The sequence below is a fragment of the Pseudopipra pipra genome, chromosome 3, assembly GCF_036250125.1.
Source record: "Pseudopipra pipra isolate bDixPip1 chromosome 3, bDixPip1.hap1, whole genome shotgun sequence".
NCBI classification, from domain to species: Eukaryota; Metazoa; Chordata; class Aves; order Passeriformes; family Pipridae; genus Pseudopipra; species Pseudopipra pipra.
Window position 1 is genome coordinate 19849199 of NC_087551.1, and position 72089 is coordinate 19921287.

At 38.3% G+C, this 72089-nt stretch overlaps 3 long non-coding RNA genes across 3 annotated transcripts; 2 read left to right on the forward strand and 1 right to left on the reverse strand.

The window, feature by feature from the left end:
• Positions 1 to 3975: 3975 nt before the first annotated feature.
• On the forward strand, positions 3976 to 20875 carry LOC135411053 (uncharacterized). The gene is made up of 3 exons (XR_010428970.1): positions 3976 to 4266; positions 5346 to 5426; positions 17030 to 20875. It is a non-coding gene; the product is annotated as an uncharacterized LOC135411053 (long non-coding RNA).
• Positions 20876 to 25431: 4556 nt separating this feature from the next.
• LOC135411054 (uncharacterized) lies at positions 25432 to 26976 on the forward strand. The gene is made up of 2 exons (XR_010428971.1): positions 25432 to 25645; positions 26813 to 26976. It is a non-coding gene; the product is annotated as an uncharacterized LOC135411054 (long non-coding RNA).
• A 38660-nt stretch (positions 26977 to 65636) lies between these two features.
• LOC135412487 (uncharacterized) lies at positions 65637 to 66756 on the reverse strand. Its single transcript, XR_010429679.1, has 2 exons — positions 66690 to 66756; positions 65637 to 66013 (listed from the first exon to the last, which is right to left on the reverse strand). It is a non-coding gene; the product is annotated as an uncharacterized LOC135412487 (long non-coding RNA).
• Between the last annotated feature and the right edge of the window lie 5333 nt (positions 66757 to 72089).

Consider the following 72089-nt stretch of genomic DNA (forward strand, 5'->3'; position numbering starts at 1 on the left):
TTCCAGGTGGTGTAGGTAGTGAACAGAGAATGTAATTAAAGAGGGACAAGTGTTTTTTTGCAAATATGTATTATAGAACAAAGTGTTATGTTTAGATTCAAGATTGTGAAATAAGGTTTTCTCTGTGTGAAAACAATTGATTATTCTTTCAACAGGTAGTGTTCCTCTTTCCCTTTTTCAGCTTCCTCCAACATTCCATCTATATTGTTACAGTCTCTAAAGACTCTCACAGACACAAGGCTTCTGTTACCAATTTCTAATCCAGTTAAGAGGAGCCAAATTCAGGAAGGTGGCTATGTTGCTTCCACATGCTGTTTTTCACCCTTTTCATTAGTGTAATGAACCTTTGTGGATGAAGGAAGGAGGGAGTCTGTTGTAGATGCCCTCCCAGGCTGCAGAGTGTGTGGTTTGGATGACTCTGGTTCCTGCAGCAAGCTAGAGCGATATGATCCTCCTGGCAAAGCCAGTGGTGCACTCTTCACTCATCTTCCCAGAAGTCTACAGCGACTCCATCATGTAACTCAAGATCTCTCTGGTGGATAGAGAAATGGTCAGAGCAGGATTTGGGATTGGGAACAGCCACTTTACATTCCATGTCTGTACACAATACTAGTGGAAAGTGCAAGAAAACAACAGAAACTCTAATTTTCCTTCCTCATCAGCAGCATTTCATTTTCTCATATCCACCCTCAGATGCTTCTGTCACGGCCTTGTTGCCTGTTTGTATCCAAAGAAAAGTGTGGAAGGATGAGAGGCACGCAGATCTGGGACTAGGTTTTCCCATGGATCTCCCCAATGTACATAGTGGGAAGACCACATGAAAACCTTTATTGCAAAAGTTTCTCTGAGGGGTTCTTGCTGTAGCAATTCCATAAAAGCTCAGAAAATTAGCTTTACTGCATGTACTTCCTCAGGAGATTTGCTTGTGTGGGGACATTTTATTTACAAATTGGACAGTCTGTTCTGCCATGGATTCTTAATTAAACTCATTATCTGTGCTGAAGGTCCCATTCAGGACTCACCTGAAAGATTTCAGTAATGTTTTAAACATTAGGCAAATATCATCTAATGTCCATGGGGAATGAGTTCTCTCATACCCACTGCAATTATTCTTCTTCACATGCTGTGAGATGCATCTGTAGAGTCTGAAAACAAGAATCTGTCATCTGGTTTTATTTTGTTGTTCTTGAGAATGCCAAGTTGATTCAGCAAGGTCATGCATGGTCTAAATATATGCCAATAATTTTTTTGTTGTTGTGAAAATCAGCTTTAGATTTATGACTATGAACAATAATCTAGCTTAAGCTCAGTTTTCCAGTTCTGCATGCTAGTTTGCAAATAAAAAGAGTTACAAACTTTGAGCTTTTAGACCAACCTTGAAGTTGGCATGAAAATGGACATGCTGAGCTATCACTTTCCTAATGTTTGCATAGTGAGTATGTTCCCTCTTCTTAACCCTGCAATGTCCTCATATGCAAGTTACAGTTCTTGTACATCTACTCTGAACAGTATCATGGTGCTTATGACATAGTGCTCTTTAATGGCAATGTGTTTGGAAGGTGGGACCTCTAATGAGATGAACCCTCCCTTTTATTTCCCTTTTATTTTCCCTCCCCCCCTGTATAGATAATTTAACTAAAACTGCAGCACATATTTACTGTAAACACACTCACAAAGCAAGTGGTCTGGATTGCATCCTCCTCATCCTCTGTTTTTGATCCGTTTAACTAAAGCTTGAAAGAGCAATACCACACAAATGTAGTTCCCAGTAGCTATATTGCAACTGGACATTTTTCAAAGGTCCTTGAAAGCTGTGAGCAAACATGTAAAAGTTACTGTGTAGAAGTTAATGATTTTGATCTAGGTTTCAGTAGTATAAATCTGGAATAACTTCAGTAACCACCTATATGTATGCATATTTGTCTTCAGAACTTGGTTTTAGTTCAATGTACCAATGTCACATAAACCCAACAGAAAACTTTTACAGTGAGGTGTGGCAGCTGCTTAATGCTGACAGGAAAGCACAACTTAGAAGAGTTCTGCACCAAGCTCTGCTCTCAACCTAATTTTGCAACACTGCAAAGGCATCAATTTATGTGGAATTACAGCTTATAAACTCTAGCTGGAGAATCAGAAAAATTACAGCCAGCTGAAATCAAAGAAGGACTTCTATAGAAGAAAATACAGAATTATTGGAAACTGCATTTTCATGCTCAGCAGGTTTCATAGCAATATTGTTGAAAATGTGTCAGGGACTGTTTCGTGATCTCGGTCTTTGGTATGTAGATTTATGTTGTTTCCAAAATGTAACACTTCTCCATATAGAGCACTCTCTAATTCATCGTTAGTTCAAGAACAAGCTCGAATAGATAGACTAATAGGATAGTTCTAAACCTAGTTTGAATAATTTCTCTAAAATGAAAACATAATGACATCTGGTAGAATGGCAAGATTACAGTGCGTTCACAATGAAAAATAAATTAGTTTATTGTCCTCTTTTAAAATGTGTCAAGTTGTAAAAAAAAAATACCTGTAGGTTATTGCTCTAAAATTATTAAAACACAAGGTCTCCTAAAGTAGTAATCCCTGGAAATTTTTTGCCCCTTAATGATATAGTGAACAGGTGTTTTATATTCTGTCCAGAATCAAATAACACAGAATCACAAAAACAAAGACTGACTGAGGTTAGAAGGCACCTCTGGGGTTATTTCTCCCCAGGTGCAGGATTTTCCCTTTCCCTTTGTTGATGTTCGTAGTATTTCTGTTGCTGATTTCTCCAGCCTGTTGAGGTCCCTCTGAATGGCAGCACAACCATCTGGTGTATCCACCACTCCTCGCAGTTTTGCTTTGTCTGCAAACTTGAAGTTACACTCCGTCCTGTTGGCCAGGTCATTACCAAAGATGTCAGATTTGGACCTGATACCAAACCCTGGGTGCACAACCATCAACCAGCCTCCAGCTGATTTCCTAGCTGGGTCCAACACTTTATCGAGTTCCTCGCTGTCCACTTATTTAGTCTGTATCTTATCGAATCGGCTATGGTGAACATGGTGTCGAAAGCCTTGCCAAAGTGAAGACAGCATCTACTGCCCTTCCCTCACCCCCTGAAGATCGTGTGTGATTTCCCTTTCGTACATCCATGTTGGTTACTCAAAATCATCTTGCCCTTTGTATGTTTGGAAATGGTTTCCGGGAGGATTAGATCCATCACCTTCTTGGGGATTGGAGTGAAGCTGACCAGTAGTTCTCGAGATCTTCTTTTTTGCCTTTAGTGAAGACAGGAGGGATGTTTGCTTTCTCCCAGTCCTAAGTAACCTCCTCTGACCACCATAATCTTTCAAGGATTATTGAGGGTAGCTTTCCAGTGACATTGATCAGCTCCATCAGCACTCAAGGGTGGATCGATCCATTGCAGCTCTCTAGTTGTGGAAGCTATCCCACCACATCTCTGTGACCCCAGTGAGGCTGCAGCACTGTAACTACATACAGGTCTCTAATTCCTCCCATTTGTTCCACATTTTTGGATTTTAAGCTATATCTAATTCAAATGCCCTATAATTGCAAATGGTACTAATTCAGTTTTTGAAAAAGTATATTTTATTATTACTCCACATATAGATATAATTTATTAGGAGCTGGTATTTTCATCATTAACATATAAAGAGCACAAGTGGTTTTCTAAATATAAATGTATGCTGTCTTTCTTAGAAAGCCATGGTGGTGTGCTGTTTCTGTCAAAGGGAATCTGTCTGATCTTACACCTGTTGTATCATGTGCAGACCTTAGAAAGCTAATGTGACTCTCCTCCTATCCCCTCACATACACGCTGGTCCAGGTATTTTAGCGTGGTGGTGGTTGGGGTGGTGGTTGTTGTGGTGGTGGTGGTTGTTGTTGTTTGTTGTTATTATTTTATATATATATGTTTTGTTTTGTTTTGTTTTTACAATAACAATTTTCTCCGACTCAGATGCGCAGAGACCTCTGCATCACTACTATAGTTCATGGCTAGTCAACAGCATTTGGAAAGTTGTTTCCATCTGGAAACTCTTTGCTGTCATATGGAAAATGCATTGATGATGTCAGCCTTGTACTTAATGGAAAGAGATCCACAACACTTGAATTGTCCCTGCTCAGCCAAAAAGTGGCCAAGAACTGAATGTGCATGAAGCTCAAAATATTTTCTCAGCCACCAAGAAGATCGCTTCATCCAAGGACCAAAGCTCATTGGCATCAAAGGGCACTGCTCACCCTGCTCTTGATCTATGGGTAAGCAAAGTGCTTCTGTTTCAAGACTCCCCTTCTAAAACATTTCCTGAGCACTAAAAATGTTTAAAAAATGTAAAAGAAAACAGTTACAGAAAAATGATATTAAAAGAAAATTCCAAACTGCAGCAAATGCCTCCAGCCAAATTTCTAAACTGGGCAGCAGAGTGAGAGGAAATGGCAACATATTTTTGCAGCATTTACACTTTATGCTACTGCTGGCACACACAGTTTTGTGCCTGTAGAGAGAACAAAATATTGGAGTCAAAACCTTCCCCGTAGATCTGAGGGCAGTATAATATTGAAATTCAGATTTTCGGTGTAGGTCTGAAGATACAGTTCTGCCCTCGAGTTGAACTGCCTGTATGAGGTTGTGAGGGGTTTCTGGGAAAACTGGCAGTGGAACTGGGATGAGCAAGTGAGGCTGGTGGCCCCGCCAAGGGGACAGGCAGGTCCCTGCTGGGGGCCCACAGCCAGCTGGCCAGCCCAGCCTGTGGCCAGGAGCTCTGCGCCTGCCATGGCATAAGTGACTGCCAGCCCGCTGAGCCTCTTGTGGACAGGGCAGGGAGTGTGAAAGTTCCACTGGGAGGATGCTGAATGTCCTGCTGAGAGAATGCTGGCATTGTTTGTGTCTTGGGGAAGAAGAGGCAGAGCAGGTTGGATGGGAAGCCTCAGGAAACCCAGCATTGTTGCTTAGCAGTACTCATAGGAAACAATTTTATTTGTTTGCTTGTCTTAAACTTTCACATAAGCACCCTCAGTCCCTTTGAAACTTGTTTAGAAATGAATGAAATGCGGCATTAAGTGTCAGATACATAAATCAAACCATTACTGTAACTGTGGAATGATCAGTAGAGACAAACAGTCTCTCTTTAGTTTGTTACTAGCCTGGAAAACGCATTAATTAGCACTAATGAATCACCAGAGCAATGACTGAGCCAGGTTTCCAGCATTGCCAAAACACAAGCATGATTCAATTAATGCTGAAGGTTTTAGTACATGTGTTTTTATGGAACAGTCTTTTGACACTAGTATCTTTTTAATAATGCTTTGCAATTCTCTTCCAATATTATTGCGTGCAGACTGAGCTTCCCAATTTACTGCAAACAATAAAGAATCAGAAATGCATCTGCGACCTCCTTTTGGAAGAAATACTCATCTGGGTAATGTAATTATTATGTAAATTACTCAAAGTTAATGGTATTTTCTACTTATGCAGGATTTACTGCTGTCAGAGTTGATGACTGAGTAGCACCAGAGCTTAGATATTGGCGCAAAAGTTAACTCGTTATTTAATTTAATTTAAAGATTCCGAGAAACTGCTCCTAGTGTGTAAACAAAGTCTTATCAAGAGACCTCCACAACAACTTGTATTTTCATTGGTAATCTCTGCAATTCAGAAACTGGGCCAAACTGTGTAATCTGACTCAATAGGGGATAATGTGGAATCGTCCTGAAGAGTTGTGAGAGACCATGATTCTTGCCTAATCACCTCAGAGAAGGGGCAAAGACAGTGCAGCCTCTGCCTTTGCTATGCAAAAAGCTCTGTCCTCGTCAGATGAAGTCTGAGCTTAAACCAAGAGATGCCAGAAACTGCAGTACCTGAACAATTGAGTAGCATAGTCTTCAGTTGTTACTTCATTGCTGTCCTGGACTGGCTTATTCTCAGACATTATGATCTTCAGGGACAAGATGACTTTCTAGCCCCCCAAAATGCTCAAATTTTCAAATTTAATATGAAGTGGTTTGCTATCTGTCATCTGTGAAACTGAAGGTAAATGAAACCCTTCCTAGTACGAGTTGGCTGAGAAAGAAAGTGTAATACAATACCCAAGGTGGCATTTCCTGCTAGATGCCAGGAGCAGACCCAATGCCTCCCTCTGTAGCAGGAGATTCAACTGACTTCTTTTTTCAACAGTCTCTGCCTTTCAAAGAGACTCAGAATTCCTTGTTTTGACAGAACAAGCCAGTTCATGTTCCTGAACCACCCACAGTGCTTGGAGTGGAGACATCTCACAGATTTTCTTAGTATGTAGAAATCTAAGATTAGTGCCAAACCATTATTCACCAAACATGAACTACCAATGCATGTCATCTCTTTTCTTGACACTCTTGCTTATCACCTTCCAGCCCTTCCACCCCTCAGCTGAAACTGTATCTGCTTCCTTCAAGGGGAGTCTGGAAGGTCACCCACAGCACTGAATGGGCAAAGGGAGTTCACTGGCTAGGAAGAAAGTAAAAGCTCTGACAACACAGGAGCTTTGCGTTTTCCCCTAATTAGTAACTTGAATGTACTGTTAAGGAAAAGACATTTTGCATTTTCTCTGGAAGCACTTGACACAATCATTAAGACCATAAACTGACAATACTGATAAGAGCACGTGGAAACAGAATTCCCCTGTGCAGAGGTGGTCTGTATCAGAAACATTTACTTGAATATCTTCATCCTTCATCTGCTTGAATTCTGAAGAGTTGAATAAGGCAGCATAACCGTAAGTAAAATCAGATTTGCAACATTATACAAATGCAGCAAAGTTTAACATCCCAGACGGCCATCAACTTTGCCCATTTCCAGTATGTCTCAGGCTTGCAGTCATCTACTCATCTTCTCTGCTGCCAAGGCTGCCTGCTGAAAGTCTTTTCTTAGGAAAGGCCAAGCAATCACTCAGTGGGAGTACACGAAGCTGTCAGCTCCTCCTATACCAGTAACACTGGGCTTGTTGTAATCTTTTCCACTATAAGCCAAAATTTCTCAGCACTTACGACCCAGATGTACACATTAATTTTGGTCTGAAACCAAAAACAGAAGGAATTAGGCCACCCAGCTCTGAACTAAGGACAAACTTCCCAATCTATGTGTTGTCCCTGTGAGAAAAGTATAGGTCTCAATTCCAGCTGGGAACATTTATGACATTTAGTGTGTCTGCACATTCTCACTGAGAGGGACAGATTGTCAAATTCTGCTTTTAGTTACAGGCATGCATGCAGCCCAAGTGAAATCAGTAACTGATCACATCACTGGCCTCTACAGTGAAATCTAGGTCTTTATAAGCTTCGATAACAGATTCCTTTTTTCTGCCTACTATCACATAAATAAAATAGGAAATTAAATTTTAAAAGATTGCAAAATAATTTTGTGAACACAATGCAAACCAAGAAAACATCAGTCTTAAAACAGATAACTGTATGCCTTCCAGTAAAACCTGTTGGCATTGGTGTTGGTATATTTCTGTCATAGCTTTAATTGCATTTAAATGTTGAATTTGAGATACTACATGTGAGGCTGAAACCTTAGAGGAAACCAAACTTCATAAACAGAATCAGCTTTCTTAGAGCAGTGATTTACAGAATGAGTTTAGCTGAAGTTCCCAGTACAGTAATTTCACAGGGCCTACTGTTTTATCCAAATTCATCCTGTGTAATACATAAGCTACTTACTGTAGCCTGCGTAGAAGGTTAAAAGTCGGGATATTAACATTTTCCATTTGAATCATGTCCCTATCTCTTAGCACAGGTTTATTTAATTCAAAGCTCTCCTGTTTAGCTTAGGGGGCAACACGAAGAGCTGCCAGAAATTATGTTTTTCTCTCTAAAATCCAAATTCTTGTTATGTCCTCAGATGCAGCTAACAACTCTCCATAACAAACGATGCTCTTAGTAACAGGAAAATGCACACTGCAGCCATCACGTGCTCTTCCAGTACAGCTCCTACATGCAATTCCTGTGGGTTGCATTTATGTCTCATCTCTTTTCACCCAAATGCACAATACTTGTGCAGTTGCAGTACCTTAGTAATCAACAATTTTCCCAATTATATTTAACTCCGGTGCAGCTATCCGTAACTGTGTTCCAGTTAGAAAATGACAACTGCATGATGTTGTTTAGGAGATGAAAAATTTTGGAAAAACGGAGCAAATATGGCAACAAAAATTCTGTAGGTAAAAGGTTGGGATATACATGTGGATCTGAGCTGTTACGTGATGCATTAACAGTCAATATTTCACTTCCAGCAAGAGTAAGGAACAGGCTAGAGAAACAGGATCTATGTGTGTGTGTTTATAATGAGAGTGTGCTGAAGATCTCATGGCAAACATCATCCATGCTGAATCTTTTGGGTGGTGTTATCTTGCCTTTTCAAAACCTAATGCAGTAGATCCTACTAGTTAAAGATTTTCCCCTTAGCTGCCACATCTTTATTTGTGCTTCCTTGGGGATTTATGCAGCTTCAGCAGGGCTTTGCAAGCACATGTGAATGAAACATCCCCACGGTCACAAAAGGGTAAGGCAACAAGACAGAGACGATTTCCATAATGAGATACCTTTACATCTTTACTGCAATAAAGATAGAGAATGAAACTCCAGATTCAAGCCCAAAGCAACAGAATCAAAAAGCCCATCTCCTCTTTGCCTAAAGGTGTAGTTGGCTTTGCAGAGTCCATGTACAGCAGTCCAAAAGGTAAATTTAGATCCAAGTGTTGCTTAAATCAAGGGGTGGGTTTGTAATCTCTCTCCAATATGAATACAAGACCACACTGTGACTTCAGTTATAGCACATAAGTATACAATAACTCCGCTGAAGTCCACAGGGTTGCTCTAGATTTACAAGTAATATAACAAGCATCATAACACAAGGCACAAGATTCATTGCTCCTTTTAATCTAAAAGCCTGTGCATAAAATGCATTAAAACTGCCTAAAATCTGCAGAGCTATGATGTTACAGTAACACTACCTTGCTTGTGAGGGAACTGTTACTGTTTTTATCTCTCTGAATAAAGGGGGTCTCGACTTCCTTGCTTCCATATTTAACAATAAATGATTTTGTAGCTCTTTATGCTAACTTAAAAATTCTGCAAATATGTAGGCCTAGTAAATGTTGATATGTGAATTCTAAAACCTTTGCTGATCACAGCAGTTATCTGAGTGGAAATTTGTTGTTTAGAGAGACTGTTTAAAATACTTTTCTCCTGGAAAGGAAGGGTTACTCCAGGAAAAGCAATATGTCAAGAAACTTTCGTACCATAGCTTTTACTCTCATATTGCGACCAAAAGTTTCAAAACAAGACATTCTTGTTGGTGCCATGGGACTCACAAAAATAGCACCTGAAAGACAAAAATCCTCATGTATGTACACGTAGTATGTAAAAGCAGTAAGTGTCCTCAATTTCATAACTCAATTAAATTCTAGAAAAGCCAAAAGTTGTGTTTATGTTAAGATAAGCACAAGTTATCACTAAATGGCTAAAACCAGTGTTCATAATTTTTTCAAATGTCTTGTTCGTGCTTGTCAATGTCCTGTAACAATGTGTCACAGCCAGATCTACTGAATACTGAATTTTGTGAGTTTCAAAACAAGGAAAAATGCACCATAAAACTTTTACATATTCTAACTGACTGTAAATGCGATTGAATATGTGGGACTTCCTCCAGCTTTGTTCTTTGCCGGATTGCTATTAGCTTACATTCAAAGTCTCTGTTGGCCGCAGATTTCACATTGTTCTTCCAAATGTAATCATTTCTTTCTTTTATCTGATCTCCGACAGTCTCTCTGTTTTCATCAATATTTGACAGCAATTCCCTAAGATACAATATAGTCTATTCTAATATCCTTGTGCATACTCTCTTCTCCCTTTGAAATCCAATACCTAAGCAGTGAAATAATTTATTGTGCCTTATTTAGAATTTTATTTTTTGCATGTGTTTTGATACTGTCCCTTTGAAATGAAAGTTATTTGGAAATTTAAACCAACTGTTCTCAAAAAATAGTACTGAAATATCATTCAGTCTCCCCCCTTTTCAAAGATGTAGTGTTTATCATGTGTTCTTTTCAGGCATTGCTTAAATATTTCTTTCATGGTTTACACCCCAAACCTTAATTTTGTGAGAATGCACAAAACCCAATTTACACCAGCCTCTGGAAATGAAGCATAAAAAAATTGGTCCTGCACAGATCACTGTCATCTCAAGATTAATGGACCTTTTAGGCTAAGGGATCAAACTTGGAACTGAATACACTTCATGTGGCATTTTCTGGCAACAAGAAAATGCACCATATGTAAAAAAAGAGAAATTAGTTTTCTGAATAAGCATGACTATCATCATTATCCCTGAATGCACAAATTTAACAGTGAAGATAACTTTTCAAATGACCTATAGAGAAGTGTTGGGTTTTCCATGCCAGTCTGAAAAATAGGCATAGTTAAATGCAAATTAAGAGATTCTCCACAAGGATAAAGTGGTCAAAATACCTGATTAAAAATAGACTAAGTCATTTAGAAATGTATTGATATTTCTTGACCTTTGAATTAAAATATAGGATTCTGGATCATATTCTGTTATAATGAATATGGAGATGCACGTACACTTACAATAATGCAGATTGTAAATGTATTGTATTAACTCTTAATAACAGGCTTATAAATTCTCACCACAGTGTGAAAATTATTGACTTTATGCTATAACTGATAATGATTATAAAATACACGTTTCAATTGTGAGGGAACACCAGGAATTAAGTATTGCTCCATCTGAATTAAAATAACAGTAATATACTAACCAGTAAGTAAAATAAGCCAAAGTACTTTATTGTAGTTCAATAATAGTCAGTACAGGGCTGAGTAAATTAACTTTTTGTCCAGCTAAAACAGGTACATCTCTTGGAAATGAACATTATCAAGAGTTTTTAACAAAATAACTTTCAAAGAGGAATGTGATTTTCATTTAAAACTAAATATGTTAATACATTAATTTTAACAAATGTCTCTTTTGAAAAAAGAAACAAAACAAAGCCTTTCAGTAATGTCCAAGACATTTGGAAAGTTGACCTTTTTTGTATTAAATACCAAAAAGTTAAAAGTGATCAGTTTTTAACTAAAATATGTCATTCTTTTATCTAGATAAGATGTTGTAAATGACTTCAAACATTTTTTAAATTTGTATTTCATGGGAGTTTTGAAGTCTTGTTCTTTTCAAAGTAGCAGAATTTCCTCTCCAGTGACAAGCCAGTTCCTGCCTACTCAATTACGTTGTTATATTGTTCCTGGGCTTAATCCTAGCCCTTCTGTTCAGAAAAGACATCAAATGAAAATTGTCTTTTTTTTTCAAAAAAAATATTGAATTAAGGGTAAAAATATCTTGCTGCATTGCAAAAGTGATAAAATGTGCTCTTTTTTGGGCCAGGTTTGTGGAGATTTTTGAGAGACCTCTTGATTCTGAGTGATTCTTTTGATCATGGGCACCTGAATGCATGACTACTCTGCAGTTGTGAGTGTACCGGCTGCTTGGGGTAGGATGATTTTGATTTTTCTGCAAAGAAATTTGTATTTCTCGGGTAACATATTCAAGGCCTGTCCTGACTAGGCATATCTCTTCCCCATGTCCTCCCTCACCACACTTGACTAACTATACATGCTCTACTTGGAAGCAGGTTAACCCATTTCGCCTGTCCACATGTGGTATAATTTCTGCACTGTCTTTTTGGGGCCCACCAAGCAACAGAGCTGGAATCAAGAACTCTGGAAAAGAGTTCTTTCTGGAAGGTAAAAAACCCTACTGCATGTGCAGTTCTGCACATTTTAGGAGAAATGAAATGGTATTTGTAAGGTTAACTGTCACCCATTCAAGCTGCAAGAGATACCAGTAGCCTGAGCCATGTCATTCTCCATGCATTTTCTTTCCATGAATGCTGAATATTCCCATGGTATTCCCTAAGATGAGTGACCACTGTTTGTCTGGGCTTGCTACCAAGAAGTATCTTCTTTCCACGTGGTTTTTCCCAGGCAGAAAGGATTTAATATTTTGAACCAATATTTCCTATTCAGGTTCCACAGCAGCTTCCTCAAAGACGAGGGGTGATTTCTATTCTAGGTATTTAAAGGGTTTCATAAAGTTTTGCTTTCTGCAACAATTCTTCTTATAGAGTCAGCTGGTTCAACCAAGAGCTATGGAAAAAAATTACTTAAGAATTGAATGTTCGATTCATATGTCCAATACTGTTGAATTTGACTAAAATTTTAGTATTAGGGAAAAAGGAAGAAAGAACTTGTGTGCAAAATATACAGCTAGATATAGTTCAGGAAATATATGCCATCCCTCCACTCACATCACAGTTTTTGTGGAGGAGGGAAGGGGTAAAAGAGCTTGGTTTATTTATACCTTACATTCTTTCCGCTTGTCTTTGGTTTCCTTCTTCTTGTATTGTTCTTTTACCTAATGAGCACTGTATTGGTCCTCTTAAACATTTCAGAGTTTGGGACAGTCCTTGTTTTCTGGTTTGAATCAACACTCATGAATGTTACTGTTTGGGATTTGGGTTTGGGATTTGTTACTGTTTGGGATTTGGGACTCAGGGTTGCAAGAAGTGCTCAGAATTTTGCAAGGAAGAAAGGGAATACATGTAATTCCTAAATCAGTAAGTCTAAAAAGGATGTAAATTAGTGAAATCTGGGGACTGAATGTCCATATCCCAAGGGAATCAGGGATAATGAAAAAGAAAGCGCTAAATGCTAAATGGAGAAGAAATGCATGCTGGACTGAGACTGGCACTGTTGGCAGAATCAGTGGTATTGGTCACAAAAAGAGACAAGTAGAAATAGTCTAAGAAAGCATGTGTTGCAATGTTTATTCATTTGTACTTTCTGGACTATTAAGAATGAAGAAATATAAAACTGATTGAAAATGAAAGAGTAAACATTACAAAACTAAAAGCACATTTTGAGCACCTTAAAGTAAATTCTTGTTTGAGGGTTGAGTTTGTTCATCTTGTCTGTATTCTGAATGGGTTTGCCCACCTTTAATTTGCATCACATGTTACGGTTTGTGTACAGTGGAAATTCTGATCTGAATTATATATTGCATAACCTGATTGCCGTAAACAAAGTCCGGAAAAATGTAGAATATCTAAAAAAAATTTGTTTTCATTGAATCAGAATTTTAACGTTAGCAATTCAATATTAAGGAATTACCATTAGCACAGCATAGTTCAGTTTGGAGTTTGGTATGCACATCCAGTTAGTGATGCTTTTCCTCCTGGAATGGAAGGTTTCTATAACATTAAAAAAATTTGAGACCTGAAGCTAATATTTTGTCATCTTTTTAATGAATTCACCACCCAGCAAGTTTCAAAGGTCATGATAAGATTAAAAACTTCAAAACCATGTTCCTTTGTTATTTTTAAGCTCATACTCTGACACTAAACTATTTACGACATCTTTTTGGAAGGGAAATGTTGCATGTCTCTATAAAAATATTGAATTTTTTTTCATTCAATTCCAAAAGATAGAAGAAAACCGTATGTGAGGAGACACAAACACACAAAGAAAAGATGTTCCAAAGATCCTAAAACAATTTATTTGAGCATGGAGATGGCGTCAAGCAGTAAAGCCCTGGGTGTGCACTTTCTATTTAGTTTACATAAAAGGGAATTAAAGAAACACTGAGTATTCTGTGAACTCAGCAAGCTCAGCTTTCTGTATGCTTGTCTGTGTATATGAATTTATAGAACTGTAATCCTTTTTGTACCTGGTTCAGGGTACTTAATATGGAGTAGATTCAGGTTCATGATACGCTGTGAACAAATTGATTGTCATGTGGTGTTTTGTTGTAGTATAGGTGAAGCTTCTTCATTTTATTGTGGATCTTCAAAGAATGCCTAGATGAAGCACGTTGTGCAGTCTTTCTAGACCTTTCATTTCTGCTCTGCATTGGAATATAATGTCATGCTAAATATCTCTTCCTAAGGACTATAAAAAATTTTCATCCACTAAATAAAACAAGATTTTTGTTCTTCTTCCCCTCCCGTGTCCCCCCCCATTCTAGGGTAAATAGAACCATAACTATTTCAAGCTCCACGTAGACCTGACTTATGCTTAAGATACAGAAAATATATAGGGTGATGATCTTTTTTTACTAGTTGAGATTTGAAAAAACAGTAGAGAAACTTATAGGGCTGCTCTATGTATATCATTGAAAATAAAGGGATAGAAAAGGGAATATGGGCATCTGCAGAACACTTCCATAGAAGAAGTGTCTTGTGAAGGTTTTCATTCAGCATTAGTTACTTACAAAGAACTGATTCTCTGCCAAAGCAGTTAAATATGTTTCCCAGACCTTATTGAAGGCACACTCTTGCCCTGTGTCAATGTCTCAGGAAATAAAGCATTCTAGGTCTGCTTCTAGAGATTATCAGTGCTCTCTAACTGAGGTGTTGAAGACGAATGTGTTCAAATCAGCTGCAAATATTTCAAAAGACTTTACATGGTCCAGGACAAACCCAGAGTCCAGATAGCTGGTGTAAACTGGCACAGCTCCACTGACTTCATGGACATGGTGGGGTACTGCTGCTTTACAGCAGATGGGCATTTGGCCTCCTGCTGTCTGCTGAGCAGACTTGTTAGACATAAGCTTTGAGAAAAACTAACTGTGGGCATCAAAGTACTCAGGGAAATGATGGAATAAAAGCATCCAAATGGTAAACCTCTCAATATACTGAATCTGATCTTTGTGAAGGCAAGTCAAATAATGTGCCAGTCTTTCCCCCAGCCTCAGCAAAATATGAGAGAGCAAATCAAACCAAAATCAAATCCACAGCCAGGTCTGCTCCAGTACAGTCTTTACTTATGGTATCTCACAAATAAAAGAACAAAAGCATACAGTCACTATTTCTTGGAGCATGATGTGTTTCCCTCAAATGAGTTGAGAAATTAGACTTTTAATGTATCTGTCTAACATATAAAACGGAGCTTCCTGACCTGTCCATTGCAAAGTACCTGTCTTGAACACATCATCTGTCTTTATGTGAACAAACTGACTCTGGTTTCTGAGAAGTTTGGAACACCAACTTAAACATTTTGTGGAATGAAATCTTGGCTTTTTCTCCATAAAAGGAACAGGCAGTACCATAAAGCAATGTAGGGGCAAAATTTTAGTCGTATAGCCATAAGTGTCGCCAGCCCTTGAACTGCTGTATGTGAGCACTGCTGTGCCAACCTGAGGACCTGAGTAAGTATTTCTACTTGACCACACAGTGCACAGCAGCTCAATCCACGGTAGCTTGTCCATTCTGCAAAATGTTATGCTCTGGGGTGTGGACAACTGTTCTGAGTGCATCAGACTTCTGTCCCTATCTTCCATCTTAACGAGTGTGTTAGAGATACACCTCAGCTCCATATCCCAATGAAGAGCTTTCAAATCACAAGGGAGGGACTGACAACTGGCTACCTACCTCTCCAAAATCCTGACAGAAGCAGCTCAGCAGAAGCCTGGTCCTATCTATGGCAAGCTGTTGTTGTGCAGAAGTGTATCAGTATTGAGCAGGATTGTGTCCTGGGAAAGAAAAGTAGAAAGAAAAATGGAAAAGTAAATGTCTGAACTGCAAGACTTCTCAATATCTTGCTCAGTTTTTGCCCTGCGTGATCAGAGCTATAAGAATGCCTCAGGAAACCAAGAATTGGTCTGACTTTTTTTAAAGGAAATAGCACAGTACATTTTAGAGATATATAACCTCTCCTAGCTGCTTCACAGAGGAAATGATTCCTAAGTATCTCTTATCTTAAAATTAAATAGGTGACGATGGGAGAGAAACAGAACAGCTGTTTAGAGGCTGTCTTGAAAGAAAACAGAAAGGATTTTGTTCTTCGATGCTGTCCTGCTGCTTTAAAAAAAAATTTTATAGGCAATTAAAAAGTGAAGTAGTGATAATAGTCTGACAAAATCTTCCCTTATCTTTGCTCCCTGACTTTACCTGCCATTGCAGGAAGAACAGTTCGCAGCTTGACCATATGTTAGGTTGCAGCATATGAATCACTATTCTCCAAAGAGGTATTATTTACTTAAGAGTGATTAACAGGGATAAAAAGGGTCAGGGTGTTCCACTTCATGCTGTTAGATGAACTAACTTGATGATAGGCATAATGCAATGGGTCTGGGAGAGCTGTACTATGTGCCAAAATGATCCCATGCATTATCAGATCTTACCTACCCTTGTTTAAACTAAACAAATTTGATGGCTACTCAGTTACATTTTCCATATGGTGAAGCATCTTCTGAGCAGCAACTTGAATCAATCTTTGTGAGGCAATATTTTGAATTATTTTCCTGCTATTCACAATTCTTTCAAAAGTAAATGTTGAGAGCAATAATAAAAAAACCCACAGAGTGACTGAGTGCTTGAATTAGTCCGTTCTTGTAGCTATTGTTAGTATTAATGGAAGACCCATGTGATATGCAGTGGGAAAAAGAAAAACCAAACAAGTCTTTGAAAGACCATTTCATTTTAAGAAGGTAAACAAATTACACCATTTCATTTAGAAAGAAGAAAATGGATGGACCTGATTCTTCACTCAGCCATTTCATTTTTCTACCAGTGTAACATAGCTGATGTTAGTAGAACTTTCCCTAGTTCACATCAGGATGAAGAACAGAACAGGGAAACAGACACAGGGTGTGTATTTATGCAAGTCAATTCTGAGCTGGGAGGATGATCAGAGTTTGGAAGCCAATTTTGGAAGCCTTTCTGAGGACACTCAATGTGAGTGCATTTGCTCAGCTCATGTAGGGTGGCTATTTTCTGGAAGAAATACAGGGTAGAAAGAAATAGTAGGGTGAAAAATAGTTTAGATCTGGAAGGGATAGGATGTGAAACACATGCCACAGATGACACAGTGGGATGATAGACTGGATGAACAATGAAGGAAGGAACATAGGAAATAATGAATTGGGGGCCCATGTTTTTGGTTGGCGTGAGCTTACACTTTATTCTCTTCCTTCCAGCCTCCTTCCCAAACTCTGCAGGACAATATCCTGATTTCAGTACAACTCCTCAAAAACCTGGAAGCATGACTGGAAAACCAGATCATTTTATCCACTCACATGGGAACTGGCTGAAATAAAATGTACAGCAAGCCATTCTCCAATGACTTGTGATGTGAGAACAGGGAGTATGGGGAATGGGCAATAGTGATGGATTCATTCCTTGGCAGATATTCTTGGCCATTTCCTTCCACACTCTACAACCCCGGGGAATTTGACAGCTCAGCTACTCCAAGCCTCTGGAAGTTTTTCTGGAATAGGAAAAAATACGCCAATTTCTGTTCTTTGCTACACCAACAACTGTTTTCATCTATATCTCATTTTGATCCAGAGAGTATCCTTTTAAATTATCTCCTCAAAATGATTTTATTCTTGTCAGGGATATTAAAGATGTTGCATGCTGATTCCTTGATGATTCCCATTCATGAACTTCTTTTAATACATTTTCCCTTTCTATCCATATTTTAATGTCAAAACCCATTCAGCATTTCTGTATGTTCCTCTCAATGTTTGCCAGGTCACTGAGGAAATCCTGCTCATTAGATTTGGTCACCCATAGTGTGAAAACTTCACCTCAGAAACATCTCTACAGTGCATTTCCCTGCCCCTCTAAGGGACAGAGACTTCATTTCCTGACTCCACTCAGTTAATCGTTTTATCAATTAGGCCAGAAATGTTGCTGTTCTTTGAATAGATCATTTCCTTTAACTGAAAAGAGTTTTGCTGGTGTAATTAGCGGTACAGGAAACAGTTTTGTGTTGATATGGATATTTATTATTTCCTATTAGCGAGTAGCATATCCTGTGATAACTTTCATAATTAGTGGGCCAAGTGTAAATTTCATCAGAATGCACGTCATAGCCTTCAGTTTGGGCTTAAAATGCCAAGTACAAAAATAGTTTCAAGTCAGATGTCCTTGCCTCCAAAGCACCTTTGGCACTGTGTTTGCCTGTGACTTAACAACCTTCATAAAGTATAAAAAAATAGCAAAAATGCATTTATCTTGGGTTTCTGTTAGAGTTTTCCTGGGCTGGGATATACAGTAATGGAAATAACCCTGTGCCACCATGCTTTACCAAAGGGACAGCCACAAGGAAAGAGGATGGGACATAGAATATATCCTTCAAACACAAGACTAATTACTCCCCGTATTGTGCTGATACTGGAATATACTTAATTATCTCTACCAATTAAATTTTTAGGTCAAGTGAGGACAAGATTCATGAAAAAGTAGAGTTGGATATTTTGGACTCCCTGCAGAGGATCACTCTGTGCTCCTATTTCATTGGGAGGGAGAAATGACTACAACACGAGGAGGAAAAATGTGCAGTGACATGATATTGTGGTAGGGGCAAATGCAGAAAGAAACTGAGGTATGGGCTATGTTTGAAAGTGACAAAAGAGAAAAGAATAGAGTATTTTCCTGGAATTTTTAGGCACTTCTTTTTATTTTGGAAAGTTGTAATTAAAGTTGCACACATCAAATGTTTGTGGTCGATGAATTCAGCATTCTATCTTCAGAGCAAATCTCTGGATTCCTCCTCTATACAAGGAGACCAGAATACTGTTTCTTGGAAACACTTTAGAAAACAACTCTATTTTCTCAATATTTTCTGCTGAAAAGCCATCATTTTTCATCCTGTTCAGCTTTGTGGAGGGGGACTCCCCACCTTTGGATTAATTTCCCTTTGAGATTGGAGATGGATTCATTTCACTTTGGGATTGGAGATGGATCTGTTTAGGTGGGCCTGGTCCATACAAGTTAAAAGCAGACAGAGTTATGTTGGACACTCTCAGGGCTGTACCCTGGGCCGACATGTGGATTGTCTACATCCTTCTCCTGCACACACAGACACAAAAACTTTTTACAGACTAATTCTTCCAGCTTTTCTTCATTTCTGTTAATTTGCTCTGAAGTCTTTGAACGCATTAATTTCAATCGCTGACTGTAGCATTCTAGGTATTATGCCATTGTTGGTAATTTGCCATTGAAATTAAGAAAGTTTCCTTTTTTTTGGCCTGTGACATGAATTGTCTGTAAATGCATCCCATACTTGCATGAGGCTTTTTGCCATTTTAGCAGATGGAAATTTCATATCTAATTTAATGTCCATTAGGTCTCTTTCAGTACCATTGCTTTCCAAGTATTTCTCTTCTATGAAATTAGTATTAACTGCCTGCCTGACCCCCCCTCCCACTATATAATTACCCACCCCTTCCTCTGCCTAAAGACCTTCAAACAAAATCTGGAATTAAATATGTGAGACCCAAATGTGCACATTTAGCGCTATACACTCTTGATGCTTGTGTTGGATCCACAGATGGCTTGTGAAAGCAGGCTGTGCTGGGATCAACAATGGGTAAACAAGAGGTCTGCTGCAATCAGTGTTTTCCTATTGGCAAAAAGAGGAGGAAGGATCATGCCAGGAGTGACACTAACTCTCAGGGTGAGAAGCAGTGGAGACACAATTCTTCTTCTCTCAGGGCCTGACAGTGATGAAAAAATCTACAAGGCTGCTGCAGGCTTTGCTGCTCTGGCCAAGGTGGAAGCGGATTTTTTCCACTTCCTTGCGTAGCACAACCACTCCATTAAATTAATAATCCAACCCTCGATGCCTCAGATGACAGGGGAGGCCTTTGAAACTTGACTGAACAAATGCTTTTAGCATGCAGTGAACTCTCGGCACACACGAACTCCTCTCTCCTTCAGTGAAATCATTAGTTAGCCTCTGCTCAGATATCCTGCTGAATCAGAGGCCAGTGTGCAGCTGCCAGCGGGAGCTTGCTGGGGACTGGTTTGTTTTGTGTCAATGTATTTTTAATTCCCCTCTGCCTGCCCCTTCATTAAGATGTTTCTTGGAGAGGGGTTCAGACCTTCCCAGGAGTGTGGGGGCCAACTTACCTCGCTACCCCCAGACTCGCAGCAGGAGGTGGGAAACATGCTCACCACCATCTCAGGTTCTGAACACAGAATAGGAGGGGAAATTTGTTTTCTACAAATAACAGTTAATAAGGAAGGGGAGGAAATTTGCATAGGTCAAGCACTGGAGGGATGAGCAATCCTGCTGAATAATCATCTGTATGCCCCACTCAAACAAGGCAGATATTTACAGGGGAAGTAGGACTGCATGGAGATTGAATATTAAAAAAAAATATATATATTTTATAGTTTTAGAAATCCAGGTAGGACCATATTAAATATTGTGAGATTGCTTAAATTGCAACTTTCCAAGAAAATAATTGATTCTGATACCATGGTATTACCAAAATATATCTTTGCTTTAGAATCCAGCTAACATTCCAGCTTAGAGGGACCTAATGACAAACCTGGGTGAAAGAGATCCTAAGGACCCCAGAGGGTCTGTCTCTTGTGGAGAAGCAGCAGCACAGGTACTGCATGGGAGGGCTGTGGGGCTACGCCCTGCACCTCCAGGACATGGGCTTGGTGCAGGACCTGTGCAGCTTGCACAGAACTCCAGGAGTAGCCAGGGGCTCCTCCCTTTTGTTTTCACAGCATGGATGACAAGCGGGTTTCATTTGAAGATGCCTAAGTACATTGCTGGGTTCAAACTGTGTAGAACAGAATTTCAACCTTGGAGTTTAAATATGTAATTGTTGTATTAAATAATTGTCATTGAATTTATCCCCTTAATTTATTTTTGGGGAAGGTCTCGCTTTGCCAATACTAGGGAACACATGCTGTAAGAACTCATAGTTTGACAGAAGGATAGGGAATCTGACAAATTACGAGGTTTATTTGCACATTTCTAATCCAGCCTGGATGTAAATTTCTACAGCATCCAGAGACTATTTGGATCCAGAGTTTTTCTCCAGGCCCATCTATTCTTTTTTTCATATTACTGTTATTTTTTGAAACATAACACTGTGCAAATAAAAGTGAAGCCGTACTTGAATGTCAAGAAATGCATGGAGAACATCAGTAAAGTAGGGAATATATACTCAGGGAATAAGCTTCAGCAGGAATGCTAATTTAGTTATAGTTTTTAAAGCTGACTGCAAACAGCTGGGTAACATTAACCGTATTAGGAAAACAAGAAAGGTGGAGCAAAATGTAGGGGACTAAGGTATGGCAGTGCCAAATGTATGGAAAAGATTTGGAATATGTAAAATGTACTGCTGTTGGACCCACACTATGTAATAACAGCGATGTGGTGTGAAGCTATCCCTGGGACTTCCCAGCACACTAAAAGATTTGTGGAGCAACGTCTGTGGCTTGTGGCAGGCCACTCTCTTGATAACACGGCAGGGAAACAGAAACACAAGTAAAAATAGCATGTGCTGTGTTCTTTTATAGAGTCTTTGGTCTCACTAGAGAGGAGATCCTGACAGTCGTTTATTCTCCTTTCACACACATGTTGCAGCTACTTAAAAAAAGTCTGCAAATTCAAAGCTGAGAGATTAGGTTTAAAATACATGTGCTCCAGCTGCATAGCACTTACTTTTCCAAGAGCTGTACAAACATTTACTAATTAGACTGAATCCCAGCAACACCATTTTCACAGTGGTAGGAGCTTTTCTCTGCTTTTTATGAATAGATGGAGGCAAAGAGAACTCAGATACAGACTGCAAAACTTATCCTCATGTAAGTAGATCCATGTTCATGCTGTTTCCATACTTTGAGTGCAGGTTTTGAGGACTGTGATGTTAAGTAGAAACGCTTTTCAAGGAGCTGGTTACCAGTGTGAGTAAGATGTTCAAAATATGGTCCTTTGTGGCTTGCCCAAGACCACACAGTGAGTCAAGAGCAGAGCTGGGGTTTTACTTCCTTTAACTGATTTTCTCACAGTTGTGGTTCCATTGCAAACTTCTTGCACTACTTTCATATTTTTTATACTGCTCAATGTCTCTATACCTTATGGTAGATTCATTTTAGAGGTGAGTCTGAGGTGGGGCAGAAATATGTTGTATCTTGACTCTCTGGGGACGCTAAGGTGTGTGTAGATTTCCACCAGTTGGCCATTTCTCTACTTCTTGTGGAAACAGAGAGCAGTTGATGTAACAATCCACAAGAGGTGATTTCTTTAGATCTAGACAACTAATCAATAGCAATTTATTCACTGGCACTGATGCATTTATGTTCACATGTGTACCTGTGATCATTTATGTTCTTTAGGTGTTTCTTTGCAAAACCAACCTTTTAGATGCATTTGAAAAACAACCCATTAGGGAAGAACTCTTTTTTGCATAGAGTTGCAGAGAGTTTCTTATATGGTTTTAGCTCTCCTCCTCAGTGAAATGGCTTATAAAACTCACCAAGAAGTTCATGTTTCTAAGCATGCAAAGTATCACAGAGGAAGTACTGATGACCTGAGCTACATATTACCATTTCCAGGCCATTCCTGACTCTTTGTCCCATCCCCTTTGACAAAAGGTATTGTCCTGTCAGATCTTCTAGGTGAAATATTTATGAATTTCTTTAGTCTCTGACCTGATCCTATGCATTTCTTAAAAAAAATCAAGCTGTAATAAGTTTCATGTTATTCTTTGCATCATAACCATAAAATAGAGCTGAGCTAGGGAGCAAAGGGAGGCAGAGCTTAGCTGGGAGGACTTGGATCTCAGAAGAATTTCCTTTAGTGGCCGCAGTGACAGGGAGTAGGGGTGGGGAGGAAGCTGGGGAAGGCACTTGCTGTAGCTGGGTCAACAGTAGCAGATTTAGGTGGGCCAAGCATGCCCAAATTGTATCACTAAAGTGTAAAATTCATATTAAAGTTTGGTTTGGAATTAGCTTTTGGAGAGCAGTTGAAAACCCATTCTCTAAAATTAGCTTTTAGCAAGTATTCCTGTTTATAAAGTTCATTCACTAGCATGTTTATGGAAAGTGAGCCCAGAAGGGAAGGAATGTAGTAAAAGTACATTCATTTGAAAATTCAAATAAAAATATTTGCTTTGAATCAGAGGCTTTTTTCAATCCTTCTGTGCTCTTTGTCTAGTTTGTCAGTGCTTTTGTTGTCCAGAAAAACAGTCACTGTCCTGAACTTTTCTCATTACTGCATAGTATGTGTGAGTGAAGACTCGTGCCTGTCGTGTTAGACTTGTTTGTGAGCATGGGAAATCATTATTAAAAAAAACCACAACAGAAACAATAACAAAAGAGACAACATACTCTAGCCCCACATTCAACCTCCATTTTGGGAAGCTTGGTGGCAGCAACAGCTGGGAGCTGTTATAGTTCCACTGACAGCATTGATAACACCAAATGCAAAAAAATGAATCAAGCCTTCACAAGACTGGCTTAAAATAATGAGGTTCCTAAACTGGCACTTTTTATTTGTCTTCTGGATTGTGACAAGGGCTCAGTAAGTAGTAATCAATCTATGGGATTACCTTTTAATTTTCCTTTAAAGTTTATGTCCTCCACTGTTCCATCTTGCTTGTTCCATCCTGCCCCTTGGGCAGAGCTCAGCTGTGTAACCATTCCCCATTTGGTACAATGAAGGAGGGAGGAAAAGGATGTGGAAGGAAGGGGAAGGAAACTATTGGAAACAATAAGAAAGCGGCTCAGGAGACAGATCAGCTGAGTAATGGAAGTGAAAATTGATATTGTTACTTCCTCAGTTCCTTACACATCTGCTAAGGCTAATCAGATATCAAATCCTATGAGCACTCCCCTCAGGTGTTTATACACATGGGGCTTGATGATAATGTACTGGGATAACTGGGAGGACTGAGACACATTATCACTGGTATGCGGGATCCTCTCCCTCTTGTCTCCTTGTCAAGCAATGTCAGGTTAGGTAGAAGGTCACAGTGTGATAAAGGAACCCCAAACTGCCTGTAGGTCACCATCCCTAGGGAAAACACAATCCTGCTGCCCTAATAGTCACTTTTTGGCTTGAAAAGCACTTTGATCACATCATATGTTAAGACATGCAAAACTGCAAATGCAAAGTCATTCCTCTGACTTTATCGTATCTGCTCAGCATAAAGCCAGATTCCATGCAAAAAGAATTAACCTTGTTATCTTTATTAATTACTTCTGTTTGGTTACTTCCATTTAAATACACAAAGTCTATCTAACTTCTTATCTCTATTACTTACGGAGAGAGACTGATGAAATCCCTTCACAAATTATATTAGAAACAAATGTTTTCCACCAGCTTTGATAATTTTATATTGGCAAGCTCTTTGTTTTTATCCTTTTAAGCAAGAAAGATCACTATGAAAAGAGGTGGACTTGAACCAGTGTTGCTGATCTGAACACATAGATTTTTTAAGAACTTTGGATCATGAAACAAATATCTAAGAAAAAATAAATACACCGGGAGGCAAGGACACCCTTTGATTTGAGCTTGTTTCTGGCTCTGCAGAGACAGAGATGTAAAGGTGAACGGGTTCACCTGGTTCCTCTTTGAATGTTTTTATGAAATGAATGTAGTGGATTTGGCTTACTTCTATTAGCCAGGTGGATCTGCAAACTACACAGGAGACAACATGAGAAAATTGGCCTGGCAGGGTCCTTACCATCTCCAGAGATATCTCAATCCAGTACCTTTTACAAAGACTAGAATCATGTCATTAAGAGTTTTAAAAAGTCAATCAAGTTCTTTCCCACATTCATGTGTCTTTAGCTGTGTGTGGTAGGAAAAGGATCCAAAGAGTTTTCTCTCATGTGTTTGCTTTCATGGCAATGAACTGAACTGTTCCCCAGAGCCTTCATTTTAGGGGTTTCATGGTAATGAAAATTAGTGGGCTTTAATCTGGCCTTGCCTTCTCTTGTGTGGCAAAATGTGCAACAGTTACTGTTCAAAGACATACTTAAAGTTCTCTTTGTTTAAGGTAGGAGTTGGTGAAAAAACATAATCACCGGTGGAAACAGTTTTACATTCCAAATCTTGTTCAGTCAGCTCCTTATTCATCTACTAGTTTACCTTAGAAACTTCACAAGATGCTGTTTGGTTTGTGGATGGTTCATTGTTCATTTACTTTTTAAAAAAAAAAAAAACAACCCACTGTTCTCATATGGCTATCAAGAAGGACAAAAAAAAAAAAGCCTTTAAATTCCTCTTCCTTCTCTTATCCAAAAGACAAGAACATGAAAGTGAGTATTTACCTCAGCATATTTTAGAGTTTTTACTATTTTATATGTTATCTCTTATACTGTGCTTTTTGATATGGATCTTAAAATGCCTTACAGTATCTGCTTTGCATCATGAAAGTTATTTTGTAGACTGAGAAAGTGAGAGCAAAGGGAGTTCATCTCTAGCAGAGTCAAGACTTCTGCACTAAAGTTTAGAGGCCTCCAACTGCACAAAACCATCTTCTTGTTTACATACCTTCTATAGTTCGGTACAAGCCTACAATCATACTAGATTCTACAAATCTTTACAGATTTATGGTGACTGGTGACTCCTACTTTTTGCAGAGTCTGAATGCTCAGCATCTCAAAACAACTTTATTCCTTCTGTTTCTCTACCACAAGTGACAGCTTATCGTTCTCTCTGATGATGGCAATACGGAATTCTGGACTTTCAGGCTCTTGTCTGCCTTGGTTATATCCACCAGATAACAGGAAGGCATACGTCCTTCAGTGATACAGATGGAGTCTCTTCACAGGTAAGACATATGTCAGCTACTTTTGTTTCCCTACTGTGCCTTCCTTCAGAGTATGCTCCAAAAACATGTGTGCAACCATACCATATGATTCACAGTCTAATGGCACACATGCCTTGATTGCTTCTCTTGAAGGAAAAAAAAAAAAAAAGAAAAATCTGTGATTTCTTATTGGTCGTATCGGAAAGATTTTCTTCAGCTGGACGACTTTTGTGTTCCACCCTTTCTATTCAGCTTCAAGTTTCATGTCCAAATGAACCCCAAATAACAAAAACCTCTGAGTCCCACCTGGTTTCAATACAAAATCATGTTTTGTGTTCGTTCCAAAATAGGCCCAGGTTGGTTCAAAAGATTCGTGAACCTTGGCAAACTTTTCAAGGAGCATGATTTAAGTTTCTTGTTTGTACTGTATGGTTTTATTGTTTCTCATGGTCTTAGGAGCATAGTATAGATTCACTATAACATCAGCTACACTGATATCTTGCCTGCGTTTGATGGTTGATGCTCATGTTTTTATTCATATCTACCACAATTCCTATATTCACAGCTGAGCACTTTAATCTAAAAGATTGCCTTTCCTTAGATCAATTAAGAATTTTGTTTCACTTGTAAAATAAACATTTTTGTAATTATAGATGGAGAAAAAGGTGTCTAAGAGCAAGCAACTCAGGAAACTGGCAGATCCTCAGAGGAACTATATTAAAGAAACAAGTATAAACTCTTTAAATATGGAAGGGAGGCTATTAATTTCAGTTAGAGACAAATTTAGTTGAATTATGAGCTTTTCAGAGCCTCTGAAACAAGGAGGAAGGGTGCAGAAACATCCCTTTCAATTCTCTTTCCTTGTCTCCTTAATTCCTTGGGATGAAATGACGTGACGGGGGATGCAAAGAGGAAAGTAATATTTTCTGGTTTTAATATTGGCAAGATAGAGTTTACCCAGATTCTTAATGCATGATCTTGAATATCAGGCAAGTGTTTGAGACATTTTTATTCATCCTACGTAATGTGTGTCTATTGAATAATACTGCATCACTGGAGGGACCTATGTCCTGAAATTTGGACTCTGATCCGAATTTTCTCCAGATTTGGGCAGGCTTTAGATTTTGCTTCATAATTAAGATTATTAGAAGAGATGTACTGCTAATGATTTGCATTGTTATATTTCAGGTTTTTTCCTAAACTGAACCAGAAGCAACATAAAGAAGCACAGGATTGCTTTTCAATTTCTACACTTCTGTTCTTTGATATCACATTTCCTTCCAGTCAGAGCTGTGCAGTTTAGGTACTACTTCAGCAAGAAAATATGAGAAATAAAATCAGAGTGAAATAAATCTATCTTCATCTCATTTCTCTCTGCCATTCACAGATGTCAACTGAATACAATAGCTCTTTGAGATGACAGACCCGTGTGGGGCAGCAGCTCCACTGACCCGAACACTACGATGTACAATTCAGCAGAGGCTCCATAGCAACTGCAGAAAAAAAACCTGGTAAAAGCTTGGCACAAAGATATACTTTCAAAAGCACCCCTTTATTTATATAAGCATGCGTGCACATTCCTCGAGATAGCTCAAAAGCAGGAGATTTTGAGATCTCACTGAACAGCATGTCAGTCATTACTCACCGTGGAGATGCATTTACAGCACTGGCCATAGCTCACACAAGCAGAAGGACTCATCTAAATGCTGTAGCTAAAATCACCTCACCCTGGCTCAGCTGGAACCAGTGTTCCTCTCTGCCTGGCTCAGTTTGCTGCTTATGTTTTCAGTTACAGCTGGCTGAAAATGTTCTATTTTATTTATTTATTTTTTGCATCAGAAAATAGGGTTTCATCAGCAATTACATTTGTCAGAAGGAAACCTAGAGGTGGAACCCCTCAAAAGAGGAACCTTTGTCTTAGGCAATTTACAAACAAAAGCTTTGTGCTCTGTTTTGGAAATTTCATAGGAATTTCTGGGTTTTATGCGGTGTGTCTATTTATACAAACAGGCATTCCAACCCTGAGTGTGTAAAGGGAATGACCATAGATCTCCAATCGAAAACAAAAGGGAAAGAGCTCTGAATCAAAACCTGTGTGATCTGGAGCACTTCTGGCAGCTAATGAACCTGGAGAGAAATTGTGTGATATCGACAGCTGATCTCCTTTTCTTAAAGACAACCTCAGGGCCACCTTGCAGTTTGGAAATGGGAAAGTTTGGATGCACACTTTTCTGGATAGTCTTTGAAAATCCCAAAGGCATAATCTTAAAAAACTCTTTCCAGTGGAAGCCATGGTCTCTCCAAAGCTTGTCACACCCTTTGGCAGGGGAATGTGGAGGCTCGGCTCTGAGCAGACCACCCGATTTCCTGGAAACCCATTTACTGGTGCAAGTCACAGGAGACATAAAACTCTTTCTAGAGTGCCTGGAAAAATGTAGACCTAACCCCATTTTTTGTCATCCCTGACTTGGTTTTGGTGGGAATTTACTTGGCTATACTGGCAAAGCTGCAACAGTTTTTTTCCAAAAAAAAATCCAGGGGGAAAAAAAGGGTTATAGATTTACAAAAAAGTGGATTAGAAGTACAAATCTATATTTTCAGCAAGGTAAATACAAGCAAAATGTTGCCTGATACTTTATTACTTTTCCATTTTGTTTCAGGTTGCTTGATATTTTCTGTTCAAAGTGGTTTCAATCCAGTAAATATTAATTAAAACATTTTAGCAGTGGTTTACGAGTACTTTATGAATTAAATTATTATTTATAATTAATCACGTGTTGGTGAACTGGGAATTCAAGAGGTCAATTACAGTTGGCATTTTATAGTTGTTCTCACTAAAAAGATCACATTTTAAGCAGATTCAGTGTGTAATGAAAATTAATTTTCAGGTTGAGCTGTTATCAGTTTGGGAACGTTTGACTCCCACAAGCTGAGGAGGGAATGTGGAGGGAACACTGACAACCAGCCAAAATTCTTTATTGCCCTCCTATGTCGTTGTACATTTGCTCTCCCCCCTGGATAACCAGTGTCATGCTTGTCAGCAGTCCATAAAACAAACCAACCTTTTTTTCCCTGCCTCTGTGTGACTGGATCCCCACCAGTTTCTACTCTGTCAGGATCCATCAGGGTGTCTGTAGCTTTTGTCATGGCTGCATTTTAACTTCTGTGCTCCTTGTCTTCAGAGAATCTCAAAGCATTTTATGTATGCTTATGATTCACTGGACTTTATAGTATTCCCAGGAAGTAAAATAAATTACAAAAAAAAAAAAAAAAGGCTTTTCTCCTGATTTGGAGAAGTTAAGCATGCGTCAGAGGAGCCTGTTGTGAGCCCTCCTGTGTGAGCTGTTAGTCTTCACAAATGCAGATGTGGCTTCCTTGCCTGTCCTCTGCACTAAATTACCTTCTTTATTGGCTGTAGGATACCAGAGTGAATTTTCTCATGTAATTGTGGCTTTGCATCTTTCAGCACAGGTTGCATTTCTTCATGTCTTGGCTTTCTCTCCTTATCTCCTCAGAGCAGTTTCTGAGCTAATGCTTTAATAAATTCACATTTGGTACACCAGAGTCCTTCTAAAGGAAAAGGTGCATGTAGAGATAACATACTGAAGGCAAACATCTCAAAGACAACAGAGAAATATAAGGAAATAGATGACATCTCTTGTAGTGACATTTCTTAAAAGGCTTTTCAAGTTTCTGGAACCTTTACTTCTGACCAAATTCGTTCCATCCACTTGTTTGCAAACATTTATTTTTAGATTAATGCCTAAAGTCACAGGTGCTTCAGGTTGTTAGAGAAGATATTTTTACAAGCGCAGATGGAAGTCTGGATCTAACTCTGTATTTCAGGTTAGCCAAACTCTCATGTCTCCAGGCGCGGAGCAGAAAGAAGGATAGCTGGGCCGAGCGGCAGACCACGTAGTGTATCCGTGCATTTGGCTTCCAGTCAGTGTGGTGAACAATTTTTAGTGGCACCTGTGAGATGCATTCAATTATTGGGCTGGCAGGCCTTTGGAAAGGTGAAGATGAGGGTGTGGAGGTGAAGGTAGAGCCTCACTGTGGCCAGGGTATTGTGCAGCAGGGCTCTTGCGTGCCAGACCACATCAGACTCATGCGGAGTGTTTGCTAGCACGGCGCTCTAACCCGCAGGTGTTCTGCACTGTACAAAGCCTTCAAAGATCAATCTCAAATGTTTCTGTTACTATAAAGAGGATTAAAAGGATTTTAAAACATAGTGGGTCGGCCCGACTGCTGGTGAAATTGCCAACATTTAGCAAAAAGGGGGGAGGCTAGAGCAGCGGGGTGGAGCAGGGGCTTCAGGGAAGCCATACGGTACCTTTCAGGGGGGTTTTATGATCCAAATGTGCATCTGTAGCACTTTCAACTGGAACTCATTAAGAATTCATGGGGCAGAAAATGCAAGAGGTTCTGGAAATGAGGACTTTGAAAGGCCAAATGTGAGTTGTAAATAAAATAGAGTAGATGTTCAATTTTGGCCATTAAATATATCTCAGAATATTTTCTCAGATCAGCATAGCAGGCTTTCAACTAAAAACCTACTCCCAAAACCAAAAGGACAAAGGGTTGTACAAACCCTTAAGGCAGAGAGCAGATACAGAGCATAATCAGATATTATATGTCTGAAAAACCTGAGAGCTTATTGATTAGAAATGCTGAACAGCACCATTCATTCTGGCTCTGATTGAGCAATGTACCAAACCATGTGTTTATCTTTAGACATATTTTGAAATCCCATTGACTTCAATCACCATTGACCCCTGTTACTGAAATGGGGCCCTTGGGAAGACACAGCTTTCCTAAATATTATGTGTATAAACAAGAGAATCAGGAACACCCACACTTGAGAAAGCCAGCAGCTTAAGCAGAGTGTACCAGGATCACTAATAAGCCACCTTCTAACTTTATCTGTTACATGTAAGTGGTGCTGGAGCTGTCAGTTATTCATCACTGTGTTTTCTGGAGGCCAAGACCTCTGCAAGAGAACATTTTATCTGCCCTGATATTCATTTGAGGCCCTCTTTAGAGAAAAGCCTCCTTCCCTTCATTCCTCATTGCTGCCTTAGGATGTGGACAGCAAGTCATTTCAAGAGTTCAGGTATAAGTGTGTCAGTGTAAGTAAAATATTGGTTTGGACTAGGTTTATAGTGAGACCCCTCCAGGAACAAAAATGCTGTGTCAGCAGCTGAATGCCAGATGAAGCAACATCACCTGGTTTGTAGCCTCATTCCTTCCTTTTGCAAGTGCAGTTTTGTGCTGGTGTTTAAATGAAGCCACGACGTTTACCCTAGTTGTGGTAATTTTCTTTTGGAAACTCGGACTTTTCTGCTGGAGGTGATTTGAGTATAGTGGGCTTTTCTTCTTTGTCTGATGTGTTGAGTTTGGTGAATATTGGTGTTACTCATATTTTACTCAGAACTATTCAAGCGTAGCAGTCCAATACATTATTTCAACACTGTAATAACAAAAAATAAATGATTGATAGTATGTTATAGGTCAAAAGTTGGGATCAAATAATAAGGAACAATTACACCAGATCTAGAGGAAGTAAAGCCTTTCTGTGTACTAAGTTAGTTGGTGCACAACACAACTTAGTATGAAGAAATGCAGAATATAAAGTCTGGGAATAATAAATCAAAAAAGGGAATAAAGTCTCTCCCGCTTATGGGAACACCTGTTAAAAGTAAACTGAAGTTAAACAAACAACTCTCAGAGGAACTGATTATTGCCCGTAATTTTTGATGGTGGTTTTTCCACTTAAAAAGAACACTTAGCAGCTAGCAAGAACATGTTAAAATTTCACTTACAATTTTTATACAAATTTTAGTCTCTCTGGTCAGTCTCCTCAGTTCCTGCAAGGGGCGAGGGTTATTAAACATATGAAAAAACCTGACAAACTCTGAGGACTGGCCAGAAACAATGGAAACTAGCTGGTGTTTTACTGAGATCTCATCAGCATTTGAGTAGATCAACAACTCAACACTGTCCTGAAAAGAAGACCACAGACAGCTGATACCTCAGTGAGCTAATGCCTCCTTGAAACATTGTGAAATTTGATTAATATATGCAAAATATTCTGAAGTCCTTAGAAGTATGTGAAAAATGTAGGAAGGATTAAAATGGTGCAAGTAGTATTATGAGTGCATATAAAATATGAAAATTACTTTTCAGTTCAGGTGATTTAGTGTATATCTGTTGAAATATTTGGGGTGTGCCTGATTTGGGCTTGTCTAGAAGAAGTTTGGTCGTCAGTTTAAGGGATGTCATGTTGTGTATCCACAATTACCAAAATTGTTCGAAGAAGTTCGCTTACATCACATCCCTCAGTTTTGCAGTGATTAACTTGCTATTTGTAAATGTTAATGTTTTAGTTTGTTGGGAGACTTTGACTGCACTGGATGAGAAAAATTTATAGCTCAAGATTTTAAGCCCATGTAAAGTCACTGAAAAGTATGTGTCATAGGTAGAGTTTTTAAAAATAACTGGAAATCCGTTTCCAATTCAGAGAAATTCAATAAGGTGGCTGATGATGTTACAGTTATACCCTGAAAACGGCCATATTAAAATGATTATTTTCTGGTTACTGGGGGACTCTTTGCCTCTTGTAACTACACTCATCTGTGATAAACACCTGTAATGGACCTTGTGTAAATCTGTGTTAAATAAGACACCATTTCCTCCCTCATTTTAGCAGAACCTTTCTTATTTCCCCAACAAAGAATCTGGTTATATCTTAGAAAACGTGAACTGATAAGTTTCTAAATCACCATTACTGCACTTTAAATATTTCAGCTTTGTAATTTATCTTGCTCTTTTAATAGAATTGCCTTTCTCAGATGAACTTCTTTCATTGGTTTAACATTACATCACAACATTCAGAGCCCCAGACTTTATCTTCAGGAGGTTGTGTTCATCATCTCACACCTGCTTATATCTTTTTCTTTCCCACTTGCATATTCTGCTCTGCATTCTTCCAGATAGAATAATCTTATTTTTATACCCTTTTCTGCATCTTGAGTTTGCTCTTCCTTTGTATTGCCCCTTCCTCTTGGGTTGGTCACTGGTAATACCATCAAGTTTGTGATAGCTCAACTGAAAACTTCTGTTTCTTAGCAAACTCTTTTGGACATGAGACATGTCTTATCAAATGGTTCACAAACCACTAAGTAAATTTCCTTTACGTCTGAATTCCTGGCAGAAGAAAAAAAATGCAATAAAAAGAATTGCAATTAAAACATAAGTGTATCTGTATTCTTGCTATGTACGGTTATTTAACATGCTGTATTTTAACACTCTGCCTGTCTAACATAAGGTCTTATTTTCCCACACTTGCTGAACCCAGACATAGTAAGAAACATTTACTGGATTCACAGAATAAAATGTTTAATTTCTGGATAATCAACCACTGGGTTCCTGCTGTGTATTTTGCTGTACCAAAATCATTTTAACTCCAACTAAATAATCTTACTGTGAATTTACCAAATTCATTTACTCACTTATAAATTAACTTTAGAAGTCCTCTCGATTTTTCTGGGACTATTCCTAGTATAAACTGTACGTGCCACAGGAAAATGTTTCTATCTCTTTTAGATTACCTTACCCTGAATGTAGTGGCATGTGCAGAACTAATCGATTGCCATGTTGATCCCTTAACCATCCTTCCTGCAAATTATATTTTCACAAACCTGAATTTCTTTTGCTTTCTTACTTAAACATAATTTAACCTCGTCTCTTTTTCTGCATTTGTTGGTGACAAATACGCACTTTTTTGCACCCTGAAGGCTTCAGTTGTTGATGAACAAGCTTTAGCCTCACTAAAACTTTGCACAGCACTTTGGATGGACCCAGATGGAAACAAATCTCCTAATTTCTCATGGCCTTCATGCAGCTGGCGGAGTCCACGGAGTGCTCAGCAAATTCTACTGCGAGGCTGGGGAGCCGGCTGAGCAAACACGGCAGAGTTATGTCCTTTCTGACAGGTGAGTCAGAAGCATAACCATGGTGACAGCAGTGAGGTGTCTGTATGTTCTTCCTTGTGCTGGGTTTTGAAAGCAAATTAAGATGATGTGAAAGTGTAAATACAGTCTTGTGTTTTCCAAATAGACCATAAACAGCTGGTGCAATGTTGTTGGAAAGGCTGCTTAGGTTGCTAAAAGGTTTTGTATGACCAGCATGCTGTGCATTGTGCTCTTCTTTATCATTCAGAGGCAAAGAGAAATTTTTTACTTTGCTTGGTGAATGAGGAGTTCTGTCATACAAATCACTCCACTGGAAGATTGCTGTGAATGAAATATAACAAATGCAAAAGCAAACTTCAAGTTCTTCAGACTAATGCCAATCTGCAGGATCCTTAAGTATAGCCAAAGAAGAGACAGTTCTGACTCTGCACTTCAGCTCAGTCCTGAAGACCAAGTGCTAGAAAGGAGAGTGGGATGTACCATGTGGAGTCGGATGCTAACACGTGTGGTGCCATGTAGGGATCCTTTACATTTCTGAATAGAGCTTTTTGCTACTCCGTTTACACACCTACAAATGGCCTGAGTATTGAAACTAAAGCCAATATTTTGTAAATGCTTCCTTTTAAAATATCTTTGTGAGAACATCCAGTTAAAGAAGATCTACGGAAGTGCTAGCAAGGTAGCACACTCAGATTTTCTTCCTGATCCCAACATCTTGCCTGAGAGTACACACATTCGAGGATATACACGACAAGCTAGGATTTTTTCTATGATCACCCCAAAAAGTCTGTGGTCCCATTGCTCAGCTACATACTGAATAGGAAGAGTAGAAGCCATCAGAGTTGATAATCCACTGGGAGTTGTGACACCACACAAGGGGGACCATCCATGGCTTTTTCGGTCTCCCACCACAAATCCTGGCTTCTACCTCTGGATTAGAGATGCTGGTCTGATAAATTGAGCCAGTCCTTTCCCTCTTTCTTCTGACTGATGCAGGAGCAGTGGTTGCAGGGTGTGCTGCAGGATGCCAGCTGGGACACTTGGTGCTGCCGGGGCCCCTTCCCAGTGACCAGGAAAACATGTTTTCAAGTTCTTTCTTGAAAGCAATCAGCGCCCTTAGCAACTGGGTGCCTTAAAATGTATTTATTGCAGCTCTAGAGAAAACAGTAGTTTGCTTTTATATATGGACACCATAGTGACATAACAGTAAACTTACAGCAATTCTCTGTGTTGCTGCCATTTACAGTGGTTGCCTCAGGAACTGCAAATAAAGTTACATGTTTTATTTGAGCATTTGAAAAGGGTCACTGTCGAATTACTTAGACCAAAAATGTAAGCTTTGGTAGGAAAGGATAGAAAGTCTACAAAAGGTTCCATTAATAGGAGTGTTTTTGAGATTTTAAAAAGGCAAAGGTAAGTTAGAACTATTTAAAAATATTTTTGCTATGTTCCTCCACAGCATTTGCAGCCCATCACCAAGGGTATTCTGTTAGTCAGACCACCAGCAAAGGAGGGAGATGGGAAGGAGTAGCAAAACTGATTATGTTTTTTTTATTTTCTAGACTGTCAAAAAAATTCAACAGAGTTGCTGTACAAAAGTGAGTATGATTTGTTTAATCCTTTAATTTTTTCAAACTTTGAATGTAATTCACTCAAAGCAAAAAAACGAAATAAAATTATGGAGCACGGAATTTAACCAAAACTCCCCCCCGCCCCCGTTTTCAAAATATGGTGAATTTGCACCATTTTTTCATATTTGCATACTTCAGTGATTTGATTAAAAGAGAGAGAGAAACCTGTGAACTACACTGAAGAACACTTAATATTCCCGTAATGTAGCCACTGTCCATCTGACTTTGGGATATGCTCTACACCATATTTCACTTTGTTTGCTACTCTAAATCCATAGCAAGTGTCCTGAATAACAAGTGTATGGATGCCAGTATGATCTGAAAGGACCTGGACCAGCAGATTTTAGGGAAGTTTTTAGTTCCATTATACTCCTTTTTGGTGGACTTATACTTTCACCAGCTCCTGCCAAAATTTTACATTAGGTCTAAAGATGCAAAAGAGGAAGTGTGAGGGCATAAGGTCATAGCAACTCCAGAAAAGTACAATTCTGAAATAAGAATTTTGACATCTATATTTTAGACTGGATCCAAGCTGAAGAATGAATGGACTTGTAAGCTTTATGTGGAGAGATGTATAAAGTGTTGGCAAATACTGTACTAAGTTACACCGCTACATTAAAAAAATTAAGCAATTACCAAGCAACAGATTTTACAGATTCCAAGAAAAAAAATCTTCTTCTGTTCTTTTGTAGGCATAGCTTTTGTAGTGTATAATTTACTGTAATTCTAAATGAAGGAAAATCTACCAATGGCAGATGTAGAAATTGCCTTTGCATCCTATAGTATGAGTTTAAAGATCCTAAGCTTTTCAATATCCATAGCATGTCATTAAACTGACTGTGAAAAATGAATAAGAGATTAGTTGCCCACCCACTTCTTCAAACCCCATATTACAGGTTAAAAATTGTTAAGCGTGTGAACCTAAGACAAGCAAGGTTTAATGACCTTATTGGTGTAAACTGTCCTGTGTCTGATCTAGCCACACATCAGTCTCTTCTGCAAGGACTAGATACTTGAGTTTCCTTTCTGCTCTAAGAAGGAAAGATAGGAGTTTCAGACCACCCATTGAGCTGTCTTAATGTGATGTTTAGGGCTGTTTCCGCATTTGATGATAAAACCATAAGGTATGCGTGTTCCACTATGAGGACATGTGGCAGTATTTTGGAAAATGCTTGCGTAACTTTGACCACTGAAATATACAGAGTTAAAAATAGCCAACATTCCATAAATGCCTTATTCCTCCACATCCACTATGGTTTTATCATGCAAAATTCAGAGAAATTCTGGCGAGGATATTAATCTCTTGATTTCTTGTAAATAAAGAAAGAATAGGGATGGCTTGGGAGGCAGGAGACATTCAAGGATGCAGAATTAGATCAACAGATATTCACCTCCTTATACAGCTGTAAATATTGATCTCACAGAGTAAACATAAAATCCAAAGAGAGTCACCTATCAGACAATTCCCAAGAGATCAACGGAAAGACAAAAATAGCATGCACAAAATATAAAACCAGAAGGTGATCAAATAATTACAGATCGTCCAATTGATAAGTTTGTTAGGAGTCAAAGCTTGAGCTTTGTTTACTTCAGAACTTTTTATCATCTCCATGGGAAAAAGACAGAGTTGGAAAAGGATGTTATAGAAAAGAGTCAAAAGGCTTCAGCTGTCTTTTCAACACTTGTATTATTTTTAATAATGGAACAAGGGAGGAAGAGGAGGTTTTTTAGAAAAAAAACTATGTAAATGATAGTTTGTTTGTTCTTTCTAAAATAGAACCAGTTTTGAAGTTGTTCTTTCCTTATCCTCTTTGCATTCATGGTATAAATAGTTTCCTCTCTTCTTTTGATGTTTTCATGTGCTGCATTTAATGGTGAAAGATGTACAATTTTTTTCTGGTCTTGATTCTGCAGGTTCCAGGGTTAATCCTTTAGCTTCCCATCAGGGAATGCCACCAGAGGTTCAGTAACTGCCAGTAGCTCCACTGCAAGCAGTGTCGTGGTGTGCCAGTTGTGCATCTGTTTTGTTCCTTCCTACTCCTGTGTATCTTTTGGGGTGATAAGGAGAGAGCATAATCTATCTTGCACGAAGCACAGGGAAAATATTCAAGCCTGACTCCCCAGATAAGTCTGACCCTGGGGAAGTCTATGTCCTTTCCACATCTATATTCATAGAATCGTAGAATCATAGAATCATGTTAGAAAGGGCCTTAAAGATCACTTAGTTACAACCCCTATTCCTAAAAAGAGAGATCTTTATGAACACCATACAAGTCCCAGTCAAGCAGCTGCTGTGGTAAGTACAGCATAAAGACTCAAAAATATAAGCGATGCTGCCTAAAGCACTCTTATGGAATGTATCTGTTCAGATGAGATTCAGGGAATTTGGAGGTTTTGAAGCTGAGGTAGGAACTGAGCAGAACAGAAAAATCAAAGAAGGAAAAAGTGCAGAACAAAATCACAGTATGTTGAATAATGAGTAGGAAAGATGTCAGAAAACATGACACCTTTTCTTCAAAGACAATAGGGTTGTGGCTCTCAAGATGTAGATGGAGTGATAGGAAGGTACCTGTGCATGGAGTAGACTAAGAAAAGGAGGTCAAATCAAGCATTATGGGCATGGAGGAAGATGGAAACAAAACACTGTGTGTAGAAGATCGAATAGGATGGAAATAAACACTGTGGGATTTTACAAAGATAAAAAGTTTATTTTTGGTACAGCAATGGGTAAATAATTAATACAAGAATGCAAAGAGAAGAGTGCAGTCAGACTGCCTAGTCATGAATCTGATTCTACCCACAGTGTTTCAAGTGGATGGAAGGAGGATGAAGCAATAGGACATTGTTTAAACACCCCAAAAGATGGAAGTCATATTATGAATAAAAACACAAGGAATGACAACTTCCTGCTTTCTGGGCAGATAGAAAAACCTTAATACTTGGTACAGAAACAGAAGTGGCAAGAGAGAGAGAAGGCATAGTGTGGAGACATCTGCTGTGCTCTAGCACCTTGTTGCTAATGCTGATTTTAGTCTCTTCTTAACCAAGGAGTCCATTGCTCTCCTTTGGGATATTTCTTTGGATTCACTGGCAAGAAAACCCTAAATATTTTTTTGTAGAATGAAGAAAGTAATACAGGCCATTATGCTAAGCCAGTCCAACACAGTATCATTATCTCAACATAAATACTTTTTTGGTTTTTTGGTTTGTGTTTTTTTAGAGGATACAGAAAAGGCTGACACTCTTTAAATTAATACATCCAACAAAATCAGGACAAATAATAATTCTGGTTGTTCCGTTTTTGGCTGCTCCTCAAGTCAGCAACAAAAATGTTTCATTGTGTAATAAATTCTATTTGACTGTTTTTATGCCACACATAGAGTAGTAACAAATATTTAAAGGAAAATATGAGTTCCAATAATACAGGTATATGAGAAAATATCAGCAGAATTCTCCCAGAGTTTGCTTTAGAAAAAAGATGAGTATGATCTTACAAACTGTGTGTTGGAACCATGTTGGTGCTGTAGTGTTAGCATATATAAATATCTGTATTGCATGTTTGCACATATATAAAACAAATACAGTGTGTAAGTGAGTTTAAAAAGTTTGGGGATTTTTTCTAAGATTTTTTAATCAATTGGGAAAATTGGTTAATGGAAATAAAAACCTTTCTTTAAAAGGCATCACTTTTTATTATTCTTTTCCTGTTTTTAAAAATGCGCGCTCTTGCCTGAAAATTCAAGATAATTTCAACAAACTGATTATTAAAATAATGGAAAGGTGTTATACCAAGAGAAAGATTGTCACAAATCCCAAAGTTTGCAGGATGTATTTTCTGTAGAAAGCTAGAAGCCTGAACCAACAAAATCAGATCATATATAGTATATGTTCTGCAGAATGAGACCATGCTCACTTACGAGTGCAGTCCATGTTACAGTCTGCAAGGAAAGGCAAAGAGACAGGAGAATTAGCAAGCTGTGGCCTGATCTACTCATTAGAGTCGTGTCCTCAGATAGCATAAGTGTGCCTTTGTCATCCTTCCCAATGCCAAGTAGCTACTGGCGATGACACAAAATGAAGTCCCCTAAATTCACAAGGAAAAGTTTTCTCCATAACTGCCTTGGAATTTCCTGTAAACTGAGGAACAAACAGCTGCCCAGGTGTGAAAGAGAAAGCAAAGTATTCCCCATTCTAGAAGGGAGACTTTGAGAGGTTCTCTGAAAGAAAATTAACATCGGAGAAACTGAATATGAGATTAATATTGGATATATTTTATATCTATTTTATTAACTGAGTGTGTTTATTTTATAAAAGCAACATATTTAATAATAAAAACCTTTGCTTCATGAGCATAAGACTTCTTTTCAAGTATGTCCCATGCTTATTCAGATGACAACAACAAAGGAAGGCAACTAATTTTCTCATAATGGATAAATCCATATAAATCAATACAACAGGCAAGTCTTGAGGGGGGACACAGTTCAATGCTTCACTGGCAAGGAGCTGAGAAGGAATATATGACTTTTGGAAATATTCATAATAGAGAAAATTTAAGATATTTCATTATTTTTGAATGAAAAAAGAAAGAAAAGAAAAAGAAAAAAAGAGAAGGAAAGAGAAAAGAAAGAAAGAAAGAAAGAAAGAAAGAAAGAAAGAAAGAAAGAAAGAAAGAAAGAAAGAAAGAAAGAAAGAAAGAAAGAAAGAAAGAAAGAAAGAAAGAAAGAAAGAAAGAAAGAAAGAAAGAAAGAAAGAAAGAAAGAAAGAAAGAAAGAAAGAAAGAAAGAAAGAAAGAAAGAAAGAAAGAAAGAAAGAAAGAAAGAAAGAAAGAAAGAAAGAAAGAAAGAAAGAAAGAAAGAAAGAAAGAAAGAAAGAAAGAAAGAAAGAAAGAAAGAAAGAAAGAAAGAAAGAAAGAAAGAAAGAAAGAAAGAAAGAAAGAAAGAAAGAAAGAAAAGAAAAAGTGGAAGTTATAATGTAAGATAAGATCATGTTACAAGAGAGATCACAGTCCTATATCATCATTCAAGTCCCTAAAGGGGGCCTACAAGAAAGGGACTCTTTATAAGGATATGTAGTGACAGGAAAAGGGGTAATGGCTTTAAACTGAATGAGGGTAGGTTCAGATTGAGAAAATATTTTTTTTTACTGTAGAGGTGGTAAGACACTGGAACAGGTTGCCCAGAGAAGGTGTGGATGCCTCATCCCTGGAAGTGTTCAAAGCCAGGCTGGATGGGGCTTTGAGCAATCTGATCTACTGGCAATTGTCCTTGTCCTAGACTTGTAAGTGCCAGGACTGCAGTCACTCAGCTGTCTGCAAGTGAAGGCAGTGGTAATTGTGATATAACAAATGAAGCAACAGACATTACATTGATTTGGATTGTTGAATTAACTAGTTTAGGGCTTAATTATTATAGCTGATGAACATTCTCAGGCCACAGATTTGCAACTCTTGCAAACTCTCCATATGGGCAGGTAGAGGTGATGTTCAGGGATTTAAACACAAAACTAGAGGTCTTTCTTAGGCTTGTTGGGTAACCTCAAGCACAGTTCTCATTACAATATGTTCAGGGTGTTCCTAGTGAAGGGCTCCTGTGCCTCTTAGCCTCAGACATCAGTCTCAGTTTTTACTTCTACACTACATGTTCTAAGAAAAGTTAAAAGAATAAATGGGTATGCAAAATTAGAAGGAATGGACAAAACCACAAAACTGGAAAATCTGTGTAAAAACTGTCCATGTACTAATTTTGAGTCCACTAATTATCTATTCCAATGAGAAACTCTGGAGTGGGGGTGGAGAACACAATGATTTACAGAAAATGGGCAAAGAAACCCAGGGTTTGAAAGTACGGTGAGGGCATTGAATTATAAACTGTTGAAGAAAGGAACCACCATAGTAAATCCAGATTTCAGCAGATGGTCTTGGAATACAACACAGGCAATTAGCACTCTCCCTTGCTCTTGTACCACAGAAGACAAGAAGAGATAAAATATTCAGCTGGAAAACAGACCTGCAGTCAGACATCTTCGTAGAGATAAATTGAAGCCTACTGCTTTAGTTAACTAAGAGAAAACACCTCATTAAAGAAAAAGGAAATATTAAGCATTTCCCTATATTTGCCCTCCACGGATGAAAGGATGATTAGAGTAACTTTTAATTAAATCTCCAGCAGTATCCAATTACACAAATGCGAAAGTTAACCTAGGGAGCAGTATTCATGAGATAGAGGTAAATATTCATAAAGACCTCATAGGGTCCCTATGAGCACCCTCCTAAAAAAACATGTTTTTTTTCCTCTGTCACCTCCTGGAATCTGTAAATGTTTGGGCAACATTCTGCCTAAATGCCAGACACCAAACAGAAATGAACCCTTAGAAAGTTGAAATGGGGAAGAAATTAAGGTAATTGACGACAGATAAACTAAAAGCCTTTTTTTCTTTTTCCTTTTTTTTTTTTTTCCTTTATTTTCAAGGCTTTGGTTCACACTCAGAATAACAATACCAGAGACATAATTTTTCAATACGATTTTTTTGTTTCAGGGTAAACTCTTCCAGCTGTTTGTGGTGACTGTCCAGGGGGATTTAAAATTATTTTCCACACGATAATGACTGGCCAATTTTCCACTGTTCTCAGTGCAAGGAAATGTCATTTAATTACTGCACACAAAATGGCTTCTTTGTGGACCTCCCAGTCATGGCACTGCTGATACCTCACATATTTTGTAAAGCCTTTCAGACTAACATCTTGATAGAGAAAAGATACTGAGTATGAAATAAGATTCTATTACATCCTATATGGCCCCAAATCTCATGGTTATGAAGAAATAATTACATTCTTTTACAAGCCTATGCTTGCCCATGAGGGGGATAATTTGTAAAGACCGAGAGGCACCAGCAAAGGCACCAAGCTGCAGTAGGAAATCATTGCATTTGGTTTAGCCATATGCATGCAGTCCAATGCCAAGGCTATGAAAAAAATCAGAAGGTACTGTGGAAGAAAAAAGATACCCTCCCTCAGGAAATGAGTGGGTCCCCTTCTGAGGAATTATCAGAAACCTGAAAGCCGCTATCAAAAGGCTGGTGATTTCAGAGTGTGAGAGCTGCCACGAAAATTGTCACAGCCCTTCCCTGAGAGGACAGCGAAAGGTACACCACAGCATGCTGCAGCCCAGCAAAGCTCCCAGAGAGATGTTGAATAGTTCATCTGCTGTGGCCAAGACCATTATCCCAATGTTTGGGCTCAGAGGGATGGCACAGAGGGAATTTTTTTCTACCTCTTCCCCAAAATTAATTTCTTGTCCGGACGAGTTCATCTTGCAGACTATGGCATCTCTTGAATAGTATTACCTTTCATCAGAATGAAAGGTTTTTACAAAAGTTGCTTTGTACATGTCACCAAACTTTCATATATTTTTGTCTGTGTATTACCTGGGCTGCATCCCATATCTCTGTCACCTTCAGACAGCTCTTTCTTTTAATTCACATTTCCATCAACATTTCTGGTGGGCCTACAGTGAAATATTCCCTAGCTTTTATGAATGTGAGGAATGTGGTGGTGAACCACAGGATTCCCCCACCTACAGCTCCCCCTTTCAGCTGCCAGCTGCTTGTCAGATTTTAATTAACGAGAAAGTTGCTAGGAGTTATTCATGCTGGTTCTCTCTGTTCCTCTCTGGAGAATTCCTAAATAGTATTCAGAGTATTGAACCTACACTTTCTCTTTTTTTAATGCTCTTCTTCACAGCAGCCAGTGAAAAATGTAAAAAGTGATGAGTTTCTGCACCCAGAGCTCAGTTAATAGAAAATTATATCCACCAGTTATGGAAGTGCCACATAGGACCTCCCTTCCCTCTAATTCCTCCTCCTGTTTCCTACACAAAATGAATGGAGAGGACTCCTAAAAATTATGTCTGCTAAACCATAAATATCTTATTAAATGTTTTATTTTTTAAAATATCAGGAATACAGTTTAGATGAACACACAGAAGGACTGCCTGCACTGAGAAAGACAATAAGGACATGAACAAGTAAAGTTTTCACTGGACTGGAAGGAGGGATCCTGAAGGCATTTTCTCTAGCAAAGTCACAACAGCTCAAAATGTGAGTTTATTTCCCCTCCCTCTGAGCATTCCCCTATAACAGATACCTTTTTTGCCTCCCTGTGACTTCCTGGAATTCAGAATTTTTTGGGCAAATGCTGCCAAATATCTAGTATCATATCAGAAAGTCTGAAGAACAACACAGGAGTGCAGGAAAGAGAAAACTTGTTTCAAAGTATCAGCAGCCAGCGAATATCCTCAACTGTAGCCTATCCCTGAAATCTAACTGAGAACAGTTCTTATGGTACTGCTAAATGGGAAGGTTGTACTTCTCACTGTTGGCTACTAGCCTTTGAAAATTATTAAAAGGCATCAATATGCAGCAGTCATTCTAAGTAATCCAACAGAGACTCAGGGAGCATTTCTGCACTCAGTCCTAAAAGGCAAAAACAAATGGTAAACAGTTGGTTACAACAAAGAGCAATTTAATAGACATAGTATTTGATAAGATGCAGATAACATCTCATGTACTTTGGAACTCCAAGTAGCTGTCCCATGCTCAGAATGTAAGAGTTTCCATTATAAACCCTGTTTTGATGCCCTCAACCAACCCTTCATTCTAAGTTTCTGCAAAGAGCTCCTTCTTGTGTAATGTTTCTGCTATGTGGAATCTGGCCAGAGAAAATCTGGAAAGGAGGGAGGGAGGAGAAAGAAGTTGGAGGTTATTCTCACAGGTATGGTTAAAAGAAAGGACTTTGTGAAGCATGCTATCTTTTCTGACACATTATCTATCTTTTCTAAGACGGTGTTTTACTGTGTTTCTGATTCGCACTTCACTTTTCTTTTTTAGTTTTTCCTGGTCATTTTTCATTAAGAACTAGAGTGGGGAACATAGCATTGGTTCAACTTTAGCAAATGACTTCATGGCCTCCACTGCCTGAGTGCTTCCATAGAGCTGGTGGTGTAAGCATTTCTAGTCATGTGAGATGGTAATGGTCCAATTTACACATCCTCTCCCTTCCAGATAAAAAGTGTGTCCACGTGTGTGGAACCTGTATTATATTAAAAGAAAACCAAGCTTCTTAGTGGTTCTTCAGTTCCTCCACCATATACTAGATGGAAAGAATAAATTCCCTTCCATCATTAGTAAGATCCATGGCATTTCCTTCACAAGTACTGTGAGCAAACTCTGAATATACATGGATAGACATTGCAAAGCTTTGCAGACTATCATACAAAGCCTGTGATAGTTGGTATCATGAATGCTAAATAGTCTATGAGAACCAACTACATTTTTATAAGATCTACAGATGTTATACTATCCAATTACAGTCACCTCCTCCAGCCTTAACCACTTATAAACTGTTTTCCCCTTAATGTTTTGTCTGTGCTTGAAATGATACTGCAGTAAGCCTCTAGGTGAGAGTATCCTCAATCCAGCCTTCTCTTACCTATTCACTAGTAAAAAAATGATGTTTTGATTGATGGGTTTAATGTGAAGAACAGGTAAAGGCTGTTTCTCATGGCAAGGAAGTGTGGAGTTCGTCTTAAGAAGCACAGTAACAGTCACATCCAGCTGATGTACAAAGTTCTTGTGAAGAGACTATTGACAGCAAACCACTTGAACAATTGTAAGCCTTGTAAAAGTGGAAAAGTAAGGCACATCAAGTGTCATGCAAATAACAGCTCCTAGGCAAGATATACATGTCTGTAAGAATGAGAAATGGCCTCCAGCGCTGTGGACTCAGAATTGCAGCCACACACAGTTGCACAGTTCCCCACACATACACAAAACGGCAAAGGTTTCCAGAAGTACACAGGGGATTTAGGCACGCAGTACACAGTTCCCAAAGCTGACCAGAGGATTCATTCAGATGGCCCTCACTGGAAATCAGACTAGAGTTCTGCATGGCTGAATCTCCTGGTCAATCTGAAATTTTCAGTCTATGCAACTGCATGCCTACATTTGTTTGAAGGACAGAAACTGCACAAACTTTGGACTAGGCCTGACAAAATTCATACACACGGGAGGATTTGGAATATTCCAAATAAATTGCTCTTGGCCTGGCTTTACCTAGAGGCTACAAGCTTCTATTCATCAGCAGGCTCTTTTCACTCTTTGTTTCTTCCTTTGGAATGTTTCTGTAAAGCAGCTTATAAACTTTTGGCTTTAAATAAAAAGATGCTAGAGTTTTTTGTTGTTGTTTGGATGGGGTTTTTTTAGACCTATTGCAACAGCAACTGCAAGGTCTCAACTTCCACCAGGACTCCTCCTGAGAGTTAAAACCACAGTCAAACAAAAGAGAATAGAGAACAGAGAGGACAGAGAAATCCCCTACAAACCTCTGAGGAAATCGACTCATCTCTCTATCAGCATTTGGCTTCTATATATCCCAAAGATGATTCAGAATGTTCTGAGGTTGTCCCATGCAGGAGGTGGTGGTTACAGGGTTACAAAGGCTTTTCTGTCAACTTCACAGATGCCTGAAAATGGGCTTTTATTTCATCAGCTACTTCAGTTCTGAAGAGGGGCTTCTCTTTTATCACATTGCATGTGTCCAGCCCATCTGATTCATACTATTCTGGCATTCCCTCTGTGCACTAATTAAGGTCATTAGTTTCCAAAAAAAAAAAAAAAAGAAGTTAACACTATGAATTTTAGGTTCCTCATGGGCTCCTCAGCTTAGAGTACATTTTAATGATTTAAGTCAAATGGCAGACATGAATTGTAAGTAGGAGCATACAATCTGCCTTATCAGGTCAGACCATTTGCCCATGAAGTCTTGCATAGAGAATACAACACTTGATTTGTGAAAGGAGGGTAAAACAAGTGAAGTATTATCCCTTTTAGGTAAGTCTACAATACTACCCTCCAGGAAAAAATTCCTTCCTTGAGCCTGTGGTGATCAGATCACTATAGTCTAATTAAAAAGGGCTTCTCAGCTCAAATCATGCAAAGAAAGAATATATGAAAATTGATAGAAAAAGGATAAAAAATAGGAAGATGCCAAGAAGCTTAGAGGAAATTTTTATTTACCAAAATTGTTTAAAGAAATTGCAGAGTTAAAGGCAACTAGAAAAAGTGTGAGCACTGCAGGTACAATATGAGATAATGTTCACGCTAACTGCTAGCACAGCATCAGCACAGTAACTCAAAGTAATATGTATGGATGAGGTCATGTGTCTCTGACCTTTACCTGTCATACAGTTTCACTGTAGACATTAACATGGTCTCTAAAGGCCTGACTGACACAGATGTGGTCATTCTGCTCCCATTTTAATGACAGTAGATTAATACTTACTAGTAGATAGCAAATTAATCTGGAATGTAATGACCTCTTTGTGATATCATTGTAAACATCCACTGCATAGCTGTAAGGTCACTGTAAGGACATGTCTTTTGGGGGCCTGAAAGTGCCTACAAAATACAGTTTTCAAGGGGAGCGTGATCACTTGGGATGTTTAAAAATCAGTTCATTTTAGTTCCCCTTCAATCACCATGTAATCTGGAATTAGTGTTCGAAAAATGTAAGCTTTCAGGACTGTATCATGAGCTGACTCCTCCAACACATGTACTAATTACTTGAATAAGAGAATGTCATTCTGTAAAATAATAAATGAAGTCATCTTTTGCTTATGAGAACTACCAGCAGGATTTGCTTTGCAATGCCCTTATTTGTTAAACTTCTGGAACACAGGACTCTGTACAGAATTGTGTGGTCTCCCTTATCATTGTTTTTTTGCATCCCTTAAGTTCAGAGACATTAGCAGGGTGTGGCTTTTTTTCCATTAAAGGCTGTTTTGGGTAACAGAACTCCAAGATCTATTTCATTATGCTAACAGCTAAAGGCCTTGTAATAATAATTTCTGTTTGGCAGCATCACAGTCAATTTCATTGATGTTACAGTTGTTTTAATTCTCTTTTTCAGGGGTGAGAAAAGTTCCAGTAATTCTTCTGGGATGATTTCTCTGTGCCTTTCATCTTGTGCCGCAAAAGGGATTGCCAGGGAACTATCCAAGAAAGAAATGTAGATAAGCAATACCACCACCAGAAGGAAAGGGAAGGGAGAGGAGAGGGAGGGAAAGAAAGGCAGAAAATACTTGGGTTTTTTTGAAACTCAAACAAAAGCAAGAGTAGCTGTAAAATTGCAGAGAGGAACAACTATGTAAATCTGCAAAATTTCTAGCACTTGTATGGATGCAGAGGTATTGATGCACCATTTACATGATGTGCATATGACTAGTTAAGAATTTTAAAGTTTGTGATAATATTAACTGCAAGCAAGGTGCCTGGCAGTAGTGAACTAAGCCGTAAACACACACACATAATACATTAGTTAGTGATTATAACAATGATAATATGACCTTTCCCTTATATTATTCAAATCTTTTTTTCACCCTTAGCATTCAGCATACCAGAGGGCAGCTGGTGAGTTTTTCAAGCTATTTTTAAGTACAAAACAGAATTTGTAAGAAATTTGCTGGGACACCTCAGAAAAAAAAGACCTGTTGAAGCCTTTCCTGCTCTGAAGGAAAGCCTCCTGGAGCAGTCACCAGCTGTCCATCCCAATATCTAAAGGAGAGCTTCCAGCCTCACCAGCAGTGCTGCAAGGCTGAGTGCTCGCAGGTGCGTGACAGAGAATGCTCTGGCTGCATCCGAGCCTCTTCTTGATGTAAAGAAAGTGGGAGAGGCTACCAATCAAGAAAGCTTCCCAAAACGCTTTTAAAGAAAATATAACTTATGCATTCTGGGTTCATATATCCTTTACTTGTGGAAGTTGTGCTCCTAAATCCTCAAGGTACTTCCAGAAGTATTTCTTTTTAATATGAATTTATTCATTTTGGAAAATTTACCAAAATGTTAATAAATCCTAAGTCAGTAGACTTACACCAAAGTCGACCTTCTCTGTTACTGTTAGGAAGGAGAGTTGTTGGCATCAGTTGAATTGAAGGGGATTTCCTTTTGTTTTGCAATGTATGTGCAGACAAGCAGGCACCAAGCTACAAGTGAGTAACTTTCCCACTAATCCTCCAAGGCGTGTGACAATATGACCCTGAGCTTTTACAACTAAGAACATTATGGTATGTAAATATTATGAACATATATGGTAAGTGCTGTACTTGCTGAAAAACACAGAAAAAGATTCCCGGGAATGCCTAGCTGACCATAAAGCTGCACAGATTATTCTTTTTTTGTCCACAGCATTCATCTCTGTTCAAAACCATGATGATATATTAGATGCAAGTTCACTGAGGCAGGAATTTTGTCTTGCTCCCTTTATTTCTCAATTAAGATCTGTTTTATTTTGGATATAAATAATAAAAATGAGAAATAAAAAATTATTGTGTCGTGTTTGCCACTACATTCTTTCCAAAAAGAGAAATAAATAATCACTTGTTGAACTGGGAACATTTTAACTGCTAGCTGGAAATCAGAATTTCACTAATTGTGCAGTAAACATTAAATGATGACAAAGAGTGTGACTTGTTCTCTGCAGTCATGTACTAAAACAACTGAAGGAAATCTGTTATTATTTCTTTGAAGATGTTGTGGCATCCATTGAAGTCACTAGCACATGGAAAAAAAAAGTGCAAAAAAGAGTATTGTTTTAAGTCTGTGGATAGAAATTTCACAACACAATAGAATGTCGCCTTTTTATGATTAATATGTATCCGGCTGAAAATATAACAGTAGCACTGAAACAATGTGCAAAACTTAGGTTTATTTACACACAGAAGTTATGACAGAGCAGATGAGGAAAATAAATGCAGCAGAGATTTACTCATTTTGCAGTGGAAAAGTTATGAATATACTTTCAATAGCAGTCTCAACAGTTGCAAGGGCCGTGTACCAACTACGTATTTAATAAGAACATATTCTATGTATTATGGCACATGACACCCTTTAAAAGTCTTCATTCCTTAATGTGTATATATATGCATATATATATATGTGTGTGTGTGTGTGAGTGAATTCTTCCACTTCTCACTGTGTATATTCTTGATTTGCAATTCAGCTTTCAATATTGATAGAGACTTGGAACCTGCATCCCACAGAGAAGTCCCAGGAGCTCAGATTTATCCATGGAATTATACCAAGAATAAATTAGACCATGGATCTCAGAGGCACCACTCATAAGGGTATGAACTACTGGCTCCATTCCATAGTATCTGTAGTTTGGTTATTTTCATTTACTTTAGTTTTACTTGATTAGATTCCAGCACTTGGTAAACCTTATCTTTTCTTTTTTTTTTTTTTTTTTTTTTTAAAGAATATGTTTGCATATCAAGTACATTTTTCACATCCTTGTTCACATCCTTTTCACATCCCTGTTCAACTTCTGCAAAAGGCTCTTAATAAAAAGAGAACTTGCAGCTTTGCATGTAATATAGCAAGAACCAAAATTCCACTACATCCTGGGAAGAAGCAGTGGTTGAGGGAAGAATATGAAGCAATTATCCAGGTAAGCTTTTAATTAAATGTAAGATTATTAACTAAGGTAAGATTATTTCCTGTAGTGTCACTGAATACATTATTTCTACATTTTTCCAGCATGACACAATGCTTGTGACTGATAGTTACTGTTAGGTCCAGACCAGGAAAAACAGCATCCTGTCCTCAACTCCTTCCTCTGCCTAACGCTCCTTGCTTCTCCTGTTAATATGCAGTTAACTGCATATTAACTGTTATCATTCTTCTGAGGACCCTAAAGCTCCTCAACTTTCTTCATTGTGCCATTATTACTCAATTATCAATGTGTTCTTATAAAAATGTCTGTACTGAACTTTTTTTAATAGAGAAAAAAAAAAAGGCAGCAGCTCTGGAAAGACATGGGACCAAAATGGCTTTGTATCAAGGAGTAACTCCTGCCATGATTTGCTGAAGAGTGCAGGGTTTAGTTTTTAAAACTGGAAATAAACATGTATTTCACACAGACTGGAATTTTCAGTATGGCTGTAGCAGAAAACAAATAATAAATAGAAGTGCTGTATCTCTTGGTCCAGGATTGCTGGCAGTGCTTTGGAACATTTGAGGATTTGTTAGGATTTGCCCTTGTGAGGAATTATGTCCTTAGGAGGAAGTTCTACAGAAATCAGAAGGATTTTCCTTTTAAGGTCTTATTGAAACCCCATTGAAGGCAAGGAAAAATGCTCCTGTTGAGTCTGTAGGCTGAGTTCGGGCCCATGAAGCAGTCCGTTCAGTGACAACTAATTTTTCACCTCTGACAGAAAATTAGAATTGATCAATTGATTAAAATAATGTGCAAGTACTTCTGCAAAATTATTTCAGGATGTGTTTCACTGTTTGTTGTTCTTAAGCTCATGTCATCTTTTGTTCACAGATATTCAGGCTAACTCACAGTTTAGTCATGAAATGTTTGAAAATACCAGAAGTTCAAGAGTTTTTGGACGAATGATCAATCATCTGGAAATTCATCACAGAAGTCCATTATACAGTAGCTGTCATCATTGCAGTCTTTTGTTTAAAGAGTATCAGCCACTCAACTGGAAGCATGAACTACATCCAAGATTTGTGTTAAAGCTAAGGTTATAAATCACCTTCTACAGGAAAGAAATATTTCTGGACACCAAATAATCAATTACATAGATTTTAAAAGCCCCAGAGGTTAAAATTTGTGTGTCAGTACTATTTTTTTTCACTAAAGCATTAACATATACACATGTATATACAGCTATACAAACCATACAGAAAGTTAAGTATTATGTTAACAAGATGGCAAGAGCTAAAATAAACTTCTACCCTCAGAACACCAAATTTCATCCAAAAGCAGCTGATGCAGACAAGATGTTTGTACCTAGTAGTATATCAAATTGTGATACAGCTGTCTCAGAAGCCAAGATGGTTGTGGCTCAACAAAGTTAGGGCCATACTCATCTACACTCTGTTGCAGAATACTGAAACTCCAGCAGGAACAGTAGGATGGGCAATGTGTCCATTCCCCTGCTGCCAGTCAACAAATCAGTAAAAATGGCATGAGTTTGTTAGTATAATGACCAGGCACTGTGACTAATGAAAGGTAGACACTACTTGTTCTGCTCTCCTAGAAGTTGGTTTTCATAATTCCCAGCTCATGGGTACACAGGACAGCTGTGGTCTGTAGTATCTTCAGTGGTCATACCCAAACCCCGCACAGCTCATCATGAATCAGAAACCTAAGCCTGCATACCAGTTTTATGAGATGTAAGCAGTTTTAAAATGTGGAATTCATGCTGGATTTATACTGAATCTGGCACCTTTGTACTGAATGACCATGGAAGAAGCAGGAACAGTAGGGTGTAAAGAGGATCTTGGGTGGAGTGCTTTTATAACCATACTTGGCGATACAGAAATGAAGTTCAAGTGCATTCTTCACTCCGAGATCAGGAGGGAGTTTTACCTTCAGCTCACTCCCTTGTTCAGAGCAGCACAATAGGGTGGGTTCATTGTTGTGGTTTTTTGCATTATCCAGATGCAACACACGTTGAAGATGGCTGGCAGGAGAATACTCAGCTCAGTGCAAAGCTGTTCTGACCTAAGAGAACAAATCCCATGTTCCAGCCTCCCACACACTGTGGTCCTGAACATGCTTGTCTGTTACACAATAATCATATTAATAGCTGTTTACCAGAGATATCTCTCCCCATCCCTATTAATTATTTCACATTCTGTATTCATTGCTCAGTAATCCAAAACTGTGATTTCCACCCTAACTGAGGGCCAAAGGAATCTTCTGGTAGAGTGCATTTTTCTTTTATGGAGGGAATCAGAGAAGCAAGAACAAACAACAGAAGAGATGCTCTCAAGTAATGGAGAATTCCCCACTCTTTCTTCAATCCTGTGCAATAGGTGTACATAAAAAGCAAAGACAATTCTCAGTGAAAATTAATATTCCTTTTTGGGAGTCAGAATTGAGTCTGGATTGACGCTGATTTCAAATGCAGATGCTGGCATGGAGTAAAATTATTTTTCAAACACTGAAGCTTTCCCTGGTAAAGTATTTAAGGTTGCATTTTGGGGCTAGAAGGAAAATGTGATGAAAAGTTCTTAAAACTGAAGAAACAAAATCCTTGATTCTGATCCAAAGCCCTGCAAAACAAGATCCCATATGGTAACGGCTAATCTTAGGAGAATGGGGAGGATAAAATGGGTAAATTTTCCTTCCTCTCTCCCTTTTCCCCCTTTGGTTTTCTAAGTTGCATGTAATATGTCACAGGGGGGTGTCTCTGCCAAAGATGTCCTTCACAAACGTGTATCCCATACTTTATTCTTTCTGGCTCTGTAAGGAAATCGGTACATTTAGATACCATTGAGTATTATTATTGGTTGATCGCATTGTTAAAGGATCTATAGATTTTAAACAAGAAAAGGTCCATGGTGTCCTAAGTAGGTTCTGAAAACTAAATAAGGCTTTTAAAGAAGCCTTTTGTCTGAATATACCCTTCAGAATGATGTCTAGTGTTTCCAATGCACTGCCATAGATGGTCTTTCCCCATATTTTACATGAAAAACTGTCCCCTTGGGAATGAGTTCAGTCCGTTTTCCTTCATACCTAAAAGTAGCTTTAGACTTGTAGGGAGCCACTGACTACTCATCTGTGGAAGGGTTTTCACAGTGTAGCTTGACAGACCTCTTAACTTTCATCCTGAACATTCAGGCCTTAGAAGAATAGGGATCATAAAACATACTGTCAGCACACATAATACATAATGGCAATATTTCAAAGATGACTTGCAAATTCAAGAAATGTGCAAAAATTGCAGACAGTTGGGTGTCAGTTATGTTAGCTGGCAATCTGTCTTTTTGGAAGTTGTAGTTGGCATAAGGTGGTATAATTCAGCCATAATATATTTCGTTCGTAATTCAGTTCATAATGTAAGTTGGTATAATTGATTTTATTGCTGCAGGTTTCTCTAAGAACTGTATAAAATCCAGACCAATGGAACAGGGTGAAGATTGTTCCCATTTAGAGTTTACTCTCCATTTATAATTTATTAATTTGGTAGTAACTGGTACTACTCAATTACCACTTCAGTCTACTAATCACTTCCATCTTAGAGCAGGAGAAAAAGATATTGTATGGTGACACAACGCAGCAACTGCCAGGTTAGTCTGGATGCTGAATAGCCAGAGATTCTTGCAGGGTTTTGCGAGGTTCCCATAAAATTCACTGGAAGTACAACTGGACAAAGCAAACTAGGAAAGAGGACCTATCAAAAATGACAGTATGGCAAAAGCCAAGCATTCAGGAGAAATACAAAATATATAGACTTTCATTCAGAACTCAGAAATAATAAAAAAAAGACCCCTAAAGTCTTTTGGATTCAGAAAGCTCTTGTCTTTCTGTCCTGACTTGTTCTAGTGCTTCTTCTCTGAATGGACTTTACCAGACTAGAGATGTTTGTGAGAGATGGAGTTTAGACAAGTCACCATGTCTGTCCCTTGGGCTGCCTCATTTCATGGAGCTGAACTCCATAAGTTTGCTGAGCCATAAGAAGTGAAGAAAGGGAACCCAAACCTGTCAAGATGCTTAGGAGAGATGAAGGTAGTAGTTTTTTCCACAGTATTTCAACTTTGACTATTTCTTAAAATAAACCCAGAGTTTTCTGAAAAATTTTTGAGGAAATTTACCTGCCAACTTAATTTTCTGCTCTAAAATAGCTCCTCTGGATTGTGCTCTGTTGTCTGTTTTCTTCTGGGAAGAACAAAACACTGTTCTTGAAAACCTTTGAGGTTCCCTAGTGAATAAGTTGAATCGGTTCATCCCACACCCATGCCATGTTGAAGTATGTTGGCTCAGACAAGGAAGAAGATCTTTTTCTGAAATAATAATTTACATAAGTGAGACCTTAAGCCATGTTCGGCTGACAAAGGAGCAGAGTTTTTTATGGTATGAAAGCATTATTTTATGTTTTTGAAGTGTGTTTTTGAAGTGTATTTTTTATGTCTTGTACAGTGAACATTCTCCTGTGTAGCTCCTATGTAGTATAGCTTCTGTAGTAGAATGTTCTTTTTTGGTCCATTTTGTGTATTATACAGTGAACCACAGAAATGCAGTATTATTTTACTGAAAAAGAATTAAATGTAAGTTAACACTTAATAATTTTTATTTAATTTTGATTAGCAGGTAAAACATACTTTAATTACATCAGAATAAAAACTGGAACTTGAGCAATTATTTAAATATACCCCTGGAGTATAGTACCATTTAGGGCCGGACTCCCCTCTGATGTTGTGTGGAGGCTTTTTATAGTGAAACATTTAAAATAACAGCTAATTTGTAACATATACACACACATATGAAACACATTATTTTTAGAGCATTATTTTTACTGTGTATCTTGAAATACAGCGTGTGTGTATATTCGTTTAACACAACTTGAGCTCTTGAAAGACTCGGCTCAAATTCCAATTATTATACATTACTTCTAAAGAAAAATACAAAAAAAGGAGGGTGGTTGTTGTTGTAAGCATTTTAATGGGCATCACTGTTGCAAATGGCAAGAGCTATGGAAGTCTTAGAAACATTTCTTCATGCCAAGGATAAAAGTTTGCATTACTTTGGCCTGCCCTCATCTCAGCCACCTGGTATTTCTATTGACCTACCCTATAGTCTAGCTTTGGATGTGGTATTAAACATACCAGAGGAGGTGCCAGCCTAGGATTTTTTTTCCCTGCTGCTTGCCTCCTGCAGCCACAACACTGTGCAGGCTCCAGTCCCTCTTTGTCCCTGAAGCATCACCCCATGTTAGTTTTCTACCATAAAGAAGACCTACTTTTTCCAGAGTGCCAAGTATCTCCTGCAGACTTCTGCAAAGCAGTGTCCAGTATTTTTGTCCAGAATGGCAAAAAAAAAAGGGCTCTAAGTTGTGCAGATTCAGATGTAACCGTTCCGTTTGCTGAGGTGCTGAGCAATTTCATCTCTCTCAATTAATTCAGCGGTGGGATTCCAAGAGTTCCGGAAGTTGGTTCTTTGGATTTCAAAAGATTTAAGGGAAAAAAAAAAAACAAACCAAATCAGCCAATCAAAATATCCAGCTAACACCCTGAAAAATAACCTAGGTTAATTCTTTTACTTTTTAGTAATGTTGATCAAATGAATGCTACAAGATAAAATCAAGGTGCTTTCTGAAGTGATAACATGAAAGGCAAGCAGTCAGTGAGAGTGCCTGTGAGAAACTGGTTTATCAGAGATATAGGAAAAGTTGTTTTTCCTCAAAAACAAAAGAATATTCTGCTGACTGAAAAAAAGATATTTTTTTTCTCCATCAGACATCGTAATAACAGCATGGATTTCAGTGCCATAATATGATTGCAGCTGTGAGAAGGGTACGTCAGGACACAGACCAAGTCATTATAAACCAAGATTACCTCCATCTGCTGATGTCAGCAATTATCACAAATAAACTAAAATAATTGTTAATAATGTTCAGCTGTTACGATGATTTGGGTTTTCTTTCTTTTTTTTTTCTCTTTCCTATTTTTTCCTTTTTTTTTTTTTTTTTTAACTGAAGGAAGGGAGTTTGGGAGAATTGCATTGGTTATTATAAGTACAGCCTGTACTCTCTCTAAATGCTTGACCCTACATTCTTTCTTTTATATGAGATGAAACTAATTTTCCTTGGGCTAGCATAAAATGAGAACACCATGGAAGTTTGTATCGCTGGCAGAGGTGAAGAGTGGGCTGGAGTGAATGATCTAATTGGGCTTCTCCATCTCTGTGTTCTTGCATGCTGTGAAATTCTGTGATGAGCTGTTGGTTTAATTTTACAGGACCTCAGTGGCCATCTTGTGAAATCTGGCTAGCAAGAACATAATGGAGCTTACTGCATTATTATGGCTAGGTTTGCTAAGTTATTTGTTTGTTTAGGAAGGAGCTTTTTCAGTACATAAATCATAAAAATAAAGGTAGTTTTTGTTAACACTTTAAAAGTGAATACGTATCTTCAGTGGGTCTTTTCCAGTCATCTACCCCTTCTGATACATTTATCACAGAATCTGAAAGTGTAGAAACCAAAAGTCTTTAAAAACCTAGAAAAAGACTGGACCTGGTATTTGGTAGTATTTTTAAAATATACAATTATTATTTTCTGTCAGTACTACAAAATGGATTTCACAAATTATTTGCATTAGGGAATCTGTGTAGTTTGCATATCTCCAGGAAGGTATTTTGAAGAATAAACTAAGAAAAAACCTCTTCATCTGTGGTTTTAATTTTATTTGGTCCTCATCAAATACTTGAAATGATTCATTGTTCCTCTGTGCCCAGGGGAACTTGTCTGAAAGAACTAGAGCAGGTAAGGAAGTCACATTCTATTTGTCTTCATTCATTGCAAATTACTGAACTTTGAGTTATGACTGTTACTATAAGGACATTATGGCACTCCTACCACCATTAAAAAGGAAACATTCTGGAAAAGTGAGGAAATTATTGGGGAAATATATACAAATAACTTAAATTTCTCTCCTCCTGACCCTTCAAACTGCACCTGCCAGCTGATGGTCTTGTTTGTATCCTGGTACAGAGAGTGTGATAAGTTGCTCAGAAGATCAAACTAATTAAGTAGCTGTTATTGTTAAGAATGCCTTTTAAAAATGAAAAATTAAATTGTATTTAGCACTCAACATATACACACCGAAGTACATAACCCAGATGAGCTAATCTTTAAAACTGGCACAGAAATGAGCTAATGTTTTTAGGGAATTGTATGCTCAATATGGTAAGAAATCACTAACAATTAAAAAAAATAAAACAAAGCAAACAAAAAGACCCCAAACAAACAAACAAAAAAATCCCAAACACACCACCAAAAACTACTCAGTTACTAGCAATAAAGAAGTACCAAGTTGCAAAATGCATTAAATGTTTTTTTGCTTGTTTATATCATCTGTTTTGTGCAATTTCACGTGACAGACTCATATCTTGGCACCAGCACCAAAATAGTGTTTGGTGTGACAATGTGTACCTTTACAACCTTTAAGAGCAAAAAAAAAGAGAGATAAAGATGTTATCTTTGCAGAATGATTTAAAAAATACTGAATAGACTGGAAGCAAAACCATGTGCTTGCTGTATATGTGCATATACCTATTTATACTCACATATCCAAGCACACAAATGCACATATATCAATCTCAGTAACAAAGTTTTGGTTTTAAAAGCATGAAGTTGGCCTCAGGAGCTAAGAAACTGAATTTGTGAGCTGTTAAATGTCAGAGCTGACCTCTGGGAGTTTGAGGAGGGATGATGTGGTGAAGGGCAGGCTTCAGGTCATGTTTTATACAAGAAGTTTAATTGTTCTGGCTGGGAAGCAAAAGTGACTCATTTACTTGAAGTGGGTCCCTATCTCCCAATGCAGATTTCAAATGGAGGAGGATACTGCTAGCAATAATATCTTTAAAAAAATTGGACTGTTTTAGTTCAGTATTTAACTACTTCCATTCAGATTCATTTGTTTTGGACACATAATTTGATAGTGTTCCAATGATAGCAAAAAACAGTGCTTCGGTCAACCTTCTTGAACCCATGCAAGTCTTTTTGTTGTGTTTAAATCAGAATTTTTTTGCCAAAGAAAATTGTAAGCTAGTGGGCTCTTTCTGAGCCTTTTATTGAAAAATGTAATAAACTATTTAACTGTATATATTATAAAGTCATCGTGATGCTGGGTTTGTGGTGTTGCTCTTTTCATTTTCACTCCTGTCTTAGAAAGCTCCCTCTACAGATTATGCATGCGCATTTTGAGTCATAACAAAAGATGAATACCACATTTATATAAATAAATAACACATTTGACTTTTTTAGTAGAATCTGATTTATTAATGAAGGGCTGTCACTCATTTTGTTTCAACTTGTCTGTGCCCTTTAACCACTTTCATTTGGCAAGCTCATATTTCTAGGTTCCAACTTATTCCCAGTCTTTAGTTACCTCCAGTTTCAATTTTGGAAACTCCTATTTTTTGGTGATATATTTTCTGTAAAATATGAATATAAATAAAGAACTTTGCTCTAGAAAATGTAAATATATTTTGTACTTTCTGATCCACTTATATTTAAAAGACTATAAATAACATGGTTAGAAATATTTGTTTCAAGATGCTTTTAACAATCACAAAGGTTAAACATACTATCACTGAAATGTGACAACCCATTGCTGCTGAGACCTTGGCCATGTGCAGAAACAAAAGTGAATTTTGTTATAGAGAAAGGGAAATGCCTGAAGAGGACAATACCATGCAAAGCACCCACTTTGCACTGAGCAAGCATTTTAAACCTGCAGCTAAGCCTTTATGTCAAGCTGCCTAGAAAATTTTTTCACCTTCACCAAAAAATACAACTTCTTAGAGAGATTATTGAAGTCAAACTAAAAATGCTTCACTGGGCATTTAATATAAAAATACTATAAGTTGGGTAGTTTTGATCATAATACATCACAGAAATGGTGTGTAGAAGGGACTTCCAAAAAGCCCTACTTTCTGCCTGAAGCAAGATTACCAGCTCTCCACTGAGCAGAAGCACTCCTCCCCTTTCCAGAAGGTGAAATAATGCTCATGCGGCTTCACTACTCACTTAACAATATGAACCTCAGAATTAGTTGCTGTTATTCCTTTAATGAGGATGATTTGCAGGCTGCCTTCAAGCACAAGTCCCATGACTTCTGCTGGCACAAGGTGAAATTCCTGCTTCAGTAACGATACTGTGCCTGGCAAACATAATGTTGACTTAGTTAAAAATTGAGAGAATTCTCTGAAAATGAGATTTACTGATGAGTAAGATGAATAAGAAAATATAAATAGAAGATATATGAATGTACACTAAAAATTAGGCCAAGCTGAAAAAGCTGGATCCACAGCCAAGTCACCCTGAAGTTTGGAATGCTGAAATTCAGTGCTCTTTTCAGCTCATTGAAGATATAATTGGAGGCCAATCACAAAAATTTTATCTGCTGCAGTTCAGGAATTGAAAAACATCTGCAAACTGTTTTCTATGTGAGCCCAGGTGTAGTATCAGTGCTTTTTCATACACCAGGAACCTCAACTGAAAGAAATCAAATGTGCTATCAATTAGAAGAACATTTGTAAAAAAAACTGTAGTGGGGTGAAGATATGCCTTATACTAGTTCTTTTTGTCTTATGACCCTATCTGGTAAGCTCTGTTTGTGCCTGAGAAACCAAAGCATTTGACTTTGCTGCAGTTCTTTCTTACAAATATTTTCTTTGGTTTCAGTGAAGACCACACTAGCCAAAAATCTGGACTGAAAATCTGTATCAGGGTTAACAGCTCAGTGGACTAAACCCAAGTACGGTATCTGAAGACAAGAACAAGAAATCTTATGAGGACCACAGGTCAGTGAATGCAGCCCTTTACTATAGGTAGCAACTGTAGAATACAATCTGCCTAGGAAACTAATCAAGTGCTTTCTGTTCCTACTAGTTCTGCTGGAAGGCTGGGTCAGCACCTCACTGTGCAGAGAACTGATAACCTCTTCTCCCTTTCAGCTTATGTTTATTTATTCTCACTTTAAGGTTATTAGTTTCTTTGTCAGCAGTACCATATAGAATCCCCTGCTCTACTCCCTCTCAAATGCTTACAGAGTGCTAACACTAGTATCTCCTTCCTGCTTTTGTTCTCCTAAGCCTAACGATCAAATTATTCTCATCTTTTCTCATCCCTATAACAAATCCAAAAGTCTTTCTTTTTAAAGCTATTTCAGTTTAGATTAAGGAGTTCTGCAATAGGGTTGCTAGGGTGTACTTTAGGAAATTCAAACAGAACAGAATATAGCATCAGTTTTGAGGTCCCAGTGGTAGGACAGGTTTAGTTTTGGCTATCACCAGGCTCAATTCATTGTAATTTGCAACCAACAAATTATGCTGTAAAGCAGATCCAAGTCTTGAAGTAAAACTTAGCAAAGACCGCACACTTAGCTAGCTTACTTCATATCAAACAGTAAGAGATCATAAATCTTCCCTTTTTCATTCAACAGATTTATGAACTTAAGCCAAGCACTTGAAATATACAGTGTAGGATTTTATTTTGTAATGAAAAATGAGAACAGGTGAATTTTCCATTATTGTCATTTTACTGTAAAAGCTTTTCATACACTGATTAGAGTAAGGCACCTTCTCTTCAACCTCCAAATTGAATCCTTCTGGTATGCAGAGTGTGTCAAACCATAAGCCAAACTGAAACTTTGCACATTGCACTTATCTTTATCATACGCTGGGAATAAACAGGTTACTCAGTATCAAGCCCAGTAGCACTTTTGTTTTTCCTTCTCTTTCTGCAGCAAACCAACTTTTTTGATTGTTTCTGCTAAAGAACTTTCCACAGGTTGTTTTTAACCTTTCTTATATAATTATTTCTCATGAATAACTGGATTCCACATAGTTCTTTCTCTTATGAACATTTCCTGAGGTATGAAAAGCACAAGCGCTAACAGACCTAACTAGAAAAGCAAATATGAATATGCCCTTAAAATGAGGGGAGAAAGTTGCATTATTTTTATTAGTTTTTTCAAATATGCAATGTTTTCCTGATCTCCTGATACCAATTAGAATTAACATGTGAAAAGGAGTACTAGCAAAATACTTAGAGAAGTGTCATCATCAAGCAGAGACATTCAGTTCATAGACAAAGGAACAAATGTTTCTGTATAGCATGTAATTGAATTTTAGAACTCATTATCACCTAACACTGTGAAGGCCAAAAGTTTAAATGGATTCTTTGAGCGATAGGGAAGTCATTCTAGGAAGGTAGATCTAGTGCTATTAGAAGGAATACAGTCTCCAGCTCCTGTGGTTCCCTAAGCCACACACTACTAAAGGGTGAGAAGCTACATAAGAGAAAAGGTCATGTTTATGCCTGCTACCACCATTGTCAAAGACATGCTAGTGAATTAGAGAAATCTTTGACTTGCCCCAGGATGGCTGTTCATATATTTTTATATGGATTTAGGTGATCGAATTCAACAACACAGTGATATATGGTAAGAGAAATACAGAAAAATGTGTAGAGAAACTTCTACTGTACTTATGAAAAACTTATCTGCAAATACAGCTTTTGAGCCTTGAACAGTATAAGAAATGCAAGAAGGTATTTTTTGGGTCTAATTCGTACAAATGTCATACAGTGCTTTTGCTTCTGTGTATGCCTGCCAGCATTCTGAGAAAAGGAAAATACACACATTTATCTCCCTGGTGCATGGATTTGTCTGCCCAAGAATTGTTAGAAATTCTAGTAAAGATATACCTTGTAAAAGTTTTCCACAAGAGAAATCAGTGTGCTATGATGACAGATAGACTTGCACTAGATGTTAATGAAGTCACAGAAGTTCAACAGCATTCCTTGGAAGCAGAGGGAAATCGAAGCTGGTAGAGAGTTTTGGCCAGATGAATATTTTGAAACTTCATTGTTTATTTAGACCTCTTGCCTCTACAACATGGAGGTAGAAACCTTCAGTGAACAACCTTTCTAGAGAGATTTACCAGACAGTCTCTTCCTGGTTATGCCAAAAATAGAAGATTAACATGTTTTTTATGTGTTATTTGAGCACTGTCATCTGCTGCCTTAACAAAAGTGTGAAATGGCTAAAGAAAAAAAGTAACAAGAGTTTTTATTAATTTCTGTTTTCCTGGTATTCTACTGTCAGTAACAGAGCTGTAGGTCCCTGTCCGAAGGGCAATCTAAGAGGTAAAGGTTGTGCTGCAAAGGGCAACAACTTCAACATTTACTGGAAAATCTCTTGGCAGCCAGCATGGCCAAAGCAGTGTGTGGAGTGGTGGCCAGAGAGTATCCAGGAGTGACTGGATGAGACAGTGTTTCAGCAAGTCTTTCCTTTACTCTTCATTAAAAGAATTTCTATGTAGCTACAAATAGAAGCTAGAGCTGCCTTGGAGTCAGTCCTCAAGGGCAGACAGGACTAGGAGCATAAACGGGCATTACAGCGTATTGCTCTTGGACCACAATGGAAATGTGGTTTGACTTTTGGGAGGGCTCAGGTTAGTTTTTATTTGGCAGAAGCAGTTTAATGAAGCTTTAGATTTCAAATAGGTCAAACCAGAATGCTAGTAGCCCTTGCATAAGGCTGCCCAGTTCAATTTGATTTTATGGTCTATCAGAAGATATGCAGCAACTAGGTGCCGAATTCAGGTATTCAGAATTAGAGCAGCCTTTACAAACTGCTCAACAGAATTTAATATACCAGCACAGCAAACACGGTTTCCCTGGAATCCTAGTTTATGTGTATAAAACAACTTACTCTTGTCAGTGGATTATTCTCTTTGTGTTGCTGGGGAGCGGATGCTGAGGATTTGTTTTATATGACTGTTCCCCGTCATTGCTTCACAATGTTGCTTTTCATAAGAATGTGGTGAGCTATCTAAAGCCTGCTTTATATGAAGTGTTTGGAAATGCATTTGCAATAATGAATGGGTAGTGGAAATTCATCAAGTCATACAGAGGCAGATGTTGTGAGGCAATGAATTAACAGTAATAATAGCATCTCATGCCGCAGGTTATTTTCATTCTAAAATAAACTAGTTCATGTACAATACATGACACTTGCACTTTTTAACTCTTTTCCCCTTTTGGGTGAGACAAACAAAAAATGAGTGTGCTCTAAAGAGGTAGTATTTTTAGGAAGACATTTTACAAATGCAATTACAGCAAGACATTGAAGCTTAGATTGCACATGGGTAAACACGTGCTTTCACACCAAGGGAAAAGTTTAGCTTGGCAGCTGAGGCTGAGAAGCATGACTCCGATCTCATTTAAAGCCAAAACTGTAGAAACCCAAGCCATTTCCAAAAATAACATCAAAATTAGAGCCTTGAACCTCCTCAGACTGGTCATGCTGAGAATGATGATCCTGGGGACCAACAAAGCTACTGAGTCCCCTATGGAAACATTTTTGTGTGCTGATTTTGTGCTTCAGCCATGGACAAAGAAACATATTTCAGCAACTGAATGCAAGTATAGATCAAATTAATTCAGTTTCTAGGATTATTTTGCTTTTTAAAAATTCTTATGAATTTTTAGAGCTTTTTTTTTATAATCATAATAACTAATATACAACACTAAATCCTCCTGACATTCATTAACAGGGAAAGTAGATTAGAGGAGATTCACCAATAACTTTCTTGCAAGTTCAGAATAGGCTTTTGAGATACTTATGAAGCCTCAGTTAATGTATCTCAATGTCCAACTCTATTTCAGTGATTTTTCTTTGCAAAATCCCTCCAGTATTAGTAAGGTAGAGAGTCATCGTCATCTCTATTTGCAAGATGGAAAGCCTATAGCCTGCTAAAAGATTTTTATTAATCAAGAGTGAGAAATCTAAATTTTGGAAGGATCCTAGGCTCTGGTCTGTTTTTGTGGGTTTAAATACACATTTCTTTCAGTCAAGCTTAGCATAAGACATGGTGGGAGTCATTCTTCTGGGTAACAGAAAATTTCCACAAGTGAATCTTACCACCTCAACGTCAAAAGACTTTCCTGGTGAATCCCAACAATGCTTAGGAGAGAGAGAGGTCCTGAGATGTCCACTTTAGCCTGGTGGTTAAGGAACGGAGCTCATGGTAACATACGTATCTTGGTGATGACGCTCTTGAGCTGCCTCTCCTACTTTTCAGCTATTTAAATGAGATGTGCCAGCTTACGTAGGAAACCTGTGGTGAAATCTGTGGTGAAATGGAGAACTGCACACTAGTCTGAATCCAAAAGGAAGCATTACCCTCTGGTTACGTTTCCTGTAGAGAAAGTTGCAATGGAACCAGCAATGACATGGAGATATCCAGGATTGCTGCCAAGTTCTCAACTGCAGGAAACAAACTCCCCATTAAATACCTAACTAGACAAGTTCAGCTAGGACATGAGGCAGTGAAACCAACGTAGAAACTACAGGAGGAATAGAGGTCCCAATGAGAACAGATTCCTTTGCAATACAAGTAACCTGGTATGAAGAGTCAGATTTGTCTCTATAGCCCTTTTTCCTGCATAGGACTGCAGCCAGGATCTCTAAGGACTTGCAAAAGATGAAGTATTTTTGCTCTTTTGGAGCTATGAATGTGAGGAGAAAGAATCCCTTCCCAACACAGACCTGTGTTAGGTGTCTGCTATCTCAGTGATGCTACCAGACACAGGAGCAAAAGATCCTTTCTCCTTGTGGAAAAGGAGTAGTGAGAGGCTCTGAGAAGAAGTTGTTCCAGCTTGCAGTCTTTTTCACAGTAGGAGGCAAGGATGCAACACCGTTTTAAAGAAGGATTTCAAATTAACCCCCACCCAAGCATAACTAGAGAGTCTCAGGGGTCATGCTCCATTCAGCAGTTCTTAGTGTGGGCTGTGAGCAAATAGCACTAGCTAGCACAACATTATTTAACCTTTAGTGTGTTTATTCGGCAGTAGAATAAGTTTTGATTTTCCCATTTATAGAGATTCTGCTGGGAGAAACAACATATTTCACACTAACCATTGCAGTTCCTGAGCAGAGTAATAAAGCGGAGTGATGGATAATGCACCCCCTCACTCCCTGTGCTTTATTATGCATTTCTACATAAAACTATTTTCAGTATTTTGAGAAGGAAGTTCTGACAATCAGCACTGGTGTTTATGAAACTCCAGACCCTATCCAAGAGTCCCCTGACACAAATGTTCTTCCTCACAGAAGTAACTGTTTCCTTAGCTCTTTCACCACTTCAGAGCCATTCCCTACAACCCTTTTTTAAGCATTTTCCATCTGAATACACTTTATTTAGGTTTTGTGCTTTTAGGCAGATATTTAGTCAATCCATTAGAAAATCAAAAAAATCCCCCTGGAAACACAGAAGGATGCCTGAAGACCTTGCACAGGGGAGTTTTGTCCAGACAAGAACAAGGGGAAAGTTATGCTTCTTTTCAAAGCTTGTCCAGTGCTGCATACTTATCAATATTCCTCTTTGTGCTGGGAGTTGCTCGATCGCCCTGTGCCTTCTGTTGCTGTTTATCAAAGCTCCAGCACACAGCATGAGGAATAACAGTTGTTTATTCATCATTAACCAAAACTGTTTACAGTGCTCTGTAGCTGTATGGTGCTGTTAAATGCACTACTGGATTTAATAAGGCCACTCATGTACTTGAAGTTAGTTACATGCTTACATACTTTGCTGAATCAGGGCTTAAGTGAACTGCCTAAAATCACTCTAGATGTCTGAGAAGCCAGAACTCCTGACTCCTAGTTCTGTGCATTAACCACAAGATTATCTTTTCCCTCCTGGGAGATTCAAGCTCAGTGCATTTCAAAATTACCACTACTGAAAGGCAGATGAATGAAATGGTACACATAAAAACAACTATGATCAGAAGTTTTCCCTCAAACTAAACATTAGCACAGACCCATCTGAAATTTCCATTTGAACATTTCCATTGCTTTAAAATTTATTTTCCATGTTCATGTACATCTCGATTCTGGCCCAAACCAGAAGGTGAAGTGCCAAAATACTGTATGAAAGGATATTTTTGTGTTCCAAGTTCAAGCATTCAATGCTGAAAGTCTTGCAACAAAGCTTGTTCTCAAGGTCTGCAGCCAAGTCTTGAAGATTTTGAGTGCTTAGATAGTATAAGGCCAGATTCTTGACTTCAATGGAAATACACCTCTTCGTGCCAGCTGAAACTCTGTCCCTAACATGTATTAAGTGTCTTTCTAGTCCACTATTACTGTACTACTTAAGTGTAGAAAACACCTGCTGAAATATTCCAAAGCCAGTGTGCCTCCTTGGACCTCTGTCTCAGAAAAGATAAAAAGAAGGAAACCAGTAAGCAGCTGGTAGTATCCTGCAAAGACAAATACAAAACCGAACAATTTCCTCACCCCAGAAAACCTCTTTTTTTTTTTTTTTTTTGTACTGAATAACTTAAGAGTCATAGTGCAAACTGTGGGCTACATTATGCAGCACTGGTGGCAAACATTTTGAATGAGCAAACATTCGATCTCTAAATCGATGGACACTGCATCACTGCATAGAGCAATCTTCTCTACCTCTTTCCCCTCCCATACACAACCCCTCCCAAGAAAATTAACAGCTTTCCTCGTAAACTGATGTGCACTATAATGAGCTATGCATGGTTAGAGCAGCAATGGACTTGCCTGCTCTGCTGGTGGTACTGCCAGACATGGAGAAGAGGTGGACATGCACAAGAAGGCAGCAGGCAGAATGTCTTTGCTTGTGGTATCTGCAGGAGCTTCTTTTCACCTGTACCCTGCCTACATTTGTGACTGCTCCTAACAGTGGTGCATACACAATGTTGCTCACGCAGTCGTGGGATAGTATTTGCTTCTGGGCCTATAACAAGCTGATAGGGAGGGTGGAGCACGTGTGCTAAAAGAAAATGGCTGTTGACACACACATGCATGCTCATGTGAAGTGTCCCCCTGTCAATACAGAATTCTTATACGCACCTTCTATGCCATTTTCATCATAAACATCTCTTTGTAAATGAGTCCAGGGACATTTTTCCTTTCCCTGTTTCAAATGAAATGACAATATATAAGAATATACAGAATCTTCTGCTACAACCATAAATTGTATTACCTAATATTGCTAGACATAAGGTGAATAACAGACTGGGTTTCTAAAGCCACCCAAAGTGGATTCTGGCTACACCCTTGGGTTTACAGAAGCAGCTTGGCACCTACCAAGCAGAAATCACAGGCATGCAGAAGGGAGCCGGTCTTAATGCTGCAAATGTGTTTATACTGGAACTCAAAATAAATAAGGAATAATGTGTCTTGTGTGTGCTGAGCAAGTCTATGACACCAACAAATTGAGCTGTTTTGGAAAATGCTGCCTGGGGAAACTTTAGCACTAAGCTTTAAAAGGAGTGGAGCCAGAAGCGGAAAAAAAAAAACAAATCCAACAACAACAAATAACCCAGAACATATTTCAAATCTGAGCATATGCTATAAGAAAACCTTAAATTAAACAGCTCGACTTTGAGCAACACACAAATCTTCACCACTTCGTAGCTCATTAAAATGGTCAGGGTTCCCAAGAAATATAAAAAATCATCAAGAACTTAACAAACACACATCTTATTCAACAAGAGTTGACAAGTTTTCTGCATTTTATGGAGGTTGAGCACGAGCTATTTAGGGAGGTAAAATAACCTGGACCTATAATGGTAGTCAGAAAGATTGTCTGAAACAAACACTCACAACTGATTGCCTTATGAATTCCTAGTCATGATTGCAAATTTAAGAAAGCATTGGTGGATTCTAGTTTCTGTAAATCAATGAATTTTGATGCTAAGGAAAGCAGGGTATTGATTGGGAAAGTCAAACTGAGCAAAATAAAGGCTGATTCTGCACAAGGGTCCTTTGTCCTCTTCTACCAATGCCTCCATATTGCAATTCTATAGTCCCAGAAAGGCACAGTGAGCACAAATAGCAATAAAACCAAAACATGGTCTTTTTTGTCCCCTAACAAATATACAATAGATGTTATGAAGGAACTCTTAATATCTTTTTTACTAACGGTCAGAGAAAGATGTGTTTGTTTGATGCTATGAATTATAAGCATATGTGTATAATAAATATCAAAGAGGTAGAAAAAGTTTGATAAGCCCAAGGAATATCTGGATGTTTTGTTGAAGTCTCCACACTTCCTAAACCTACAAAATTGATATGGTTTCTTGTCCTTTTCTTTGTATTTCTGCTAATGCTAGAATGCATAAGTTAAAAACACTGTACTGTATTACCCTGAACAGTGCTCTTCCCCTGAAACAGGTCTCTTGAGACCCCCATTTGAACTTGTGCTGCTCTCCTGGTGCATCTTTTACAGCCACTCATAATTATAGCCCTCAAATCTGTGAGGAAGGAGCATCTGGTAAATCCCAATGGTCAATAACATTAGAAAGGTCATTGGGAACCACACTTTTCCCACATAGTCTTTTCACTGAGCTATAAAAACCTGCTATGCACCGTGAGACCCCTGTATTGTATCATGGTACAGGGTTAGAGACCGAGCATTTCTCCTGCACTCCCTCAAGTTCTAGCTGAGATTGTGCAGCTGGGTAGTGAGCCCTTTGCAGGTTTAACCTGAATGCCTAAGTTAGCTGTAATTTACAATTCATGCCTGGGATCAGGTAGCTAGTGACTGAGACAGCTAACACACGGTGGCATTTTCCTAATCTACAGGAAACATGTTTCTATAGCAGCCCAAATCAGGGTCTGTCACACCTTGAAAAGTGAGAGTTTGATTTGTAATTCCTGTCACTGTTGGCACATAAATTAATTAACATCTCGTAATATACCAAAATCCAGGGGTTTGCATGTGATTCTGTGGCCCAAACCTCTATTATAGTAAAAATATCATTATTTTAATAAATATTGCATTCCCTAGGTACCTATATATAGATTTATTATATGTTAATATAGAATATGTTTTTTATTTATACTGTGGGTTTATACCCTGATGTTTATTACCTTATTGTTCTATACAAAACGCCCTTAGTAGCACACTCATTATGATTTTCCTCTCTGTTGAATTTTTATGGATGAAGAATTCACTGAAGTTCCCTTTCTCATGACAGAGGCAAATTCACGCCAATGAAGTTTCTAAATGTACATGCAGATGTTCACACTTGTGCTGAAAAAGACAATATATCACCTCATGAACAGGTTTTATACGGCTGGTAGAGAGAAAAATTCCCTGGAATCTTTAGTCACAGCTCAATTTTGTTATACCCACATCAATATTCTGCGTCTGTAAGTATATTCCAAATGCATGATAGATTATCAGATACTTTTTAGCATGAAAATTTTTGGAATCCAAGCTGTATTTTTTTTTATGCTACCTTCTGCATACATACTCATGCCATGTCGCCTTCCTCTTCATTCTTTTTGTTTCTTTCCAGTGTTTAGTTCAGGATTTCTTCTTGGCTCTGACTTTCGAGGTTTTTCAGCTCCCCATTTTTATCTCCTATATCTGCCTTACCATTTTCTCTCGTTGCTTTATGGTTTTGTCTCTACAGCTGAAGTTCATTTTGTCTGGATCTTGACCTTAGTATGGCTTAGCAACCTTTAAAATGAACTATTTAATGTGCAAGATTCTTTACTGTGCATACTTCTGACACACAATGGGTACAGGGTCAGGGAAAAAGTCTTGACAGAGTGTTTGTAGAGCTTGGATACTACTGAATATTTAACCACAGTTTCTAATTACAATTTTGGATTATATACCTTCCTGTTCTCCTTTAAAGTGCCACACACATGATTTCTCTTAAAGATGAAAGACAGATAGTCCTGCAATAAAGAGAACATTGGGGATGGCTGTTAATTGCTTATTCTGCTTTAGATTTCTGAGTGACTTAGACTTCTGTGTCTGAAAAGAAGAGAGTGGAGTCTCCTTCTCTGGAGATACTCAAAACCTGCCTGGATGTGATTCTGTGCAACTTGCTCTAGGTGAACCTGCTTTAGCAGAGGGGTTGGACTAGATGATCTACAGAAGTCCCTTCCAACCCCAAACATTCTGTCATTCTGTGTTCCTTCTTATTTGTTATTTTCCTACCTCTGTAATGATGATGTACTTTGTGAGTGTAAGGTAAACATAGGCAAGCATGCCAAGGCAGTGGAAGGATTAAAAAAAAGGTTTATTTCAGATGCAAGGATCACTTTTTTACGATGCGGCACATCTGGCCTCCAGGGTTAAAAACACAAGTTCCAGCCCCTTCAGAGGCCCTTTATCCTCTCTATTTCTCCCTGCCTTCCCAAGGCCTCTGTGCATGTCTGTTAGGACTATCTCTCTCCTCTCAGAGAGAGAGGCTGAGAACTTCTCTTGCCATGTGGGGTGGGGAAAGCATTGAAACTACCTTTGAGAAAGAGTTATCACTTAGGCAGAAAGCCTTCATAGAGAAAACCGAGTTCCTAACTTTCCATTACATATTCTTCTGAAATTGTATCTATCCCTACAGTGAGTTTCATAGAAGCAAATAATTATACATACTCTAAAATGCTTTAGCTTCTTTGTCAGACATTGACCCCAGAATTTCTGAAAATTCCATACCTATTTAAAAAATTTTACTGTTTTTCTCCAAACTAACAGATGTTTCAATCCCCTGAACCAAGTACAAGAAGGCAGAAGTAAAACAAAAAAAACAACTAAAAAAATCAAACCAAAGTAAACCCAAACAATTACATTGCCTGTAGTTTTCTCCCACTGCTCCATCGTATTTTCTGGTTTTCAGCAGGCTCTCCCTGGCCCTCCTCAAACTGTCTGCATTTGTGTTCCTGTTGATGGTGTTGGTAGAAAACATTGTTCATGGGTTAGTATCCATGTAGGGCCCCTGGCAGCATGCTTGTTTCTCATTAAGTTAGACATTTCACAATACCAACAAAACATAATTTTCTGGAAGAACTTAGTTTAACAAGGAACTACTGTGACAAAACCACAAGGCCTGCCATTTACTCTTAGGCTATATTTTGCTTTTTGCCAGTTTCCTTTCTTTTTCTAAACATCATTAGGATACAATCTCTTTCCTAGAAAATACAACTTTTTCCCCTCTGAGCGGAACACACTTTCACACGACAAAGCAGTTGGCCACTTCAAGTAGTTTTCATGTACTAAGAGCAACAGAGTTCTTGACATTCTTTCTAAGCAACAACAATAACTTTTGTAAATCACCTTCTGTTTTCTGTTTTTCAAATTAAAGAGTCACTGCAAGTTAAAAATGAAGTAAGGTAGAGAACATGAAGATAAGTTGGGTAAGTCCAAAGGTGTAGACTGAATAGTAGGATTCCCCTTCTTTGCTAGTCCAGGCCTCTTCCCAACTACTTTGTGTTGTCTTATCATATCTCATTGATTTAAACTCTTGGCTTCCACAAGTTTCTTACCTCATTATTTCAGAGTATTTCACCTGCTTTGATCACAGAGCACAGATAAATTAAGGATTCATCTATTCACTGCCAAAACTTGGGTCCTGCTCAAGCAGGAGAAAATAGTATACTGGTCAGGAGAAAAACACTATTCATCCTCATTTTTATAGAGATAAAGAAAATGTCATGGGTAGAAAATTGGACTTTCACTGAACTGTTGTATCATGGACCATGAAAAGCCTTTAGATAAATAACTTAAAAGGAAAATAACAGTTTTGTTCTAATTTGTCCATTCATTTCCAGTGGCCTTGAATATTGTCAGGCTGATAGCTATCATTTGGGATATAATTCCTCTTTATTATCCAGAGCACAATCATTACAGAGACAGGCTTCCCCTGCTTATCTCACCAAGGCCCTGCCTCTTTTTACGAAGATAATCTGTGTTGATAAAAAACTGCAGTCCTTGCTGCGCCTACAGAGTTGAATTAGGAGTGGATATATGAATCCTAAAGAAAAAGAAAAAGCCACAAAGCTCAAAGGATACCCATGGAAAATATGACTCCATAATTTCCGTTCAAATCTAATGAAGGTTTAGAAGACAAAGAGAACGACTGAAAATGCATAAGCCACAATTCATACTCTTCAGACTCCTTTGGGCATTATATATTGCCTTGACACTGTACATCTGAATGCCTTATGGGGGTGCATCAAGTCCTATGTCTCTGTGATCTAGGATGCAAGATTCGTTCTCTGCTCCTCATCTGCAGAGAAAGGGCGCATGCATTTTGAGTGCCTTACAAAGTCACCTCCTTGGGAAGGCTGAAACACTGAGTCATGTGGGGTTAGAGGTTAGTGGCAAGCTGGGCAAGGCAGGGCAAGCTCTCGCCCACAGCAAGCAAGAAGAGTTTTAAGTTAGGTCATAGAAACTACAAGTTAAGAGAACACCTAGAGCCAGCTGCCACAGGTCAGAGGAGCACACAGCACCTC